Raw genomic sequence first — 72089 nt, forward strand, 5'->3', positions numbered from 1 at the left:
CTACTGTTCCTGAGACTGTTCATCCACATCAAAACCAGGGCTATTTTTCCTGCGACTGTTCATCCACATCAACAACAGTGCTATTGTTCCTGAGAATGTTCTTCCATATCAACACCAGGGCTATTGTTCCTGAGAATGTTCATCCACATCAACACCTATGCTATTGTTCTTGAGACTGTACATCCACATCAACACCAGTGCTATTGTTCCTGAGACTATTCATCCACATCAACACCAATGCTATTGCTACTTGAGGCTGTCCGTCCACATCAACACCAGGGCTATTGTTCCTGAGATTGTTCATTCACATCAACACCAGTGCTATTGTTCCTGAGACTGTTCATCCACATCAACACCAGGGCTATTGTTCCTGAGATTGTTCATCCACATCAACACCAGGGCTATTGTTCCTGAGACTGATCATCCACATCAACACCAGGGCTTTTGTTCCTCAGACTGTTCACCCACATGAACACCAGGACAATTGTTCCTGAGACTGTTCATCCACATAAACACCAGGGCTATTTTTCCTGAGACTTTTCATCCTCATCAACACCAGTGCTATTGTTCCTGATACTGTTCATCCACATCTACACCAGGGCTATTGTTCCTGAGATTGTTCATCCGCATCAACACCAGGGCTATTGTTCCTGAGACTGTTCATCCACATCAACAGCACTGTTATTGTTCCTGAGACTGTTTATCCACATCAACACCAGGACAATTGTTCCTGAGACTGTTCATCCACATCAACACCAGTGCAATTGTTCTGAGACAGTTCATCCACCTCAACACCAGGGCTTTTGTTCCTGAAACTGCTCATCCACATCAACACCAGGGCTATTTTTCCTGAGACTTTTCATCCACATCAACACCAGGACTATTGTTCCTGAGACTGTTCATCCACATCAGCAGCACTTCTATTGTTCCTGAGACTTTTCATCCACATCAACACCAGGGCTATTGTTCCTGAGATTGTTCATCCACATCAACACCAGGGCTATTGTTCCTGAGACTGTTCATCCACATCAACTGCACTGCTGTTGTTCCTGAGACTGTTCATCCACATCAACACCATGGCTGTTGTTCCTGAGATTGTTCATCCACATCAACACCAGGGTTATTATTTCTGCGACTGTTCGTACACATGAACACCAGGACAATTGTTCCTGAGACTGTTCATCCACATCAACGCCAGGGCTATTGTTCCTGAGACTGCTCATCCACCTCAACACCAGGGATATTGGCCCTGAGGCTGTTCATCCACATCAACACCAGGACTATTGTTCCTGAGACTGCTTATCCACTTCAACACCAGGAATATTGTTCCTGAGACTGTTCATCTTCATGAACGGAAGGGCTACTGCCCCAGAGAATATTCGTCCACATCAAAGCCAGGGCTGTTGTCCCTGAGACTGTTCATCCACATCAACACCAGGGCTATTTGCCCTGATACTGTTCATCCACATCAGCACCAGGGCTATTATCCCTGAGACAGTTCATCCTCATCAACACCAGCGCATTTGTTCTGAGACTGTTCATCCACATCAACACCAGGGCTGTTGTTCCTGAGATTGTTCATCCACATCAACACCAGCGCATTTGATCTGAGACTGTTCATCCACATCAACACCAGGGCTGTTGTTCCTGAGACTTCTCATCCACCTCAACACCAGGGCTATTGCCCTTGAGACTGTTCATCCACATCAACACCAGGGCTATTGTTCCTAAGACTGTTCATCCACGTTAACACCAGGAATATTGTTCCTGAGACTGTTCATCTTCATGAACTGAAGGACTACTGCCCCAGAGAATATTAGTCCACATCAACGCCAGGGCTGTTGTCCCTGAGAATATTCATCCACCACAACACCAGGGCTGTGTCCCTGAGACTGTTCATCCACATCAACACCAGGAATATTGTTCCTGAGACTGTTCATCTTCATGAACGGAAGGGCTACTGCCCCAGAGAAGATTAGTCCGCATCAACGCCAGGGCTGTTGTCCCTGAGAATGTTCATCCACATCAACACCAGGGCTGTTGTCCCTGAGACTGTTCATCCACATCAACACCAGGGCCATTGTCCCTGAGACTGTTCATCCACATCAACACCAGGGCTATTGTTTCAGAGACTGTTCATACACTTCAACACAAGGGCTATTGTAGCTGAGACTGTTCATCCACATCAACACCAGGGCTATTGTTTCTGAGACTGTTCATACACATCAACACCAGGGCTATTGTAGCTGAGACTGTTCATCCACATCAACACCAGGGCTATTGTTTCTGAGACTGTTCATCCACATCAACACCAGGGCCATTGTTACTGAGACTGTTCATCCACATCAACATCAGGGCTATTGTTCCTGGGAATGTTCATCCACATCAACATAAGGGCTGTTGTTCCTGAGAATGTTCATCCAAATCAACACCGGTGCTATTGTTCCTGAGACTGTTCATCCACATCAACACCAGGGCTAATGTTCCTGAGACTGGACATCCACTTCAACACCAGGGCTATTGTTACTGAGGTTGTTCATCCACATCAACACCAGGGCTTTTGCTCCTGAGACTGTTCATCCACATCAACACCTGTGCTATTGTTCTTGAGACTGCACATCCACATCAACACCAGGGCTATTGTTCCTGAGACTGTTCATCCACATCAACACCAGGGCTATTGTTCCTCAGATTGTTCATCCACATCAACAACATTGCTATTGTTCCTTAGACTGTTCATTCACTTCAACACCAGGGCCATTGTTACTGAGACTGTTCATCCACATCAACATCAGGGCTATTGTTCCTGGGAATGTTCATCCACATCAACATAAGGGCTATTGTTCCTGAGAATGTTCATCCAAATCAACACCGGTGCTATTGTTCCTTAGACTGTTCATCCACATCAACACCAGGGCTAATGTTCCTGAGACTCTACATCCACATCAACACCAGGGCTATTGTTCCTGAGACTGTTCATCCTCATCAACACCAGGGCTATAGTTCCTGAGACTGTTCATCCACATCAACGACAGTGCTATTGTTCCAGAGACTGTTCATTCATATAAACACAAGGGCTATTTTTCCTGAGAATGTTCATCCACATCAACACCTATGCTATTGTTTTTGATACTGTACATCCACATCAACACCAGGGCTATTGTTCCTGAGACTGTTCATTCACATCAACAGCAGTGCTACTGTTCCTGAGACTGTTCATCCACATCAAAACAAGGGCTATTTTTCCTGCGACTGTTCATCCACATCAACAACAGTGCTATTGTTCCTGAGAATGGTCTTCCATATCAACACCAGGGCTATTGTTCCTGAGAATGTTCATCCACATCAACACCTATGCTATTGTTCTTGAGACTGTACATCCACATCAACACCAGTGCTATTGTTCCTGAGACTATTCATCCACATCAACACCAATGCTATTGCTACTTGAGGCTGTACGTCCACATCAACACCAGGGCTATTGTTCCTGAGATTGTTCATTCACATCAACACCAGTGCTATTGTTCCTGAGACTGTTCATCCACATCAACACCAGGGCTATTGTTCCTGAGATTGTTCATCCACATCAACACCAGGGCTATTGTTCCTGAGACTGATCATCCACATCAACACCAGGGCTTTTGTTCCTCAGACTGTTCACCCACATGAACACCAGGACAATTGTTCCTGAGACTGTTCATCCACATAAACACCAGGGCTATTTTTCCTGAGACTTTTCATCCTCATCAACACCAGTGCTATTGTTCCTGATACTGTTCATCCACATCTACACCAGGGCTATTGTTCCTGAGATTGTTCATCCGCATCAACACCAGGGCTATTGTTCCTGAGACTGTTCATCCACATCAACAGCACTGTTATTGTTCCTGAGACTGTTTATCCACATCAACACCAGGACAATTGTTCCTGAGACTGTTCATCCACATCAACACCAGTGCAATTGTTCTGAGACAGTTCATCCACCTCAACACCAGGGCTTTTGTTCCTGAAACTGCTCATCCACATCAACACCAGGGCTATTTTTCCTGAGACTTTTCATCCACATCAACACCAGGACTATTGTTCCTGAGACTGTTCATCCACATCAGCAGCACTGCTATTGTTCCTGAGACTTTTCATCCACATCAACACCAGGCTATTGTTCCTGAGATTGTTCATCCACATCAACACCAGGGCTATTGTTCCTGAGACTGTTCATCCACATCAACTGCACTGCTATTGTTCCTGAGACTGTTCATCCACATCAACACCATGGCTGTTGTTCCTGAGATTGTTCATCCACATCAACACCAGGGTTATTATTTCTGCGACTGTTCGTACACGTGAACACCAGGACAATTGTTCCTGAGACTGTTCATCCACATCAACGCCAGGGCTATTGTTCCTGAGACTGCTCATCCACCTCAACACCAGGGATATTGGCCCTGAGGCTGTTCATCCACATCAACACCAGGACTATTGTTCCTGAGACTGCTTATCCACTTCAACACCAGGAATATTGTTCCTGAGACTGTTCATCTTCATGAACGGAAGGGCTACTGCCCCAGAGAATATTCGTCCACATCAAAGCCAGGGCTGTTGTCCCTGAGACTGTTCATCCACATCAACACCAGGGCTATTTGCCCTGATACTGTTCATCCACATCAGCACCAGGGCTATTATCCCTGAGACAGTTCATCCTCATCAACACCAGCGCATTTGTTCTGAGACTGTTCATCCACATCAACACCAGGGCTGTTGTTCCTGAGACTGTTCATCCACATCAACACCAGCGCATTTGTTCTGAGACTGTTCATCCACATCAACACCAGGGCTGTTGTTCCTGAGACTGCTCATCCACCTCAACACCAGGGCTATTGCCCTTGAGACTGTTCATCCACATCAACACCAGGGCTATTGTTCCTACGACTGTTCATCCACGTTAACACCAGGAATATTGTTCCTGAGACTGTTCATCTTCATGAACGGAAGGACTACTGCCCCAGAGAATATTAGTCCACATCAACGCCAGGGCTGTTGTCCCTGAGAATATTCATCCACCTCAACACCAGGGCTGTGTCCCTGAGACTGTTCATCCACATCAACACCAGGAATATTGTTCCTGAGACTGTTCATCTTCATGAACGGAAGGGCTACTGCCCCAGAGAAGATTAGACCGCATCAACGCCAGGGCTGTTGTCCCTGAGAATGTTCATCCACATCAACACCAGGGCTGTTGTCCCTGAGACTGTTCATCCACATCAACACCAGGGCCATTGTCCCTGAGACTGTTCATCCACATCAACACCAGGGCTATTGTTTCAGAGACTGTTCATACACTTCAACACCAGGGCTATTGTAGCTGAGACTGTTCATCCACATCAACACCAGGGCTATTGTTTCTGAGACTGTTCATACACATCAACACCAGGGCTATTGTAGCTGAGACTGTTCATCCACATCAACACCAGGGCTATTGTTTCTGAGACTGTTCATCCACATCAACGCCAGGGCTATTGTTCCTGAGACTGTTGATCCACATCAACACTAGGGCTATTGTCCCTCAGACTATTCATCCACCTCAACACCAGGGCTATTGTTCCAGAGACTGTTCATACACATCAACACCAGGGCTATTGTTCCTGAGACTGTTCATCCACATCAACTGCACTGCTATTGTTCCTGAGACTGTTCATCCACATCAACACCAGGGCTATTGTTCCTGAGATTGTTCATCCACATCAACACCAGGGCTATTTTTCCTGAGACTTTTCATCCACATCAACACCAGTGCTATTGTTCCTGAGACTGTTCAGCCACATCAACACCAGGGCTTTTGTTCCTGAGACTGTTCATCCACATCAACACCAGGGCTATTGTTCCTGAGATTGTTCATCCACATCAACACCAGGGCTATTTTTCCTGAGACTTTTCATCCACATCAACACCAGTGCTATTGTTCCTGAGACTGTTCAACCACATCAACACCAGGGCTTTTGTTCCTGAGACTGTTCATCCACATCAACACCAGGGCTATTTTTCCTGAGACTTTTCATCCACATCAACACCAGGACAATTGTTCCTGAGAATATTCATCCACATCAACAGCACTGCTATTGTTCCTGAGATTGTTCATCCACATCAACACCAGGGCTTTTGTTCCTGAGACTGTTCATCCACATCAACACCAGGGATATTTTTCCTGAGACTTTTCATCCACATCAATACCAGGGCTATTGTTCCTGAGATTGTTCATCCACATCAACACCAGGGCTATTGTTCCTGAGACTGTTCATCCACATCAAAAGCACTGCTCTTGTTCCTGAGACTGTTCATCCACATCAACACTAGGGCTATTGTTCCTGATATTGTTCATCCACATCAACACCAGGGTTATTATTTCTGAGACTGTTCGCCCACATCAACACCAGGACAATTGTTCCTGAGACTGTTCATCCACATCAACACCAGTGCAATTGTTCTGAGACTGTTCATCCACCTCAACACCAGGGCTATTGTTCCTGAGACTGCTCATCCACCTCAACACCAGGGCTATTGGCCCTGAGGCTGTTCATCCACATCAACAGCAGGAATATTGTTCCTGAAACTGTTCATCTTCATGAACTGAAGGGCTACTGCCCCAGAGAAGATTAGTCCACATCAACGCCAATGCTGTTGTCCCTGAGAATGTTCATCCACCTCAACACCAGGGCTGTTTTCCCTGAGACTATGCATGCACATCAACACCAGGGCTATTGTCCATGAGACTGTTCATCCACATCAGCAACAGGGCTATTGTTCCTGAGACTGTTCATCCACATCAACACCAAGGCTACTGTTCCTGACACTGTTCATCCACATCAACACCAAGGCTATTGTTCCTGAGACTGTTCATCCACATCAACACCAGGGCTATTGTTTCTTAGACTGTTCATCCACATCAACAACAGGGTTATTGTTCCTGAGACTGTTCATCCACATCAACACCAGGGCTATTGTTCCTTAGACTGTTCATCCACATCAACATCAGGGCTATTGTTCCTGAGAATGTTCATCCACATCAACACCAGGGCTATTGTTCCTTAGACTGTTCATCCACATCAACATCAGGGCTATTGTTCCTGAGAATGTTCATCCACATCAACACCAGGGCTATTGTTCCTGAGACTGTTCATCCACATCAACACCAAGGCTACTGTTCCTGAGACTGTTCATCCACATCAACACCAAGGCTATTGTTCCTGAGACTGTTCATCCGCATCAACACCAGGGCTATTGTTTCTTAGACTGTTGATCCACATCAACAACAGGGTTATTGTTCCTGAGACTGTTCATCCACGTTAACACCAGGAATATTGTTCCTGAGACTGTTCATCTTCATGAACGGAAGGACTACTGCCCCAGAGAATATTAGTCCACATCAACGCCAGGGCTGTTGTCCCTGAGAATATTCATCCACCTCAACACCAGGGCTGTGTCCCTGAGAATGTTCATCCACATCAACACCAGGGCTGTTGTCCCTGAGACTGTTCATCCACATCAACACCAGGGCCATTGTCCCTGAGACTGTTCATCCACATCAACACCAGGGCTATTGTTTCAGAGACTGTTCATACACTTCAACACCAGGGCTATTGTAGCTGAGACTGTTCATCCACATCAACACCAGGGCTATTGTTTCTGAGACTGTTCATACACATCAACACCAGGGCTATTGTAGCTGAGACTGTTCATCCACATCAACACCAGGGCTATTGTTTCTGAGACTGTTCATCCACATCAACGCCAGGGCTATTGTTCCTGAGACTGTGATCCACATCAACACTAGGGCTATTGTCCCTCAGACTATTCATCCACCTCAACACCAGGGCTATTGTTCCAGAGACTGTTCATACACATCAACACCAGGGCTATTGTTCCTGAGACTGTTCATCCACATCAACTGCACTGCTATTGTTCCTGAGACTGTTCATCCACATCAACACCAGGGCTATTGTTCCTGAGATTGTTCATCCACATCAACACCAGGGCTATTGTTTCTTAGACTGTTGATCCACATCAACAACAGGGTTATTGTTCCTGAGACTGTTCATCCACGTTAACACCAGGAATATTGTTCCTGAGACTGTTCATCTTCATGAACGGAAGGACTACTGCCCCAGAGAATATTAGTCCACATCAACGCCAGGGCTGTTGTCCCTGAGAATATTCATCCACCTCAACACCAGGGCTGTGTCCCTGAGAATGTTCATCCACATCAACACCAGGGCTGTTGTCCCTGAGACTGTTCATCCACATCAACACCAGGGCCATTGTCCCTGAGACTGTTCATCCACATCAACACCAGGGCTATTGTTTCAGAGACTGTTCATACACTTCAACACCAGGGCTATTGTAGCTGAGACTGTTCATCCACATCAACACCAGGGCTATTGTTTCTGAGACTGTTCATACACATCAACACCAGGGCTATTGTAGCTGAGACTGTTCATCCACATCAACACCAGGGCTATTGTTTCTGAGACTGTTCATCCACATCAACGCCAGGGCTATTGTTCCTGAGACTGTGATCCACATCAACACTAGGGCTATTGTCCCTCAGACTATTCATCCACCTCAACACCAGGGCTATTGTTCCAGAGACTGTTCATACACATCAACACCAGGGCTATTGTTCCTGAGACTGTTCATCCACATCAACTGCACTGCTATTGTTCCTGAGACTGTTCATCCACATCAACACCAGGGCTATTGTTCCTGAGATTGTTCATCCACATCAACACCAGGGCTATTTTTCCTGAGACTTTTCATCCACATCAACACCAGTGCTATTGTTCCTGAGACTGTTCAGCCACATCAACACCAGGGCTTTTGTTCCTGAGACTGTTCATCCACATCAACACCAGGGCTATTTTTCCTGAGACTTTTCATCCACATCAACACCAGGACAATTGTTCCTGAGAATATTCATCCACATCAACAGCACTGCTATTGTTCCTGAGATTGTTCATCCACATCAACACCAGGGCTTTTGTTCCTGAGACTGTTCATCCACATCAACACCAGGGATATTTTTCCTGAGACTTTTCATCCACATCAATACCAGGGCTATTGTTCCTGAGATTGTTCATCCACATCAACACCAGGGCTATTGTTCCTGAGACTGTTCATCCACATCAAAAGCACTGCTCTTGTTCCTGAGACTGTTCATCCACATCAACACTAGGGCTATTGTTCCTGATATTGTTCATCCACATCAACACCAGGGTTATTATTTCTGAGACTGTTCGCCCACATCAACACCAGGACAATTGTTCCTGAGACTGTTCATCCACATCAACACCAGTGCAATTGTTCTGAGACTGTTCATCCACCTCAACACCAGGGCTATTGTTCCTGAGACTGCTCATCCACCTCAACACCAGGGCTATTGGCCCTGAGGCTGTTCATCCACATCAACAGCAGGAATATTGTTCCGGAAACTGTTCATCTTCATGAACTGAAGGGCTACTGCCCCAGAGAAGATTAGTCCACATCAACGCCAATGCTGTTGTCCCTGAGAATGTTCATCCACCTCAACACCAGGGCTGTTTTCCCTGAGACTATGCATGCACATCAACACCAGGGCTATTGTCCATGAGACTGTTCATCCACATCAGCAACAGGGCTATTGTTCCTGAGACTGTTCATCCACATCAACACCAAGGCTACTGTTCCTGACACTGTTCATCCACATCAGCACCAAGGCTATTGTTCCTGAGACTGTTCATCCACATCAACACCAGGGCTATTGTTTCTTAGACTGTTCATCCACATCAACAACAGGGTTATTGTTCCTGAGACTGTTCATCCACATCAACACCAGGGCTATTGTTCCTTAGACTGTTCATCCACATCAACATCAGGGCTATTGTTCCTGAGAATGTTCATCCACATCAACACCAGGGCTATTGTTCCTTAGAATGTTCATCCACATCAACATCAGGGCTATTGTTCCTGAGACTGTTCATCCACATCAACACCAGGGCTATTGTTCCTGAGACTGTTCATCCACATCAACACCAAGGCTACTGTTCCTGACACTGTTCATTCATATAAACACAAGGGCTATTTTTCCTGAGAATGTTCATCCACATCAACACCAGGGCTATTGTTTTTGATACTGGACATCCACATCAACACCAGGGCTATTGTTCCTGAGACTGTTCATCCACATCAACAGCAGTGCTACTGTTCCTGAGACTGTTCATCCACATCGAAACCAGGGCAATTGTTCCTGCGACTGTTCATCCACATCAACAACAGTGCTATTGTTCCTGAGACTGTTCTTCCATATCAACACCTGGGCTATTGTTCCTGAGAATGTTCATCCACATCAACACCTGTGCTATTGTTCTTGAGACTGTACATCCACATCAACACCAGTGCTATTGTTCCTGAGACTGTTTTTCCACATCAACACCACAGCTATTGTTCCTGAGATTGTTCATCCACATCAACACGAGGGCTATTGTACCTGAGACTGTTCATCCACATCAACACCAGGGCTTTTGTTCCTGAGACTGTTCACCCACATGAACACCAGGACAATTGTTCCTGAGACTGTTCATCCACATAAACACCAGGGCTATTTTTCCTGAGACTGTTCATCCGCATCAACACCAGGGCTATTGTTCCTGAGACTGTTCATCCACATCAACACCAGGGCTATTGTTTCTTAGACTGTTCATCCACATCAACAACAGGGTTATTGTTCCTGAGACTGTTCATCCACATCAACACCAGGGCTATTGTTCCTTAGACTGTTTATCCACATCAACATCAGGGCTATTGTTCCTGAGAATGTTCATCCACATCAACACCTGTGCTATTGTTCTTGAGACTGTACATCCACATCAACACCAGTGCTATTGTTCTTGAGACTGTTCATCCACATCAACACCAATGCTTTTGCTACTTGAGGCTGTACATCCACATCAACACCAGGGCTATTGTTCCTGAGATTGTGCATACACATCAACACCAGTGCTATTGTTCCTGAGACTGTTCATCCACATCAACACCTGTGCTAATTTTCTTGAGACTGTACATCCACATCAACACCAGGGCTATTGTTCCTGAGACTGTTCATCCACATCAACACCAGGGCTATTGTTCCTGAGACTGTTCATCCACATCAACAACAGTGCTATTGTTCCTGAGACTGTTCATTCACTTCAACACCAGGGCTATTGTTCCTGAGACTGTTCATCCACATCAACATCAGGGCTATTGTTCCTGGGAATGTTCATCCACATCAACATAAGGGCTATTGTTCCTGAGAATGTTCATCCAAATCAACACCGGTGCTATTGTTCCTGAGACTGATCATCCACATCAACACCAGGGCTAATGTTCCTGAGACAAAAACAAGAAATGCTGGATTCATTCAGCAGGTCTGGCAGCATCTGTGGAAAGAGAAGCAGATTTAACGTTTCGGGTCAGTGACCCTTTGTCGGAACCCATCAACACCAGGGCTATTGTTCCTGAGACTGTTCATTCACTTCAACACCAGGGCTATTGTTCCTGAGACTGTTCATCCACATCAACATCAGGGCTATTGTTCCTGGGAATGTTCATCCACATCATCAACAGTGCTATTGTTCCTGAGACTGTACATCCACATCAACACCAGGGCTATTGTTCCTGAGACTGTTCATCCTCATCAACACCAGGGCTATTGTTCCTGAGACTGTTCATCCACATCAACACCAGGGCTATTGTTTTTGATACTGTACATCCACATCAACACCAGGGCTATTGTTCCTGTGACTGTTCATCCACATCAACAGCAGTGCCACTGTTCCTGAGACTGTTCATCCACATCAAAACCAGGGCTATTGTTCCTGCGACTGTTCATCCACATCAACAACAGTGCTATTGTCCCTGAGTCTGTTCTTCCATATCAACACCAGGGCTATTGTTCCTGAGAATGTTCATCCACATCAACACCTGTGCTATTGTTCTTGAGACTGTACATCCACATCAACACCAGTGCTATTGTTCCTGAGACTGTTCATCCACATCAACACCAATGCTATTGCTACTTGAGGCTGTACATCCACATCAACACCAGGGCTATTGTTCCTGAGATTGTGCATACACATCAACACCAGTGCTATTGTTCCTGAGACTGTTCTTCCACATCAACACCACAGCTATTGTTCCTGAGATTGTTCATCCACATCAACACCAGGGCTATTGTTCCTGAGACTGTTCATCCACATCAACACCAGGGCTATTGTTCCTGAGACTGTTCATCCACATCAACACCAGGGCTTTTGTTCCTGAGACTGTTCACCCACATGAACACCAGGACAATTGTTCCTGAGACTGTTCATCCACATAAACACCAGGGCTATTTATCCTGAGACTTTTCATCCTCATCAACACCAGTGCTATTGTTCCTGATACTGTTCATCCATATCTACACCAGGGCTATTGTTCCTGAGAATGTTCATGCACATCAACAGCACTGCTATTGTTCCTGAGACCGTTCATCCACATCAACACCAGGGCTTTTGTTCCTGAGATTGTTCATCCGCATCAACACCAGGGCTATTGTTCCTGAGACTCTTCATCCACATCAACAGCACTGTTATTGTTCCTGAGACTGTTCATCCACATCAACACCAGGGTTATTATTTCTGAGAGTGTTCGCCCACATGAACACCAGGACAATTGTTCCTGAGACTGTTCATCCTCATCAACACCAGTGCAATTGTTCTGAGACTGTTCATCCACATCAACACCAGGGCTTTTGTTCCTGAGACTGCTCATCCACCTCAACACCAGGGCTATTGGCCCTGAGGCTGTTCATCCACATCAACACCAGGACTATTGTTCCTGAGAATATTCATTCACATCAGCAGCACTGCTATTGTTCCTGAGACTTTTCATCCACATCAACACCAGGGCTATTGTTCCTGAGATTGTTCATCCACATCAACTGCACTGCTATTGTTCCTGAGACTGTTCATCCACATCAACTGCACTGCTATTGTTCCTGAGACTGTTCATCCACATCAACACCAGGACTATTGTTCCTGAGATTGTTCATCCACATCAACACCAGGGTTATTTTTTCTGAGACTGTTCGTACACATGAACACCAGGACAATTGTTCCTGAGACTGTTCATCCACATCAATGCCAGGGCTATTGTTCCTGAGACTGCTCATCCACATCAACACCATGGCTATTGGCCCTGAGGCTGTTCATCCACATCAACACCTGAGATCATCACAAAATAATTTGCAAATCATGTTTTCCAAAATTTCTTAGGAACTTCCTGAATTATTCGTTTATCCATATCCTCTAATGACTATATTTTATTGCGCACAACTGACAGCTCATTCAGTTTGTTTGTTCAGTGGAATGAAACTAATATCCCTGCTCACATTCCCTAGATTACTGTCCCCTTGGTGGTTACTGTGTGCTGTTAATAAGGCTTCCTCTGAAGATTTCTCTGCAGAAATGGGATACCCTGTAATTTACCAGATAGAGCTCATTTATTATCCGATTCTTGCAGCCGTCAGTATTCCTGGTAAGACAGTGAAATGACACAGTGAAAGTTGAATATCAGATTTGACTCTTCATGTTATGTTTTTCCTGTTTGCTGCCATCAATTACGTCCCAAGTGATTGTCTCATTTTCTTAATGAGATTCCTTCATTCACTTATATTACTTCTTGTATGTTTACCATAGAAAATGTTAACATCAATTCTGTTTAACGTTGATAATAGAAACTCTTTGTGCATTCTGCATGGACATCTGATCAGAAATAAATTAGCAATTTTAAATGTGTTGATGCTGTGAAGTAGAGCATGAGGATTCTCGGAGTCATTCTGTTGCATTTGATTTCATATTGACATATGTTGTTCCTGAAGAGTGTTTCTCTTGATGGATTTGAATTCAGCTTTGATTTTGTTTTTGAATGTAAGTGTAAGGGAACACCTGTTGATTTCTGTTGTTGGCGCATAATCTGCTCGACCAGACTTCCATTCTGCACTTTTCTCGGGCAATGTCCAAAAACAGGGCAAGATTTCACTTTCCATGTTGGATAGACCATAACCTAAAAGGGCGAAAATGCATTCTCCATGTTGTACAGACCAAAACCCAACAAACAGAGAGTGCTTTCTCCATGTTGTACAGACCATAACCCAACAGGGAGAGAATGCGCTCTCCATGTTGTCCAGACCATAACAGAACAGGAAGAGTGTGTTCTCCATGTTGTACAGACTATAACCCAACAGGGAGAGCGTGTGCTCTCCATGTTATACAGACTATAACCCAACAGGGTGAGAGTGCGTTCCTCATGTTGTACAGACTATAACCCAACAGGGAGAGAGTGTGCTCTCCATGTTGTACAGATTATAACCAAACAGGGTGAGAGTGCGTTCTCCATGTTGTACAGACCATAACCCAACAGGGAGAGAGTGTGCTCTCCATGTTATACAGACTATAACCAAACAGGGTGAGAGTGCATTCCCCATGTTGTCCAGATTATAACCAAACAGGGCGAGAGTGCGTTCTCCATGTTGTGCAGACCATAACCCAAAAGGGAGAGAGTGTGTTCTCCATGTTGTACAGATTATAACCGAACATGGTGAGAGTGCACTCGCCATGTTGTACAGACCATAACCCAACAGGGTGAGAGTGCGCTCTCCATGTTGTACAGACCATAACCGAACAGGGAGAATGTGTTCTCCATGTTGTACAGACTATAACCCAACAGGGAGAGAGTGTGTTCTCCATGTTGTACAGATTATAACCAAACAGGGCGAGAGTGCGTTCTCCATGTTCTACAGGCCATAACCCAACAGGGAGAGAGTGTGTTCTCCATGTTGTACAGATTATAATACAACAGAGCGAGAGTGCACTCTCCCTAATAATAAAATCAAAATACTGTGGCAGCTGGAAATCTGAAGTAAAATTAGGAAGTGCTGGAAATACTCAGCTGGCCTGACTGCATCTGTAGACAGAGAAAGAGAGTTAATATTTCACCAGTCTGACCTTTGATCAGAACTGGCAAAGGCTTAAAATGGCTTTGAACAAGTGAAAATTGGGGAGTGGGGAAGGTGAAAAAAAAGAGAAGGTCTGTGATTGGGCAGAGGACAGGAGAGATTAAATGACAAAGATATGACACAACAACGGAAAAGGGAGCACTTAGCAACATGAAAAGGCAAAACAATTGTCCAGAGACAGTGTTAATGGCAGAAAAATGAACAGTTGTGTCCAAATGCAAAAACCTGAAAAAAACAACTTTAAGACAGGCTCATGGTTACAAAATGGAAATAAATACAATAAAACTAAATAAAATACAATGAAATAAAATGAAAAATGCAGTTATTCGCTGAAACTGTTGAACTTAATGTTGAGTCCAGAAGGCTGTAGAGTGCCTAATTGGAAGATGAGGTCCTGTTCCTCGAGCTTGCATTGATGTTCACTAGAACACTGCAGCAGGCCAAGGACAGAAATGTTGGCTTGGGAGCAGGCTGGTGAATTATGTCATGCTTGTGGACTGAGTGGAGGTGTTCTGCAAAGTGATAGCTACAATCTCCCCAGTAGAAAAGAGACCACATTGTGAGCAACGAATACAGTAAAAAATTGAAAGAAGTACAAATAAATCACTGTGTCCCCTGGAAGTAGTGTTCAGGACTTTGAATGGTGAGGATGAGGAAAATGGACAGGTATTACAACTCTTGCTAATGCATGGGAAGGTGCCATGGGAAGGGGAATAGGTGTTTGGGTGTTGGAGGAGTGGACCAGGGTGTCATGGAGGGAATGGTCCATTTGGAATATTGACAGGGGAGGGAAGGTGAAGATGTGCTTGGTGGTGTCATCATGCTGGAGGTGGAGGAACTGGCAGAGGATTATCCTTTGGATATGGAGGCTGGTGAGGTGGACAGTGAGGGCACGGGGAATCCTGTCGCTGTTCTGGGAGGGAGGGGGAGAGGTGAGGGCAGCTGTGCAGGAAATGGGTTAGACATGGTCGAGGGCCCTGTAACCGTAGTGGGAAGGGAGGGGGGAATCTTTGGTTGAGGGAAAAGGAAAACATATCAGAAGCATTGTTGTTGAAGGTAGCATCATCAGAGCCCACCAGGGCAGAGCTGATCTGCAAGTACTTGCTTTTGGAGACTCCTGTGTTTTGGGAATTCTCCAGAAATCTTCTAAATGTTTTTTTTTAACCATAGCGTGATTCCTCTATCTCAGGTCAAGAACTTATTTTGCATTTTAATTTTTCATTACCTTCTTTTGCCACAGATTTCCCTGCTACACATAACCATTTCTTTAAATTAACAATGACATTTAATTCGGAACTGGAACTCTCCTGTGTCCGGACTGTCTTATTTAACTTTAAATGATTCTTCAAAAATTGTTTTGGGACAGTATTGAGGTAAATTTCAGTGTTTTCTGTTTCTTACAGTTAACTTGGTGACGATTGTCATTTTGTGTCGAGGAAAGTGTGGCCTCTCCAAATGTATCACATGTTATCTGGTGGCCATGGCAGCAGCGGATCTAATGGTGATTATCATCCATGTGATATTACACCGGATTAATATCATGTACTTTCCAATTAGCTTCCTGTTTATAACTCCTGTGTGTATGGTAAACCTTATCGCATATGCTGTAGCTTTAGACTGTTCTGTCTGGTTTACTGTCGCCTTCACTTTTGATCGCTTTGTAACAATTTGCTGTCAGAAGCTACAATCAAAATATAACACGAAGAAAACAGCCACAGTGGTTATCGTCACCATGTTTATGCTGAACTGTCTGTGGGGTAGTTTCTATTACTATGCAGGTGAACCTGTTTTTATAATTGACAATGTGCCTTGGTATTGTATTGCTACAGCTGATTATCTCACCTCCCCCTTGTGGAGGGTTTATATGTCTTTCGACAGCATCATAACCCCTCTATTACCAATCCTTTTAATTCTGTTGTTTAATGCTGTGACCGTCAGACACATTATAATGGCAAATAGAGTGCGCAAGGCACTCTGGAGCAACAGTGAGAACCACAATGATCTAGAGGTGAAGAATCGGAGGAAATCCATGATTTTACTTTTCACAATTTCTGCTAATTTCATACTATTGTGGGTGACTTTTGCAGTCTATTTGATCATTTGGCCAGTGCTAAACTTGTATTACACAGACAAGTATTACAGTAGCCTAATATATATTGCCCAACAAGTTGGGTTTATGCTGCAGCTTCTCAGTTGCTGCACAAACACTTGTATCTATGGACTGACACAGAGGAAATTCAGAGAGGAGCTGAAGAATGGGGTGAAATATTTGTTATCACTGAATGGGAAATAATGTCAATAACAAGTAATGCACATCGATCTGGATCAGGGTTTATAGGTTTATAAGTAACTTTCTTTTATATTCCTGAAATCCTTGTGTGCAGGTGAAGGATAATGAGAAGACTGATTATCTTTAACAAGATTTTGGATATTGATGCAGAATGACAAAAAATTAAAGATGAATTTTAATGTGTGTAAATGAAATGATGTAACATGAAATATCCCAATGTCAATTTAACTGCGGGATTTGTGGAATTACAGCAACCGCACACCATCAAAATACTTCAAATTAAGACCCCATAAAGGAGCAGTAGCACGAACTCGCATATTCCGCACCCTTAGAACGACCTTAGACAAGGTCAGTGTCAGGCAAGCACCACCCCCCCCTCTCCCCCACCTGCCAAGAATGACATATTTCACCACATGAACATTAAAACTGGAAATTGGTGTTGGAAAGAAAGGAGGGCCTAGCACAAGTAATTGCCAGGCCCCTTGCCAGAAATTGTTTGCATGCTAGCAGTCAGCGTTGGAGCAAGGGTCTCAGTCCTTGCTTTCCCAGAACACAGAAGAAGTTATCAGACCAGTTTAGTCACATGACTAACTGGCTGTTGTTTTTAGAATTTGAACTTGTCACAGAGAATTGGAACTCAGAAAGCTGTTTGCTCCTGGACTGAGAACATCTCTCTGTCTGCTCCCATCTCTTTCTCATTGAACTGAAGACCCATTGAAGACACATGAGCCCCAAGAGAGAAATGTCTCCTACAGTGAACAATGTTTAAGAAGAATACTGGTCCCCAATGAAAAGCAAGCGACCTACAATCAAGGACTACTGCAAGCCCGAAGCACAGTAAAGACCCTTCTTCAGAGACGGCCTCAAACTTTTTACTTTATTTTTCTTCTGCTCTTTTCTGTCTCCAGTTTCATGTGCATATTGTGTATGCATGCTACTGTGAGGCAGGGCGTGTATCTGCAGGCGTTAACCCAATTAGAGTTTAAGTTTAAGGTTTAATAAATTTCTCTTTTCTTCTTTAAACCTAAGAATGTCTGTTTATGCTTTTATGCTCATTTCTTGGCCTTATAATTGAAAAGTGGTGAACAAGGATTCACCCAGGGGGAGCTCAAAACACAGTGCATTTAAAATTAAACCCTGTTACAGTAAGACCAGGTGAAGACAGTAAAAGATCCTCAGACACATTTTTTACCTGTTCGTAATAATAGGGTTTGTACCAAACGGCCACTTCTGTTTTTTTTTTCAGATCGGACAGGACCAGGTCACTGCAACAACCACTGCACTCGGAATAATTCTGTCCCCCCGAACAAACCAATGCTTCATACAAATCCCATTCAATTTATCGTCAGTTCCCTGTGGTTAGAAGATCATGGCTGATGTCCCTGACTCCTTCACGTGCAGGAAGTGTGTCCAACTGCAGCTCTTGTTAGACCGCATGACGGCTCTCGAGCTGCGGATGGACTCACTTTGGAGCATGCGCGATGCTGAGGAGGTCATGGATAGCACGTTTAGTGAATTGGTCACACCGCAGATTAGGATTGCTGAGGGAGAAAGGGAATGGGTGACCAAAAGGCAGAGAAAGAGCAGGAAGGCAGTGCAGGAGTCCCCTGCAGTCATCTCCCTCCAAAACAAGTATACCGTTTTGGATACTCTTGAGGGAGATGGCTCACCAGGGGAAGGCAGCAGTAGCCAGGTCCATGGCACCGTGGCTGGCTCTGCTGTTCAGAAGGGCGGGAAAAAGAGTGGAAGGGCTATAGTCGTAGGGGATTCGATTGTAAGGGGAGTAGATAGGCGGTTCTGTGGTCGAAAACGAGGCTCCCGAATGGTATGTTGCCTCCCAGGTGCACGGGTCAGGGATGTCTCAGATCGGCTGCAGAACATTCTAAAGGGGGAGGGTGAACAGCCAGTTGTCATTGTGCACATAGGCACCAATGATACAGGTAAAAAACGGGATGAGGTCCTACAAGCAGAGTTTAGGGAGTTAAGAGCCAAGTTAAAAAGCAGGACCTCAGAGGTAGTAATCTCAGGATTGCTACCAGTGCCACGTGATAGTCAGAGTAAAAATGAAAGAATAGTCAGGATGAATGCGTGGCTTGAGAGATGGTGCAGGAAGGAGGGATTCAGATTTTTGGGACATTGGGACCGGTTCTGGGGGAGGTGGGACTATTACAAATTGGACGGTCTACACCTGGGCCGGACTGGAACCAATGTCCTTGGGGGTGCTTTTGCTAACGCTGTTGGGGAGGGTTTAAACTAATGTGGCAGGGGGATGGAAACCAATTGAGGTCAGTTGACAGTAAGGAGGTAGTAACAAAAGCCTGTAAGGAACTAGATAATGAAGTCGGTGTGACTGAGGGGAAAAGCAGGCAGGGAGCAGATGATGAATATAAAGGGACTGGTGGTCTGAGGTGCATTTGTTTTAATGCAAGAAGTGTAGTAGGTAAGGCAGATGAACTTAGGGCTTGGATTAGTACCTGGGAGTATGATGTTATTGCTATTACTGAGACTTGGTTGAGGGAAGGGCATGATTGGCAACTAAATATCCCAGGATATCGATGCTTCAGGCGGGATAGAGAGGGAGGTAAAAGGGGTGGAGGAGTTGCATTACTGGTCAAAGAGGATATCACAGCTGTGCTGAAGGAGGGCACTATGGAGGACTCGAACAGTGAGGCAATATGGACAGAACTCAGAAATAGGAAGGGTGCGGTAACAATGTTGGGGCTGTACTACAGGCCTCCCAACAGCGAGCGTGAGATAGAGGTACAAATATGTAAACAGATTATGGAAAGATGTAGGAGCAACAGGGTGGTGGTGATAGGAGATTTTAATTTTCCCAACATTGACTGGGATTCACTTAGTGTTAGAGGTCTAGATGGAGCAGAATTTGTAAGGAGCATCCAGGAGGGTTTTCTAGAGCAGTATGTAAATAGTCCAACTCGTGAAGGGGCCATACTGGACCTGGTGTTGGGGAATGAGCCCGGCCAGGTGGTTGACGTTTCAGTCGGGGACTACTTTGGGAATAGTGATCACAATTCCATAAGCTTTAAAATACTCATGGACAAAGAAGAGAGTGGTCCTAAAGGAAGAGTGCTAAATTGGGGGAAGGCCAACTATACCAAAATTCGGCAGGAGCTGGGGAATGTAGATTGGGAGCATCTGTTTGAAGGTAAATCCACATGTGATATGTGGGAGGCTTTTAAAGAGAGGTTGATTAGCGTGCAGGAGAGACATGTTCCTGTGAAAATGAAGGATAGAAATGGCAAGATTAGGGAACCATGGATGACCGGTGAAATTGTGAGACTAGCTAAGAGGAAAAAGGAAGCATACATAAGGTCTAGGCGGCTGATGAAAGACGAAGCTTTGAAAGAATATCGGGAATGTAGGACCAATCTGAAACGAGGATTTAAGAGGGCTAAAAGGGGTCATGAAATATCTTTAGCAAACAGGGTTAAAGAAAATCCCAAAGCCTTTTATTCATAAAGAAGGAGAAAGAGGGTAACTAGAGAAAGGATTGGCCCACTAAAGGACAAAGGAGGAATGTTATGCTTGGACTCAGAGAAAATGGGTGAGATTCTAAACGAGTACTTTGCATCGGTATTCACCGAGGAGAGGGACATGACGGATGTTGAGGTTAGGAACAGATGTTTGATTACACTAGGTCAAGTCGGCATAAGGAGGGAGGAAGTGTTGGGTATTCTAAAGGGCATTAAGGTGGACAAGTCCCCAGGTCCGGATGGGATCTATCCCAGGTTACTGAGGGAAGCGAGAGAGGAAATAGCTGGGGCCTTAACAGATATCTTTGCAGCATCCTTAAACACGGGTGAGGTCCAGGAGGACTGGAGAATTGCTAATGTTGTCCCCTTGTTTAAGAAGGGTAGCAGGGATAATCCAGGTAATTATCGACCGGTGAGCCTGACGTCAGTGGTAGGGAAGCTGCTGGAGAAGATACTGAGGGATAGGATCTATTCCCATTTGGAAGAAAATGGGCTTATCAGTGATAGGCAACATGGTTTTGTGCAGGGAAGGTCATGTCTTACCAACTTAATAGAATTCTTTGAGGAAGTGACAAAGTTGATTGATGAGGGAAGGGCTGTCGATGTCATATACATGGACTTCAGTAAGGCGTTTGATAAGGTTCCCCATGGCAGGCTGATGGAGAAAGTGAAGGTGCATGGGGTCCAAGGTGTACTAGCTAGATGGATAAAGAACTGGCTGGGCAACAGGAGACAGAGAGTAGCAGTAGAAGGGAATTTCTCAAAATGGAGACGTGTGACCAGTGGTGTTCCACAGGGATCCCTGCTGGGACCACTGTTGTTTGTGATATACATTAATGATTTGGAGGAAAGTATAGGTGGACTGATTAGCAAGTTTGCAGACGACACTAAGATTGGTGGAGTAGCAGATAGTGAAGGGGACTGTCAGAGAATACAGCAGAATATAGATAGATTGGAGAGTTGGGCAGAGAAATGGCAGATGGAGTTCAATCAGGGTAAATGCGAGGTGATGCATTTTGTAAGATCCAATTCAAGAGTGAACTATACAGTAAATGGAGAAGTCCTGGGGAAAATTGATGTCCAGAGAGATTTGGGTGTTCAGGTCCACTGTTCCCTGAAGGTGGCAACGCAGGTAAATAGAGTGGTCAAGAATGCATACGGCATGCTTTCCTTCATCGGACGGGGTATTGAGTACAAGAGTTGGCAGGTCATGTTACAGTTGTATAGGACTTTGGTTCGGCCACATTTGGAATACTGCGTACAGTTCTGGTCGCCACATTACCAAAAGGATGTGGATGCTTTGGAGAGGGTGCAGAGGAGGTTCACCAGGATGTTGCCTGGTATGGAGGGCGCTAGCTATGAAGAGAGGTTGAGTAGATTAGGATTATTTTTCATTAGAAAGACAGAGGTTGAGGGGGGACCTGATTGAGGTGTACAAAATCATGAGAGGTATAGACAGGGTGGATAGCAAGAGGCTTTTTCCCAGAGTGGGGGATTCAATTAGTAGAGGACACGAGTTCAAAGTGAAAGGGGAAAAGTTTAGGGGGGATATGCGTGGAAAGTTCTTTACGCAGAGGGTGGTGGGTGCCTGGAACGCGTTGCCAGCGGAGGTGGTAGATGCGGGCACGATGGCGTCTTTTAAGATGTATCTAGACAGATACATGAATGGGCAGGAAGAAAAGAGATACAGAACCTTAGAAAATAGGCGACATGTTTAGAGAGAGGATCTGGATCAGCGCAGGCTTGGAGGGCCGAAGGGCCTGTTCCTGTGCTGTAATTATCTTTGTTCTTTGTTCTTTTGTTCAAATACTTTGTATTTAATCTTTTATCTCTGCTTCCTGCTTCTTGACCATCTCCTCTGTTCGAAACAATGTGATACTATCGACCTTCTTTCAAATGTTAATCACTTCCATCATTTCGCCCTGTAATCTGTGTCTGGGTGACAAGGCCCAGTGTATGAAACCTGTGCATTTTAACCCTTACTGCACCAAGGACTCAAATTCCCACTTCATTTGGGAAACTGAAATCTCACATTCAGTGCAACATGTTTCCACTGCCAGATGCTAATAGACCCTTCCAGGTGTATGTGTGAAGAAATATGATCAGCATAAAACTTCATACAGTCTGGCTGTTGGCTTTTAAATTCTACCAAGTCTATTTCATGATGTTACACAGTAAGAATAGAGTAAAGTGAGTTGTCTCACTGTCCCACTGATTCACACCAACCTCAGGATCAATTCAACCAAATGCTCCCTTTGAAAGATTCTCTCCTGTATGAATTATTGTTTCTCTGAGCATATCAGCTCAAAGCTTCAGTTGTATCTTGATATCCCGCACCAAGAGTCACAATCATTTCTCAAAGATAAATAAAGTTTAATTTCTTGCATATCAGTTTGCTCTTTCCCAGTTGTCTGAACGGTTCTTTGTGTTCCAGCGACTGGATTCTGAACTTATCTACTTTGTGAATCAGGTTTTAACTGTATCACTGCTCCTGTTATGTGTCTGATGAACTGTTTTGTTTCTTTTGAAGTAATTGTTTTCACAGAATCATAGAATCACAGAATAATACAGTGCAGAAGAGGCACTTTGGCCCATCGAGTCTGCACCGATGCATTAAAACACCTGACCTGTCTACCTAATCCCACTTGCCAGCACTTGGCCCATAGCTTTGAATGCTATGACGTGCCAAGTGCTCATCCAGGTACTTTTTAAAGGATGTGAGGCAACCTGCATCTCCCACCCTCCCAGGGCATTCCAAACTGACACCACCCTCTGTGTAAAAAAGTTCTTCCTCAAGTCCCCCTTAAACCTCCCGCCCCTCACCTTAAACTTGTGACCCCTCATAACTGACCCTTCAACTAAGGGGAACAGCTGCTCCCGATCCACCCTGTCCATGCTCCTCATAACCTTGTACACCTCGATCAGGTCACCCCTCAGTCTCCTCTGCCCCAGCGAAAACAACCCAAGCCTATCCAACCTCTCTTCATAGCTTAAATGTTCCATCCCAGGCAACATCCTGGTGAATCGCCTCTGCACCTGGCTTCCTCCAGACAAAGGTTGGTGACCCTCATGGACAGCCAGATCCCACAAATGCATGCAGACCTGCACACCATCACCTAGGCCATGAACTGAATGCACCAATGGCAAGTCTTCTCCAGGTCCTCATCCTTCTCTGCGAGGAAACCCCTCATCCTAGGAATCAGCCTAGTGAACCCTCTCTGAACTGCTTCCGATGCAAGTATATCCCTCCTTATATAAGATGACCAGTATTGATCCCCTGGACATGTGTCTCTGAACAGTGGTTTTCCCAGTCATTTATCCCCTCTACATATGTGTATGAATAGTGGTGTTTCTCGCTGTGAGTATCCAGTACCAGGATCTGTGAAGACATTTTTTTTGCAGCAAAGTCCACTGTATTGACATCGACCAACAGCAGTGTTTGCAGTAGTGTCTCCTGCACTAGTCTCTATGAAGGATGGTGTTTCCAATAATGAATTTTCTGGACTTGTGTCTATGAACAGTGGTATTTCCAGCAGTGAGTTCTACGTTCTGGTGTCTATGAAGAAAAGGAAGTGTGCAATGATGAACAGCAACATGGTGAGAGGGCAGCTAAGGACTCGTTTCAGAAAGAAGTGACCTAGAAGAGTCCAGTGTCTGCTGTCAGGTATGTAAGATACTAGACCATGGGACAGGGTGGAGTGAAGCAGAGGCTGGTGTGGAGGTGTACCGTGACATCAATAAAACCCCAGGCATGTAAACAACGAAACAGTGCTGCTATCTCCTCCAGAAATACCAAGGCTCCAGTTTGAAAACATTAAGTCTCCATTTCACTGGAACACTGCCACATTGTCATTAATCATTCCTCCCCCACATCCAACCAATGCTGCAAAATGAAAGGAAACACTTCTGTGTACTTTCCCATTTGTAAACACCCGTTACTCTGCTGCTTCTGCAATCATGATCATTTCAATACGAGCCCATGCCATCGTTTGTGAAAGGAAAACCATGTTTGCCAAATTTATTAGAATTCTTTGAGGATATAGCAATCAGGGTGGATAAAGGGGAAGCAGTAGATGTAGTGTATTTGGTTTTCAAAAGGCATTCGATAAAGTGCCACATGAACGATTACTGTATAAGTATACCGTTTTGGATACTGTTGGGGGGGATGGCCTATCAGGGAAAAAAACAGCAGCAGCCAGAGCAGTGGCACCACGGCTGGCACTGTTGTTCAGCAGGGAGGGACAAAGCACAGAAGAGCAATAGTTATAGGGGACTCTATAGTCAGGGGCACAGATACTCGCTTCTGTGGATGTGAAAGAGATTCCAGGATGGTATGTTGCCTCCCTGGTGCCAGGGTCAAGGATGTCTCTGAACGGGCAGGGGGCATTCTGAAGGGGGAGGGTGAACAGCCAGAGGTTGTGTTGCACATTGGTACTAATGACATAGGCAGGAAGAGTGACAAGGTCCTGCAGGTGGAGTTCAGGAAATTAGGTAGTAAGTTAAAAAAAACAGGACTTCTAGGGTTGTAATCTTGGGATTACTCCTTGTGCCACGTGCCAGTGAGGCGAGAAATAGGAAGATAGTGCAGCTAAACACGTGGCTATACAGCTGGTGTAGGAGGGAGGGTTTCAGATCTCTGGATCATTGGGATCTCTTCCAGGACAGGTGGGACCTGTACAAGAAGGACGGGTTGCATCTAAACCGGAGGGGCACAAATATCCTGGCTGTGAGCTTTGCTCGCGTCACTCAGGAGGGTTTAAGCTAGGGTGGCAGGATGGTGGGAACCAGAGCTGGATGGAGGGGGATGTAAAAGGGGTGGGGGAGTTGCATTACTGGTTAAGGAGAATATCATAGCTGTACTGCAGGAGGACACCTTGGAGGGATCATGCAGCGAGGCAATATGGGTGGAGCTCAGGAATAGGAAGGATGCAGTCACACTGTTGGGGGTTTACGATAGGTCTCTCAACAGCCAGTGGGAGATAGAGGAGCAGATATGTAGACAGATTTTGGAAAGATGTAAAAGCAACAGGGTTGTTGTGGCGGGTGATTTTAACTTCCCCTATATTGACTGGGACTCACTTAGTGCTAACGGCTTGGATGGAGCAGAATTTGTAAGGAGCATCCAGGAGGGCTTCTTGAAACAATATGTAGATTGTAGGGAAGGGGCAGTACTGGACCTGGAATTGGGGAATGAGCCAGGCCAGGTGGTCGAAGTTTCAGTAGGGGAGCATTTTGGGAACAGTCACCATAATTCCGTAAGTTTTAAGGTATTTGTGGATAAGGATATGAGTAGTCCTCAGGTGAAGGTGCTAAATTAGGTGAAGGCCAATTACAACAATATTAGGCAGGAACTGAAGAATTTAGATTGGGGGCGGTTGTTTGAGGGTAAATCAACATCTGACATGTGGGAGTCTTTCAAATGTCAGTTGATTATTCGGGACAGGATTTACTCCCATTTGGAAGCAAACGAACTTATCAGCGAGAGACAGCATGGTTTTGTGAAGGGGAGGTCATGTCTTAATAATTTGATTGAGTTTTTTGAGGAACTGACAAAGATGATTGATGAAGGAAGGGCAGTGGATGTCGTCTATATGGACTTCAGTAAAGCCTTTGACAAGGTCCAGCATGGCAGACTGGTACAAAAGGTGAAGTCACACGGGATCCGAGGTGAGCTGGCAAGATGGATACAGAACTGTCTCTGTCATAGAAGACAGAGGGTATCAGTGGATGGGTGTTTTTCTGAATGGAGGGATGTGACTAGTGGTGTTCCACAGGGATCAGTGCAGGGACCTTTGCTGTTTGTAGTATATATAAATGATTTGGAGGAAAATGTAGCTGGACTGATTAGTAAGTTTGCGGACGGCACAAAGGTTGGTGGAGTTGCGGATAATGATGAGGATTGTCAGAGGATACAGCAGGATATAGATTGGTTGCAGACTTGGATGGAGAAATGGCAGATGGAGTTTAATCCAGACAAATGTGAGGTAATGCATTTTGGAAGGTCTAATGCAGGTGGGAGGTATACAGTAAATGGCAGAACCCTTAGGACCATTGACAGGCAGAGAGATCTGGGCGTACAGGTCCACAGGTCACTGAAAGTGGCAATGCAGGTGGATAAGGTAGTCAAGAAGGCATACAGCATGCTTGCCTTCATCGGTCGGGGCAAAGAGTATAAAAATTGGCAATTCATGTTGCTGCTGAACGGGCAGGGGGCATTCTGAAGGGGGAGGGTGAACAGCCAGAGGTAGAGAACCTTAGTTAGGCTACACTTAGAATATTGCGTGCAATTCTGATCGCCACAATACCAGAAGGACGTGGAGGCTTTGGAGAGGGTACAGAGGAGGTTTACCAGGATGTTGCCTGGTCTGGAGGACATTAGCTATGAGCAGAGGTTGGAAAAACTCAGATTGTTTTCACTGGAACGACGGAGGTGGAGGGGTGACATGATAGAGGTTTACAAAGTTATGAGTGGCATGGACAGAGTGGATAGTCAGAAGTTTTTTCCCAGGGTGGAAGAGTCAGTTACTAGGGGACATAGGTTTAAGGTGCGAGGGGCAAAGTTTAGAGGGGATGTGCAAGGCAGGTTTTTTACACAGAGGGTGGTGAGTGCCTGGAACCCGCTGCCGGGGGAGGTGATGGAAGCAGATATGATAGTGACGTTTAAGAGACATCTTGACAAATACATGAATAGGAAGGGAATAGGGGGATATGGGCCCTGGAAGTGCACAAGGTGTTAGTTTAGGCAGGCATCAAGATCGGCGCAGGCTTGGAGGGCCGAATGGCCTGTTCCTGTGCTGGACTGTTCTTTGTTCTTTGTTTATTGATTAGAATCCAGGATCGGCATGTTCCTGTGAGGATGAAGGACAAGTTTGGCAAGTTTCGGGAACCTTGGATAGTGATAGATATTGTGCGCATAGTTAAAAAGAAAAAGGAAGCATTCATAAGGGATAGAAGGCTGGGAACAGCCAAAGCCCTTGAGGAATATAAAGAAAGTAGGAAGGAACTTAAGCAGGGAGTTAGAAGGGCTAAAAGGGGTCATGAAAAGTCATTGGCAAACAGGATTAAGCAGAATCCCAAGGCTTTTTATACGTATATAAAGAGCAATACGGTAGCCAGGGAAAGTTTTGGCCCACTCAAGGGCAGAGGTGGGAATCTATGCATGGAGCCAGAGGAAATGGGCGAGGTACTAAATGAGTACTTTGCATCAGTATTCACCCAAGAGAAGGACTTGGTGGATGATGAGTCCAGGAAAGGGAGTGTAGATAGTCTGGGTCATGCCAATATCAAAAAGGAGGATATGTTGGGCGTCTTGAAAAACATTAAGGTAGATAAGTCCCCAGGGCCTGATGGGATCTACCCCAGAATACTGAGGGAGGCAAGGCAGGAAATTGCTGGGGCCTTGACAGAAATCAGTGTATCCTCATTGGCTACAGGTGAGGTCCCAGAGGACTGGAGAATAGCCAATGTTGTTCCTTTGTTTAAGAAGGGTGGCAAGGATAATCCAGGAAATTATAGGCCGGTGAGCCTTACGTCAGTGGTCAGGAAATTATTAGAGAGGATTCTTCTGGACAGGATTTACTCCCATTTGGAAATAAATGGACTTATTAGCGAGAGGCAGCATGGTTTTGTGAAGGGAATGTCGTGTCTCACTAACCTGATCGTGTTTTTTGAGGAAGTGACAAAAATGATTGATGAAGGAAGGGCAGTGGATGTTGTCTACATGGACTTCAGTAAAGCCTTTGACAAGGTCCCTCATGGCAGACTAGTGCAAAAGGTGAAGTCACACGGGATCAGAGGTGAGCTGGCAAGAGGGATATAGAACTGGCTTGCTGATAGAAGACAGAGAGTAGCAGTGGAAGGGTGCTTTTCTGAATGGAGGGTTGTGACTAGTGGTGTTCCGCAGGGATCATTGCTGGGACCTTTGCTGTTTGTAGTATATATAAATGATTTGGAGGAAAATGTACCCACTGGTCTGATGAGGAAGTTTGTGGACAACACAAAGGTTGGTGGAGTTGTGGATAGTGATGATGATCGTCAGAGGATACAGCAGGATATAGATCAGTTGGAGACTTGGACAGAGAACTGGCAGATGGAGTTTAATCCGGACAAATGTGAGGTAATGCATTTTGGAAGGTCTAATGCAGGTGGGAGGTATACAGTAAATGGCTGAACCCTCTGGAGTATTGACAGGCAGAGAGATCTGGGTGTACAGGTCCACAGATCACTGAAAGTGGCAACACAGGTGGATAAGGTAGTCAAAAAGGCAGACGGCATGCTTGCCTTCATCAGTTGGGACATAGAGTATAAAAATTGGCAAGTCATGCTGCAGCTGTGCAGAACCTTAGTTAGGCCACACTTGGAATAATGTGCACAATTCTAGTCGCCACACTTCCAGAGGGATGTGGAGGCTTTCGAGAGGGTACAGAAGAGGTTTACCAGGATGTTGCCTGATCTGGTGGGTATTAGCTATGAGGAGAGGTTGGATAAATTCGGATTGTTTTCACTGGAACAACAGATGTGGAGGGGCGACATGATAGAGATTTACAAAGTTATAAGTGGCATGGACAGAGTGGATAGTCAGAAGCTTTTTTCCCAGAGTGGAAGAGTCAGTTACTAGGGGACATAGGTTTAATGTGCGAGGGGCAAAGATTAGAGGGGATGTGCGAGGCAAGTTTTTTACACAGAGGGTGGTGAGTGCCTGGAACGTGCTTCCGGGGGAGGTGGTGGAAGCAAGGACAATAGCGACATTTAAGAGACATCTTGACAAATATATGAATAGGAAGGGAATAGAGAGATACGGTCCCTGGAAGTGCAGAAGGTTTTAGATTCGACAGGCATCATGATCGACACAGGCTTGGAGGGCCGAATGGCCTGTTCCTGTGCTGCACTGTTCTTTGTTCTTTGTACACAAGATATGAGCTCATAGTTTTGGGGGTAATATATTAACATGGATAGAGGATTGGCTAACGATCAGGAAACAGAGCGTCAGGATAAATGGGTCATTTTCAGGTTTGCAAACTGTAGCTCATGGGCTGCAAGAGGGATCAGTCCTGGGGCCTCAACTATTTACAATCTATATTAATGACTTGGATGAAGAGACCGAGAGTATTGTAGACAATGTGCTGACGATACAAAGATCGGTAGGAAAGCAAGTTGTGAGGAGAACACAAAGAGTCTGTCGGAGCAATTTTGCTGAGTTTTGCTTCTATACCTATTATTTTGTAGACAGATTAATATAATCCTAGTGAGAACGTATACACATATTCTCTCTTGTATGAGTTGAAAGTATAGCCACACTTGGAGACAAAATGGAGTTTTAGCCCGAGGCACTGTGGGACAGAGCTCACAGTTGGAGCCTGGTACAGCATAACACAGATTACGAGAGGGGGTCCCTCGTATCAGTGAATCTGCAGACTGCCTGGCACCTTCTGGAATGCAGGCCCATTTAAGGTGATAATTGGGAGACTTCAGGACAATGGATGGGACCTGAGCTCATCAATTGATGATCAGGGCCGGCATAAGCTGATCAGGTTGCCACATGATGACTAATCAGAACATTTGAGCAGGTTGGGCCGATACTCATTGGAGTTTAGGAAAATGAGAGGTGATCTCATTGAAACATATAAGATTCTAAGGGGATTTGACAATGCAGATGCTGAAAGATGTTTCCCCTTGTGGGGGAATCTAGAATTAGTGGGCACAGTTTCAAAATAAGTGGTCTCCCATTTAAAATGGAAATGAGGAGAATTTCTTCTCTCAGAGGGTCGTTGATCTTTGGAATTCTCTTCCACTGGGCAAGCGGTGGTGAAGTCAGCACGGTTTTGTGAAGGGTAGGTCGTGCCTCACAAACCTTATTGAGTTTTTCGAGAAGGTGACCAAACAGGTGGATGAGGGTAAAGCGGTGGATGTGGTGTATATGGATTTCAGTAAGGCATTTGATAAGGTTCCCCACGGTAGGCTATTGCAGAAAATACGGAAGTATGGGGTTGAAGGTGATTTAGAGCTTTGGATCAGAAATTGGCTAGCTGAAAGAAGACAGAGGGTGGTGGTTGATGGCAAATGTTCATCCTGGAGTTTAGTTACTAGTGGTGTACCGCAAGGATCTATTTTGCGGCCACTGCTGTTTGTCATTTTTATAAATGACCTGGAAGAGGGTGTAGAAGGGTGGGTTAGTAAATTTGCGGATGACACTAAGGTTGGTGGAGTTGTGGATAGTGCCGAAGGATGTTGTAGGGTACAGAGGGACATAGATAGGCTGCAGAGCTGGGCTGAGAGATGGCAAATGGAGTTTAATGCGGAAAAGTGTGAGGTGATTCACTTTGGAAGGAGTAACAGGAATGCAGAGTACTGGGCTAATGGAAAGATTCTTGGTAGTGTAGATGAACAGAGAGATCTTGGTGTCCAGGTACATAAATCCCTGAAAGTTGCTTCCCAGGTTAATAGGGCTGTTAAGAAGGCATATGGTGTGTTAGCTTTTATTAGTCGGGGGATCGAGTTTCGGAGCCACGAGGTCATGCTGCAGCTGTACAAAACTCTGGTGAGACTGCACCTGGAGTATTGCATGCAGTTCTGGTCACCACATATCGGAAGGATGTGAAAGCTTTGGAAAGGGTGCAGAGGAGATTTACTAGGATGTTGCCTGGTATGGAGGGAAGGTCTTACGAGGAAAGGCTGAGGGACTTGAGGTTGTTTTCGTTGGAGAGAAGGAGGAGGAGAGGTGACTTAATAGAGACATATAAGATAATCAGAGGGTTAGATAGGGTGGATAGTGGGAGTCTTTTTCCTCGGATGGTGATGGCAAACACGAGGGGACATAGCTTTAAGTTGAGGGGTGATAGATATAGGACAGATGTGAGAGGTAGTTTCTTTACTCAGAGAGTAGTAGGGGCATGGAACGCCCTGCCTGCCACAGTAGTAGACTCGCCAACTTTAAGGGCATTTAAGTGGTCATTGGATAGACATATGGATGAAAATGGAATAGTGTAGGTCAGATGGTTTCACAGGTTGGCGCAACATCAAGGGCCGAAGGGCCTGTACTGCGCTGTAATGTTCTAATTCTAATCTAATCTAATCTAATATCACTAGATCAGTAATCCAGAGGCCCAGCCTTTTGCTCTGGGAACATGTGTTTGAATCCCACCATGGCAGATGGTGAAATTTGAATTCAATTAATAAAAATTTGGAATTAAAAGCTAGTCTAATGGTGATCATGAAAACAGTGTTGTAAAAATCCATCTGGTTCACTAATGTCCTTTCAGGAAGGAAATCTGTTGTCTTCACCTGGTCTGCCCTACATGTGACTCCAGACCCACAGCAATGTGGCTGACTCTTAACTTCCCTCTGAAATGGCCCAGCAAGCCACTCTATTCAAGAGAAATAAGGGTTGGGAAATAGATGCTAGCCTAGCCAGCAATACCCACATCCCACAAACAAACAATTGAATAAAAAACAGAGAGCAGTGAAGGCTGGGTCATTGAATATATTTAAGGCTGAGTTAGACAGATTTCTGATCTACAAGGACGTAAAGGGTCATGGGAGAAAGAAAGGAAAGTGGAGTTAAGACCAAAATCAGATCAGCCATCCATGTACTTACTGAATGGCAGAGTAGGCTCACTTCCTCCACCTTATAGAATATTTAAAATTTTAAACACCTTGATTAGTTCACCCTTTAGTCTGCTAAGCAAGATAATACAAGCCACATTTATTCAATCAAGTCATCAAGATTTAACCTTTTGACCCCTGGATGGTTAATCTTATTATTTAATTATGGCGTTGGCCATTGGTTGCTGTCTGCTTGATTTTCTCTCTCTCTGTCTTTCTCCCCCTCTGTCTATCTCACACACACCCTGTCCCTGTCACTTCTCTCTCTTTGGAACTCTATCAAAGAACAAAGAACAAAGATAATTACAGCACAGGAACAGGCCCTTCGGCCCTCCAAGCCTGCGCCGATCCAGATCCTCTCTCTAAACATGTCGCCTATTTTCTAAGGTTCAGTATCTCTTTTCTTCCTGCCCATTCATGTATCTAGATACATGTCTAGATACATCTTAAAAGACACTATCGTGCCCGCGTCTACCACCTCCGCTGGTAATGCGTTCCAGGCACCCACCACCCTCTGCGTAAAGAACTTTCCACGCATATCCCCCCTAAACTTTTCCCCTTTCACTTTGAACTCGTGTCCTCTAGTAATTGAATCCCCCACTCTGGGAAAAAGCCTCTTGCTATCCACCCTGTCTATACCTCTCATGATTTTGTACACCTCAATCAGGTCCCCCCTCAACCTCCATCTTTCTAATGAAAATAATCCTAATCTACTCAACCTCTCTTCATAGCTAGCGCCCTCCATACCAGGCAACATCCTGGTGAACCTCCTCTGCACCCTCTCCAAAGCATCCACATCCTTTTGGTAATGTGGCGACCAGAACTGTATTCCAAATGTGGCCGAACCAAAGTCCTATACAACTATAACATGACCTGCCAACTCTTGTACTCAATACCCCGTCCGATGAAGGAAAGCATGCCGTATGCCGTCTTGACCACTCTATTTACCTGCGTTGCCACCTTCAGGGAACAGTGGACCTGAACACCCAAATCTCTCTGGACATCAATTTTCCCCAGGACTTTTCCATTTACTGTATAGTTCACTCTTGAATTGGATCTTCCAAAATGCATCACCTCGCATTTGCCCTGATTGAACTCCATCTGCCATTTCTTTGCCCAACTCTCCAATCTATCTATATTCTGCTGTATTCTCTGACAGTCCCCTTCACTATCTGCGACTCCACCAATCTTAGTATCGTCTGCAAACTTGCTAATCAGTCCACCTATACTTTCCTCCAAATCATTAATGTATATCACAAACAACAGTGGTCCCAGCACGGATCCCTGTGGAACACCACTGGTCACACGTCTCCATTTTGAGAAACTCCCTTCCACTGCTACTCTCTGTCTCCTGTTGCCCAGCCAGTTCTTTATCCATCCAGCTCGTACACCTTGGACCCCATGCACCTTCACTTTCTCCATCAGCCTGCCATGGGGAACCTTATCAAACGCCTTACTGAAGTCCATGTATATGACATCGACAGCCCTTCCCTCATCAATCAAACTTGTCACTTCCTCAAAGAATTCTATTAAGTTGGTAAGACATGACCTTCCCTGCACAAAACCATGTTGCCTATCACTGATAATCCCATTTTCTTCCAAATGGGAATAGATCCTATCCCTCAGTATCTTCTCCAGCAGCTTCCCTACCACTGACGTCAGGCTCACCGGTCTATAATTACCTGGATTATCCCTGCTACCCTTCTTAAACAAGGGGACAACATTAGCAATTCTACAGTACTCCTGGACCTCACCCGTGTTTAAGGATGCTGCAAAGATATCTGTTAAGGCCCCAGCTATTTCCTCTCTCGCTTCCCTTAGTAACCTGGGATAGATCCCATCCGGACCTGTGGACTTGTCCACCTTAATCCCCTTTAGAATACCCAACACTTCCTCCCTCCTTATGCCAACCTGACCTAGTGTAATCAAACATCTGTTCCTAACCTCAACATCCGTCATGTCCCTCTCCTCGGTGAATATCGATGCAAAGTACTCGTTTAGAATCTCACCCATTTTCTCTGAGTCCAAGCATAACTTTCCTCCTTTGTCCTTTAGTGGGCCAATCCTTTCTCTAGTTACCCTCTTTGTCCTTATATATGAATAAAAGGATTTGGGATTTTCTTTAACCCTGTTTGCTAAAGATATTTCATGACCCCTTTTAGCCCTCTTAATTCCTCGTTTCAGATTTGTCCTACTTTCCCGATATTTTTTCAAAGCTTCGTCTTTCATCAGCCGCCTAGACCTTATGTATGCTTCCTTTTTCCTCTTTGCTAGTCTCACAATTTCACCTGTCATCCATGGTTCCCTAATCTTGCCATTTCTATCCCTTATTTTCACAGGAACATGTCTCTCCTGCACGCTAATCAACCTCTCTTTAAAAGCCTCCCACATATCACATGTGGATTTACCTTCAAACAGCTGCTCCCAATCTACATTCCCCAGCTCCTGCCGAATTTTGGTATAGTTGGCCTTCCCCCAATTTAGTACTGTTCCTTTAGGACCACTCTCGTCTTTGTCCATGAGTATTCTAAAACTTACGGAATTGTAATCACTATTCCCAAAGTAGTCCCCTACTGGAACTTCAACCACCTGGCCGGGCTCATTCCCCAACACCAGGTCCAGTGTGGCCCCTTCCCGAGTTGGACTATTTACATACTGCTCTGGAAAACCCTCCTGGATGCTCCTTACAAATTCTGCTCCATCTAGACCTCTAACACTAAGTGAATCCCAGTCAATGTTGGGAAAATTAAAATCTCCTATCACCACCACCCTGTTGCTCCTACATCGGTCTATCTCTATTCCTCTCTCTTGCTCTCCATATTTCTCCATTCCCTCTCTATCTCCCCTCCTCTTGCACTGCCTGATTCTCTAAAAACATTCAATTCTTCAATGGACTGTGGATTCAGAGTTGCTCGTATCTTCCTGCTCCATAACAACCCTGGTATACTGTTTACATCAGCAGCACTGTTTTGGGGGCTTATTTGAAGTGGAACAGGAAACGTTGCCCAGAGCCTAGAACTCAGAGACTGGGAGGAGGCTGAGCTCCTGGACTGGGTCTGTCTCTGGTCTTCCTACTTTCCCATTAGTACAGAGCTACCGGGAGATCGGAGATTGGGAGGAGGCCGTGCTCCTGGACCAAGTCTGTCTCTGGTCTCCCTCCTTTCCCATTAGTACAGAGCTACCTGGAGATCGGAGACCAGGAGGAAGCCATGCTCCTAGATCGAGTTTGCCTGGGATCACCTTCCTTTCCCATCATGCATCTTCACCCAGCCTCAGCTCTTCTGATGAAACCCTCATTCATGTCTTTCCTATGTCCAGACTAGACTGTTCCAATGCTCTCCAGCCTCCCACATTCTACCCGCCGTAAACCTGAGGTCATCCAAAATTCTGCTGCCTGTGTCCTAACTCGCATCAAGTCCCATTCCCCAATCACGCCTGTGCTCACTGACATACACTGGCTCCCGATTAAACAGCGCCTCCATTTTAAAATTCTCATCCTTGTTTTTAAATCCCTCCATGGCCTCACTTCTTCCTGTCTCTTCCAGACCTACAAACCTGTGAAATAGCTGCACTCTTCAAATGCTGACCTCTTCAACATTCCTGATTGTAATTGATCCACAATTGGTGGCCACGTCTTCAGCTGCCTAGGCCCTATGCTCTGGAATTCCCTTCCTAAATCTCTCTGAATCTCTCCCTTACTTTCCTCCTTAAAACCTACCTCTTCAATCAAGATTTTGGCCATCTGCCCTGATATCGAACTTCTGTAGCTCGGTGTTATATTTTCTTTTACATTGATGCTGTAAGGAAAACCCTACATGCCAAAAGGGAAATATTAATTTCATCAGTTGGAAACTTACCTTAGACCCTCAATGGAAAAAATTCTGCAAGTTAACTTTGAAAAAAACTAGCAGCCAAGATGGCCACTGCAATTTCGATTTGAAATAACAGGCGATTGAACTGGAGACAAAAAGTCTAACGAGAAGCTCAGTCATAGAGTCATAGAGTTATACAACACAGAAACAGGCCATTCGGCCCATCGTGCCCATACTGGCCATCAATCTTCTATCCATTATAATCCCATTTTCCAGCACTTGGACCGCAGACGTGGATGCTATGGCATTACAAGTGTTCTTATAAATACTTCTTAAATGCTGTGAGAGTTCCTGCCTCTACCACCCCTTCAGGCAGTGCGTTCCAGATTCCAACCACCTGTGGGTGAAAATTCTTTTCCGAAAATCCCCTGTAATCCTCTTTCCCATTACCTTAATTCTATGCCCCTTGGTTATTGACACCTCCACTGAGGGAAAACGTTTCTTCCTATCTACCCTATCTATGCCCCTCATAATTTTGTACACCTCAATCTTGTTCCCCCTCAGCCTTCTCTGCTCTACAGAAAACAACCCTAGCCTATCCTATCTTCACAGTTGAAATGCTCCAGCCCAGGCAACATCCTGGTGAATCTCTCTACACCCTCTCCAGTACAATCATATCCTTCCTATAGTATGGTGACCAGAACTGTATACAGCAGTCCAGCTGTGGCCTAACTAGCATTTTATACAACTCCACCATAACCTCTCTGCTCTTATATTCTATGCCTCGTCTAATAAAGGCAAGTATCCCATATGCCTTCCCAACCACCTTATCTAACTCTGCTGCCTTCAGTGATCTATGGACAAGTACACGAAGGTCCCTCTGACCCTCTGTACTTCCTAGTGTCCTACCAGCCATTGTATTTTCTCTTGCCTTGTTAGTCCTCCCAAAATGCATCACCTCACACTTCTCAGGATTAAATTCCATTCACCACTGCTCCGCCCATCTTACCAGCCCATCTATATTGTCCTGTAATCTAAGGCTTTCCTCTTCACTATTTACGACACCACCAATTTTCATGTCATTTACGACCTTACTGATCCTACCTCCTATATTCATGCCAAAATCATGAAAGTACACGACAAACAGCAAGGGTCCCAGCACCAATCCCTGTGGTACACCACTAGTCACATGCTTCCAATGGCAAAAACAACTCTCGACCATCACCCTCTGCCTCCTGCCACTAAGCCAATTTTGGATCCAATTTGCCAAATTGCCCTGGATCCCATGGGCTCTTACCTTCTTGGCCAATGTCCCATGCGGGACCTTATCAAAGCCTTACTGAAATCCATGTAGACTACATCAATTGCTTTACCCTCATCTACACACCTAGTCACCTCCTCGAAAAATTCAATCAAGTTTGTTAGACATGATCTCCCCATGACAAAGCCACGTTGAATATCCCTGATTAATCTCTGCCTCTCCAAGTGAAGATTAATCCTGTTCCTCAGAAGTTTTTTCCAATAGTTTCCCTACCACTGATGTTAGACCCACCAGCCTGTAATTACTTGGTTTATCCCTACTACCCTTCTTGAATAATGGTACCACATTTGCTGTCCTCCAGTCCTCTGGCACCTCTCCTGTGGACTGAGAGGATTTGCCCTTGAGAAGGTGGTGGTGAGCTGCCTTCTTGAACCTTTGCAGTCCTTGTGGGGTAGGTATGCCCACAATGCTGTTAGGAAGAGAGCTCCAGGATTTTGACCCAGCAACAGTGAAGGAACGGCGATGTAGTTCTAAGTCAGGATGGTGTGTGACCTGGAGAGGAACTTGTGGTGGTGGTGTTCCCATGCATTTGTTGCCCTTTTCCTTCTAGTTGGTAGAGTTTGCGGGTTTGGATGGTGCTATCTAAGGAGGCTTGGTGGCTTACTGCAGTGCATCTTGTGGATGGTACACACTGTTGCCACTGTGCGTCAGTGGTGGAGGGAATGAATGTTTGTAGATGGGGTGACAATCAAGTAGGCTTGTATGAGAGCCCCTTCCATCTCCTCCCTTGCCTCACATAGCAGCCTGGGATGCATCGCATCTGGGTCTGGGGGTTTATCCACTTTTAAGCCAGCTAAAACCCTCTTATACCTCCTCCCTTTCAATGCTAATTTGTTCAAGTATATTACAATCCCCCTCCCTGATCTCTACACTGACATTGTCCTTCTCCATAATGAACACAGATGAAAAGTAATCATTTAAAACCTCACCTACATCTTCTGGCTCCACACACAGATTGCCACTTTGGTCTCTAATAAGCCCTCCTCTTTCTCTGGTAATCCTCTTGCCCTTAATATACCCCCTCTTTGCTCTCCTCATTACTTTTTAAGTACCCCCCAAATACTTTCTCTACTCCTTTAGAGCCTCCACTATTTTCAGCCGTCTAAATCTGCCATAAGCCACCTGTTTTTTCCTTATCCAATCCTCTATATCCCTTGACATGGACTTGTTGGTCCTATCCTTCACCTTTACGGGAACATGTTGGCCCTGAACGCTCACTATTTCCTTTTTGAATGACTCCCACTGGTCTGACGTAGACTTTCATACAATCAGCTGCTCCCAGTCCACTTTGGCCAGATCCTGTTTTATCATATTGAAATCGGCCTTCCCTTAATTCAGTGCCTTTATATCAGGACCATCTTTGTCCTTTTCCATAACTACCTGAAATCTTGCAGAGTTATGGTCACTTCTCTGAAATGCTCCCTCACTGACACTTCTACCTCTGTTCCAGCTTCATTCCCTAGGATTAGGTCCAGTACCGCCCCTTCTCTTGTCGGACTTTCTATGTGCTGGCTCAAAAAGCTCTCCTGTATGCACTTCAAGAATTCCGCCCCCTTTGAGCCTTTTGCATTAAGACTATCCCAGTTAATATTGGGGAAGTTGAAATCCCCTATTATTACCCTATTATGTTTACACCTCTCAAGATTTGCCTACATATCTGCTCCTCTATCTTTCCCTGACTGTTTGGAGGCCTGTAGTACACTCCCAGCAAAGTGATTACCCCCTTTTTGTTTTTAAGTTCTACCAATATGGCCTCATCTGAAGAACCTTCTATTAACCCTCCTCACTGCATTAATTGACTCCTTGATTAACAGTACAATATCACCTCCTCTTTTACACCCCCTCCACCCCCATCCTGCCTGAAGATTCTATACCATGGAATACTGAGCTGCCAGTCCTGCCCTTCCTTCAACCATGTCTCTGTGATAGCAATAATATCATATTCCCATGTGTTAATCAACACCTCAATTCATCTGCCTTACTTGTAAGTCTCCCTTGCGTTAAATTAGATGCAATCCAGCCTTAACAAGTCTATATTTGCTCTGCCTTCCAGACTGACTCAGTTTCTCTTCTATATTTGGCTGTGCATCACCCCCTACTGTACCTCCACTCACTATTCCATCCCCCTGCCAAATTAGTTTAACCACCCCCACACCCCCCACCCCCCCCCCCCCCCACCACCCCATGCAACAGCACTAGAAAACCTCCCAGCAAGGATGTTGGTCCCGTTCCGGCTCAGGTGCAACCAGTCCAACTTGTACAGGTCTCACCTTCACCACAAACAGACCCAGTGATCCAGGAATCTAAAGCTCTCCCTCCTGCACCATCTCCTCAGCCACGCATTCATCTGCTTTATCCTCCTATTCCTATACTCACTAGCGTGTGGCGCTGGGAGTAATCAAGAGATTACAACTTTTGAAGTCCTGCTTTTTAATCTGCTACTGAGCTCCCTAAATTCTTGTTGCAGGACCTCATCCCACTTTCTAACAATGATGGTGGTACCAATGTGAACCATGACCTCTGATTGTTCACCCTCCCCCTTCTGAATGTCCTGCAGCCACTCCGTGACATCCTTGTTCCCAGCACCAGGGAGGCAACATACCATCCTGGAGTCATGTTTACGGCCATAGAAACATCTATTTGTATCCCTTATGATAAAGTCCCCTATCTCTATAGCTCTCCCACTCTTTTTCCTCCTCTCCTATGCAGCTGACCACACATGGTGCCACAGACTTGGCTCTTGCTACATTCCCCTGAGAAGCTATCTCCCCCAACAGTTACCAAAGTGGAAAATCAAGAGGGAGATGGACCCAGGGGACTTCTGTCACCACCTGCCTAGTTCTTCTACTCTGCTTAGCGGTCACCCATTACCTTTCTGCCTGAGCAATCTTTACCTACGGTGTGACCACCTCCTGTACGTGCTATCCACGATGATCTCAGCCTCGCGGATGCTCCACAGTGTCTCCAGCCGCTGCCCCAGATCTGAAATGTAGATTTCGAGTAGCTGCAGCTGGAGACACTTCCTGCACACGTGTTCGCCCTGGACACTGGAAGTGTCCCTGACTTCCCACATTGCACAGGAGGAGTATTCCAAGCTGCCAAGCTGCCCTGCCATGAATTACTCTTAATTTACTCCCTTAAATTACTCAAACATTAGAGGTTATTTACACTAGGGACATTGATTCCCTAAAAAAAACTGCTTACTATATAAAAAAAAATGTAGACCTTACCTTTCCCTTTACTTTAGTTATTAAACCCAGCTATTTACTTATACTCCCTAACAGCAATTACTCACCAGCTTTCCGGTGACCTCACTGTTCAATTTGTTTTCAAACTCTGGCGCACCTGGCCTTCTCTCTGTTGCTCTCCCGGAAGGTAACTGACTGGGCTGCGATCCTCAGGCTCAATTTATCCTCTTCTCTCACTTGTTTTTTTTCCCTGCAGGTCCGCTCCTCTCCACTCATCTCCGGACGGTAAGTGCTCTACGCAGTCAGGGGCGCAGTACTGAGTAAGTTCTGCACTGTCAGAGGGTCAGTACTGAGGGAGTGCTGCACTATCAAAAGGTCATTCCTGAGGGAGTGCTGTACTGTCAGAGGATCTGTACTGAGGGAGTGCTGTACTGTCGGAGAGTCAGTACTGAGGGAGTGCTGCACTGTCGGAGGGTCAGTACTGAGGGAGTGCTGCACTGTCAGAGGATCTGTACTGAGGGAGTGCTGTACTGTCGGAGAGTCAGTACTGAGGGAGTGCTGCACTGTCGGAGGGTCAGTACTGAGGGAGTGCTGCACTGTTGGTCAGTACTGAGGGAGCGCCGTACTGTCAGAGAGTCAGTACTGAGGGAGTACTGTACTGTCAGAGAGTCAATATTGAGGGAGCACTGCACTTTCAGTGGGTCAGTACAGAGGGAGTGCTGCATTGGCGGAGGGTCAGTGATGGGGGAGATCCACACTGTTGCTGAGTCAGTACTAAGGGAATGCTGCACTATCTTGAGATAGTACCAAGGGAGTGCTACACTGTCGGAGGTGCAGTACTTAGTAGGTGTTGCCCTGTCAGAGGGTCGGTTGTGAATGAGTGCTGAACTGTCAGAGGTTCAATACTGAGGGAGTGCTGCACAGTCAGAGCGGCAGTACTGAGGGAGTGCTGCACTGTCAGAGGTTCAAACCTGTGGGAGCGCTACACTGTCGGAGACGCAGTCCTGAGGGAGCAGTGCACTGTTGGTGTGTCAGTACTGAGGGAGTGCTGCACTGTCTGAGGGTCAGTACAAGAACAAAGAACAAAGAACAAAGAAAATTACAGCACAGGAACAGGCCCTTCGGCCCTCCTAGGCTGCGCTGAACCGGATCCTCTATCTAAACATGACGCCTATTTTCTAAGGGTCTGTGTCTCTTTACTTCCTGCCCATTCATGTATCTGTCTAGATACATCTTAAAAGACGCTATCGTGCCCCCGTCTACCACCTCCGCTGGCAGCGCGTTCCAGGCACCCACCACCCTCTGCGTAAAGAATTTTCCACGCATATCCCCCCCTAAACTTTTCCCCTTTCACTTTGAACTCGTGACCCCTAGTAATTGAATCCCCCATTCTGGGAAAAATCTTCTTGCGATCCATCCTGTCTGTACCTCTCATGATATTGTGCACCTCAATCAGGTCCCCCCTCAACCTCTGTCTTTCGAATGAAAATAATCCTAATCTACTCAACCTCCCTTCATAGCTAGAGCCCTCCATATCAGGCAACATCCTGGTGAACCTCCTCTGCACCCTCTCCAAAGCATCCACATCCTTTTGGTAATTTGGTGACCAGAACTGCACGCAGTATTCCAAATGTGGCCAAACCAAAGTCCTATACAACTGTAACATGACCTGCCAACTCTTGTACTCAATACCCCGTCCGATGAAGGAAAGCATGCTGTATGCCTTCTTGACCACTCTATTGACCTGCGTTGCCACCTTCAGGGAACAATGGACCTGAACACCCAAATCTCTCTGCACATCAATTTTCCCCAGGACTTCTCCATTTACTGTATAGTTCACTCTTGAATTGGATCTTCCAAAATGCATCACCTCGCATTTGCCCTGATTGAACTCCATCTGCCATTTCTCTGCCCAACTCTCCAGTCTATCTATATTCTGCTGTATTCTCTGACAGTCCCCTTCACTATCTGCTACTCCACCAATCTTAGTGTCGTCTGCAAACTTGCTAATCAGACCACCTATACTTTCCTCCAAATCATTTATGTATATCACAAACAACAGTGGTCCCAGCAGGGATCCCTGTGCAACACCACTGGTCACACGTCTCCACTTTGAGAAACTCCCTTCCACTGCTACTCTCTGTCTCCTGTTGCCCAGCCAGTTATTTATCCATCTAGATACCTTGGACCCCATGCGCATTCACTTTCTCCATCAGCCTGCCATGGGGAACCTTATCAAACGCCTTACTGAAGTCCATGTATATGACATCTACAACCCTTCCCCCATCAATCAACTTTGTCACTTCCTCAAAGAATTCTATTAAGTTGGTAAGACATGACCTTCCCTGCACAAAACCATGTTGTCTATCACTGATAAGCCCATTTTCTTCCAAATGGGAATAGATCCTATCCCTCAGTATCTTCTCCTGCAGCCTCCCTACCACTGACGCCAGGCTCACCGGTCTATAATTACCTGGATTATCCCTGCTACCCTTCTTAAACAAGGGGACAACATTAGCAATTCTCCAGTCCTCCGGGACCTCACCCGTGTTTAAGGATGCTGCAAAGATATCTGTTAAGGCCCCAGATATTTCCTCTCTCACTTTCCACAGTAACCTGGGATAGATCCCATCCGGATCTGGGGACTTGTCCACCTTAATGCCTTTTAGAATACCCAACACTTCCTCCCTCCTTATGCCGACTTGACCGAGAGTAATCAAACATCTGTTCCTAACCTCAACATCCGTCATGTCCCTCTCCTCGGTGAATACCGATGCAAAGTACTCGTTTAGAATCTCACCCATTTTCTCTGACTCTACGCATAACTTTCCTCCTTTGTCCTTGAGTGGGCCAATACTTTCTCTAGTTACCCTCTTTCTCCTTATATATGAATAAAAGGCTTTGGGATTTTCCTTAACCCTGTTTGCTAAAGATATTTCATGACCCCTTTTAGCTCTCTTAATTCCTCATTTCAGTTCGGTCCTACGTACCCGATATTCTTTCAAAGCTTCGTCTTTCTTCAGCCACCTGGACCTTATGTATGCTTCCTTTTTCCTCTTAGCTAGTCTCACAATTTCACCTGTCATCCCTCAGTACTGAGGAAGTGCTGCACTGTCTGAGGGTCAGTACTGAGGGAGTGCTGCACTGTCTGAGGGTCAGTACTGAGGGAGTGCTGCACTGTTGGAGGGTTAGTCCTGAGGGAGTGCTGTTCTGTTGGTGTGTTAGTACTGAGAGAGCGCTGCACTGTCGGAGTATCAATACTGAGGGAATGAAGCACTGTTGGAGGGTCAGTACTGAGGGAGTGCTGCTCTGTCAGTGTACCAGTACTGAGGGGGTGCTGCACTGTCAGAGGAGCGCTGCACTGTCGGAGTGTGAATACTGAGGGAATGCAGCACTGTCGGAGGGTCAGTAGTAAGGGAGTGCTGCACTGTCGGAGTGTCAGTACTGAGGGAGTGCTGCACTGTCCAATTGTCAGTACTGATGGAGTGCTGCACTGTTGGTGTGTCAATACTGAGGGAGCGCTGCAGTGTCTGAGGGTCTGTACTGAGTGCTGCACTGTCAGTGGTTCAGTATTGATGGAGCATTGCACTGTCACAGGATCAGTTGTGAGGGAGCGCTGCAGTTTTGCAGGTTCAGTACTGAGGAAGTGTGTAGAACTTTTTAGTCTTCTTATTCTGGTGTGGACGTGAACAAGGACACCCAAGTCCCTTTGAAGTTCAACATTTCCTCGCCTCTCACCATTTAAGAAATACTCTTTATTTCTGTTTGCCCTACCAAAGTGGTTAATCTTACATTTCTCCACATCGTATTTTATTGTTGCCCGCTCACTTAGCCTCTCCAAATCCCCTTGAAGTGTCTTTGCATCCTCCTCACAACACAAATTTCCACCGAGTTTTGTGTCATCTGAAAACTTGGGAATATTACATTTAACCCCACATCCAAATCATTGATATCATTTGTGAACAGCTGGGGCCCAAGCACTGATCCTTGCAGTACCCCACTAGTCGCAGTCAGCCAATCTGAAAATGACCCACTTATTCCTGCTCTCTGTTTTCTGTCCATTTACCAGTTCTCAATCCATGCCAGTATATTCCCCCCAATCCCATGTGCTCTAACTTTGTTTGCTAACCTCTAGTCTGGGACTTTATCAAAATCTTTGTGGAAATCTAAATATATCACCTCCACCAGTTCCCCCTTATCTTTAGTTTTTTTAGTTTTAGAGAAACAGCACTGAAACAGGCCCTTCGGCCCACGGAGTCTGTGCCGACCATCAACCACCCATTTATACTAATCCTGCACGAATCCCATATTCCTACCACATCCCCACCTGTCCCTATATTTCCGTACCACCTACCTATACTCGGGGCAATTGCTAATGGCCAATTAACCTATCAACCTGCAAGTCTTTGGCATGTGGGAGGAAACCGGAGCAACTGGAGGAAACCCACGCAGACACAGGGAGAACTTGCAAACTCTACACAGGCAGTAACCAAAATTGAACCCGGGTCGCTGGAGCTGTGAGGCTGCGGTGCTAACCACTGCGCCACTGTGCATCCTCAAAATCATTTTAGAATAAGGGATCAGCTGCCCAATGAGGCCATTGAGGGGTTTGTTGTGGCCTTGAAAAAGCTGTCAATTCATTGTAATTTTGGAGAATTTCAAGAGAGAGCGTTACATGACATATTTGTTTGCAGTTTAAAAAGTGAGCGCATTTGCAATAAGTTGATTTTTGACATAACTTGTCAAAGAGCATTGTCTATGAACATGGCTGAGCGTAACTTGAGAGAAGTGAGAATTAACACTGTCAGTCATTGGCTAAAGTAAATAAGCTGCAGCTGAATAAGCAGAGCACCCTAATGACAGCAGCTGGTGATGGTCATGTGGGTGTTACTAGTAAGAGAATGGGAGGAGGCCATCAGGGCAGTAGCAGTGGTACAACAAAGCCCTGTTACTGGTGCTCAGGCCAACACTGGACACAGAATTGTCTATTTGTGAAGGCAGAGTACTGCAGCTGCAAGAAGAAGGGTCACATTGCCAAGGCAGGTTGCAAGAAGGTCCACAGAGAAAATGCTGGCAGCAGGAAATGTCCGTTGCTGAACACGGTTGTTGAACAGCAGCAGGTTGATGATGGGTCATTTGAGATCCATACGATCAGAAACACGGGATGTTCAGTGGAAATTCGCAGGCCACCGTGGTCCAAGTAGTGTTGGAAGGAGCTCCGGTAAACATGGAGGTCGACATGGGTGCATCAGTTGGTGAAATATCTGAGTCGCTGTATCATGCAAAGTTGAGTCAACATCAGCTGACAAAATTGTGGGTAGATTTACACAGTTATGGAGAAGATAAAATTCCCAGAATTGGAAGTGTGTGGGTCCCAGTCACATACAATGTGTAAAATTACCCATCATCATTGTGAAAGGTGAGAAACCAGCCTTGTCAGAAGAAACTGGTTCACAACACTTCAGTTAAATTGGAGCAAGACTTTTCATGTTGAACTGAAATTCACTTAACAAGATGATGTGGTCGACAAGTACCCTAAGGTGTTCAGTGAAACTGACAAACTGATTCAAGGGTACAAGGTTAACATACAAGTTCAGTGGAATGCAAGGCCGGTGTATTGCAGGTCACGTTCAGTATCCTACGCTCTAAGAAAGAAGGTAAAGCAAGAACTGAAATGCCTTGAGACAGAACGTTATGTCTAAGGTAGAACAGAGTAATTGGGTTAGTCCCATGGGGGTAGCAGCAAAGTCAGATGGTAGTGCAAGAGTATGTTATAGAGGCATTTATGACACAGAAGGAGACCATTCAGCTCATCGAGTCCATGCCAGCTCTGCACAGAGCAATGCAGTCAGTCACTTCCCCAGCTCAATCCCCTTAACCCTGCTAGTCTATTTCTCTCAGGTGACCATCCAACTTCCTTTTGACGTCAATGATTGTCTCTGCTTTCACCATCCTTGTGGGCAACGAGTTCCAGGTCATTACCACCTGATGTTTAGAAAGTTCTTTCTTACATTTCTCCTGCATCTCTTGAGCAAAACTTTCAATCGGTGTCCCCTAGTCCTTGTACTCTTTGTAAATGGGAACAGCATTTCCTTGTCTAACTTATCTAAACCTGTCATAATCTTGTACACTTCTAGTAAATCTTCCCTCAATCTCCTTTGCTGCATGGAGAACAAACCCAGCTTTTCCAACCCAACCTTGTAAATAAAATCATCCATCCCTGGGTCCATTCTGGTAAATGTCCTCGACACCCTCTCAAGGATCCTCACATCCTTCCTGAATTCTGGTAATTATAAGGTAACTAAATCAGGTACTGGAAGGTCATCCACCCGATACTTTGCCAAACAGGAAGGATCTGTTCCCAATGTTGACATGAGGTCAGATTTTTTTAAAGTTCGATCTGACAAATGCCTATCTGCATCTTGAGTTATACTTGACTGTCAATAAACACATGGGTTTATTTCAGTTTCATAGACTGCCATTTGACGTTTCTTCAGCCCCTGGAATTTTCCAAAGGTGATGAACCAAATTTTGTGAGGAATGGTGGGAGTAGTGTCCTATTGGATGGCATGCTTATTTCAGCTGCAAACAAGCAGATCCATGATGACAGACTGGAAGAGCTGCTCCAATGTTTGGAAAAGCCTGGAGTTCAAGTGAAAGCCACAAATGTGAAATGCTTCAAAACTTTGTCGAGCACTTGGGTCACAAGGTAGACAAGGATGGGTTGCATCCTACCAAGAGTAAGGTTCAAGCAATTAGAAATGTGCCACACCCTCAGAACATCTGTGAGCTCAGACCTTTTCTGGGCCTCATGAATTACTATGGTAAATTCATACCAAATTTGGCAACGTTATTCCATCCATTCAATTAACTCTTGAGGAAGGGTGTTCCATGGAATTGGATGAAGGAGTGTGACAAGGCATTAAAACTGTGTAAAAGTCAACATGTAGAGGGTACTATGCTTGTACATTACAGTGTTTCCAAAGAGATTAAGCTGGCATGTGATGCCTCTCCATAAGGATTAGTTGCTGTGATCTCTCATGTGTTGCATAGTGGTGAGGAGAGACCAATTACATTTGCTTCTCACACCCTCAGTGCCATTGAGTGAAATTATGTTCAGATCGAACCTGAAGCATTGTCCTTGATTTTTGGTGTAAGACGATCTCGTAAGTACTTGCATAGTCGTAGTTTCACAATCGTAACTGACCATAAGTCACTGACGGCTATTCTGAATCCAAAGTTTCCAGTATCCACTTTAGCTGCAGCTCGAATACAGCGATGGGCTTTGATTTTGTCTGCTTATAAGTACGACATTAAATTCAGATGATCGGAAGATCATTATAATGCTGATGTGATGTCAAGATTACCGTCCCCGTCAGAGGTACAGTCTAACAGGGAAGATGTTTTTTTTTCCTTCTGGATATAGATGAGTTGCCAGTCACAGCAAATGGCATTGGTAGAACAACTCATAGGGACCCCTGTATTGGTGAGGGTGAATGACTATATCACAAACGGGTGGTCAACACAGATACTGGATTTAGAAATCAGGCCTTTTTTATGCACAAGAATGAGTTGTTAGTTCAAAAAGGTTGTGTCGTGTGGGGATCCAGAATTGTAATCACTGGAAAGTACAGATCACAGTTACTATGTGATCTTCATGATCAATACTTAGGAATGTGTTTGACACATCAGACACTTTGTCACATTTCGGAGGATAGCTGTACACTGCTGGAAGATATCAGTGGACTGGTCAGGTGGGCATAAAAGTGGCAAATGGAATTCAACCCAGAGAAATGTGAAATGATGCATTTGGGGAGGGCAAACAAGTCAAAAGACTACACAATAAATGGGAGGATACTGAGAGGTATAGTGGAAGTGACAGACCTTGGAGTGAATATCCACAGTTCCCTGAAGGTAGCAGGAGAGGTCGATAAAGTGTTTAAGAAAGCAAATGGAATCCGTTCTTTTATTAGCCAAGGTATAGAAGGTAAGAGCAGGGAGGTTATGCTGGAACTCTGTAAATCATTAGTTAGGCCACAACTTGAGTACTGTGTGCAGCTCTGGTCATCTAATTACAGAAAGGATGTAATTGAACTAGAGAGGGTACAGAGGAGATTTACGAAGATGTTGCCAAGAATGGTAAAATCAGCTATCAGGAAAGATTTTATAGGCTGGGGTTGTTTTCCTTGGAACAGAATAGGCTGAGGGAAGATTTGATTGAAGTGAACAAGCTTGTGAGGGGCTTGGATTGAGTGAATGTGAAGGGCCTATTTACCTTAGCAGAGGCTTACCTCAGTGGCTCGGGAGCATAGATTTAAAGTGATTGGTAGAAGGATTAGAGGGAACATGAGGAAATATTTTTTCACGCAGAATGGTGGTGAGCATCTGGAACTCACTGCCTGTAATTCTTTTGAAAGGTGTCTGGATATGCACCTGAAGTCCATAACCTCCAGGGATACGGACCAAGTGCTGGAAAATGGGATTAGGCTGGGTGGCTTGTTGATCGGTAGGCGCAGACACAATGGGCAGAGCAGCCTCTTTCTGTGCTGTAACCTTTTCTACATTTTCAAAATATTCTAAATATCTGAAGAGGAGGAGTGTGCAGGGATGTGGGGAGAGGGCAGGGTCTGGTAGTGTGTGAATTGCTCCTTCGGAGGGCCAGCATGGACATGATGGGTCAAATGGCCTTCTGCGCTGTAACTTTTCTATGATTCCACCACATAAATGTCTGTCTGCTTCCCTAACCATGGAATCCCCTATAACTATCGCTCTCTTTACCTTTCTCCTCCCTCCCTGTATAGCTGAGACACACTTGATGGCTATGGTTTTGGCTCTGGCTGCACTTCCCAGAGAAACCCTCTCCCCTATCAGTATTCAGAACTGAATACTGGTTAGAGAGCAAACCCACAATCTCTACCACCTAGAAGTTCCTCTCCAAGTCACACACCATGCTGACTTAGAAATACATCGCCGTTCTTTCGCTGTCATTGGGGCAAAATCCTGGAACTCCCTCCCGAGCAGTACTGTGAGTGTACCTACCCCACATGAACTGCAGTGGTTCAAGAAGGAGGCTCAAAACAACCTTCTCAAGGGCAGTTAGGGGTGGGCAATAAATGCTGGCCTTGCCAGCGATGCTCACATCCCATGAATAACTAAAACAAATATAGAGCTACAGTTAATTATGAAATGTGACATGATTATGAGTGCACAACATTGAAATGTACAACTAAGTGTTAAATTGGGCTAGATAACTAACACACAGTGGGTAGCATTACAGTTTAATGTTAAATTGGACTTGATAACTCATACACAGGGAATAAAGTTACAGTTAATTGTAAAATTGGCCTGATAAATATTATGCAATGTAAAATGTCACATTTTTCACATCACTGCAAAAGAAAAGGCTGAAGAATTTGCATCCATCTTCAGCCAGAAGTGCTGAATGGATGACCCATCTCAGCCTCCTCCTAAGGTCCCCAGCATCACAGATGCCAGTCTTCAGCCAATTCAATTCACTCCATATGATATCAAGAAATGACTGAAGGCAATGGACACTCCAAAGGCTATGACAAAATCCCAACTGTCGTGCTGAAGACTTGTGCTCCAGAACTAGCCACTCCCCTAACCAAGTTGCTCCTGTACAGCTACAACACTGGCATCTACCTGACAATGTGGACAATTGCCCAGTTATCTCCTATCCATAAAAAGCAGGACAAATCCAATTTACATGCCGTCATTCTACTCTCGATGATCAGCAAAGTGATGGAAGGTGTCACTGACAATGCTGTCAAGCACCACTTAAACATCAACAGCCTGCTCATTTGTGATTAATTTGGGTTCCACCAGGGCCACTTGGTTCCTGACTTCATTACAGCCTTGGTCTAAATATGGATAAAAGAGCAGAACACAAGAGATGAGGTGAGAATAATTGCCCTTGACATCAAGGCAGTATTTGACTGAGTATGGCATCAAGGAGCCTTCACGAAATTGAAGTCATTGGGAATCAGGGGGAAATCTCTCCACTGGTTGGAATCATACCGAACACAGAGGAAGATAGTTGTGGTTGTTTGAGGCCAAACATCTCAGCCCGAAGACATCACTGCAGGAGTTCCTTAGGATAGTGTCCTAGACCCAGCCATCTTCAGCTTCATCAATGACCTTCCCTTCATCATAAGGTCAGAAGTGGAGATGGTCCCTGATGATTGCACGATGTTCAGTACCATTTTCAACTCCTCAGTTACTGAAGCAGTCAGTGCCCATATGCAGCAAGAACTGGACAACATTTAAGTTTGGGCTGAAAAGTGGCAAGTAACATTTATGCCACACAAGTGCCAGGCAATGACCATTCAAGCAAGAGACAATCTAACCATCTACCCCTAACATTCAACATCATTCCCATCGCTGAATCCCACAATATTAATATCCTGAGGGTTACCATTCACCAGAAACTGAACTGGAACAATCAGATAAATATTTGCAAGAGCTGGTCAGAGGCTGGGAATTCTGTGGCATGTAACCTACTTCCTGACTCCCCAGTACCTACCCACCATCTATAAGGCACAAATCAGGAGTGTGATGGAATACTCTAAACCTGCCTGGATAGGTGCAGCACCAAGAACACTGAGGAAGCTTAACAGTACCACATTCACCACCTTCAACATCCACTCCATCTACCACCGATGCACAGTGACAGCAGTGTGTACCATCGACAAGATGCATTGCAGCAACTCACCAAGGCTCCTTCAACAGTACCATCCAAACCCACAACCGTCCAAGGGCAGCAGATGCATGGGGACACCAACAACTGCAAGTTCACCTCCAAGCACTTACCATCCTGTCTTGAAAATATATCACCGCTCTTTCACTGTCACTGGATCAAAATCCTGGAACTCAGTCCCTAACAGTACTGTGTGCGTACCCTCACCAAATAGACTGCAGCAAGAAGGCAGCTCACCACCACCTTCTCAAGGGCAATTATGGATGGGCAACAAATACTGGCCTTGCCAGTGACCCCCACATCCCATAAAATGAATAAAAAATATTAATAATTAAATTGGGCTTGACAGCAAAGCACAAGGGAATAAGGTGAAAGTTGTTTGATAAATATGCATGAATGACTCATAGTCATGATACAACGTTGGAAAATGGTTATATTTGACTTGCTAGCAATATACATGGGTATAAAGTTACAGCTGAATGCTAAATTGCTTTGTAAACCATTAGCGAGTGTTTAATTGGACTTAAGAAACAATATACAGGGGAATAAAATTACAGTTAATTGTAAAATTGAACATAATAAAACACTGGCTATTGAAATTAGGCAATGGTTATAGTGGGCTTGAAAACCAATACACAGGGGATTGAAGATACAGTTAACTGTTCAATTGAATGGAATAAATACACTGGCTAATAACATTAGATAATTGCTATATTTATCTTGACAATGATTGCATGGGAGACAAAGCTCCAGTTTCAGTTGGAAATTACAGCCCATATGCAAAGAATTAAGGATACAGTAAATTGCTCAACTGTGCTTGATAAGCAATAGACATGTGTATTAAGGTACACATGATTGTTAAGATAGACATGGTATATAATACTTAGCACATAGTGTTATAGTCAACAGTTATACTGGGCTTGATACTTACAGCTCAGTGTATAAAGAATCAATTAATTCTGAAATTGGACATAACTTATACACATGTTTTAATTGCAGTTATTTATTATGTTGTGGTTGTTAACTAATAGACTGTTTATACTGTTAATAATAACAAGTATACAGGGTAAAAGGCTACAGATACTTGCTAAATTGGACAGGTTAAGTAATATACAGGTGATATAAAGTTACAGTTGATCATTAACTTGGACTTGATAACTATCACTAAGCGGAATAATGTTCGGGTTTATTGTTCCGTTGGACATGACAACAACACTGTTGAATAAAATTACAGTTAATTGTTAAATTAAGCCTAGTAACTAATTCAAACAGAGAAGACAGCTGAGATTATTGAGCATTGACAAACCCCAGCAGTCCAAAAATAACAGCCATGCTTGGATTAGATGGTCCAGTTCCTCCAGAGCTCATGAATGAAATGGCAAGATTGTATTACGGGATGACAAGGGGAAATGACTCAGGGTGTACTGTAGAAACAGAAAACTTACAACACCAAATGGTTTCTAAGATTGTCACCCTTGAAGATCCTGGGCAAAATTCTGGAACCCGAACCAAAATATCTCATTGTGGTATCAATATACAATCCAATGAAATTCAGGGAAGTATAGATACAAATGGTTCATTGACAGCTTTCTCTTGGAGATGGTTGGGTCCTTGTCTGTACTGAACAGTGAGAAGATGCAGTTTATATCATGACTACGATCATGCAGGGGGTGATCAATGACCTGCAGATATCCTGATCTTTTTCATCAGACAGCCTGGAAGCACTGGAATGGCTTGTGTCTGATGTCACATGTAGTATGACCTTGGGATACTGTGGTGAGTGTATATGTGATATGTTATCCATGGAAGTTATTCCATAACTTGTATATGGAATACATGACGAAGATGCAGAATTTTACACTCTCCCCCAAAGAGTGGGAAGGTGGCGGGGGAGTGTAAAATGGAGCAGGAGGGCCCTTCCCGACACACTCCCACCTCCGCCGTCACTTTACGCAGGGTGGCGGTGGCGGAAAATGGCCCGCTCTTCCCAGACCAATCAAGGCCCTTAAGTGGCCAGTTACTGACCACTTGAGAGCCTCCGCCCACGGGGATTTTACCCTTGGCCTGTTGAGCGGCCCAAAAGCAGGTCGCTTTCTAAAGGCCTGCGGGGGTGGGGGTGGGGGGGGGGGTCCCTCATGACCAGGCACCCTGTGCCCAACAGAGGGTTGCCCCAACCACCCCAAACACCCATCACACCACCCCATCCCCCCAGTTGACTTCTCTTGCCTTGTTATGGCCCGACCGATCACCCCCAGTGAGGCCCCAAAAATTTACCTTTGTTCTGGGGCCGTTCTTCATCTTCCTTCCGATGGCTTTGCAGTCCCAGCAATGGCCAACACTCCAGTGACGCTGCTGGGTCTAAGAGTTGCCAACCCACTGATTGGCCAGTAGCTCCATTAGGTGTGACTTCCCACCGCAGACCACTTAAAGGCTTGGGGACCTTAAAATGCTCGCCAGATCCGCAGGCCAGGCAGAGGCGGGTTCACCACCAACCTTTCAGTTGGTGGACGGTTACCATCCACCAAGGGTAAATTCTGCCCTGTGTCTCAGAAATGGTCAGTTACACTGACAGCACTATTACATGCAATGGCTAATGTCACTCAGGAGAGTGTGAACATATACTGGATCACTACTGATTGAAAAGCTTTACTCAAATCTCTGCAACAAGTTCCATAGGGAAACTAACCTTCTGCAGCAAACTTATTAGAACAACCAGGACAGTGTTAAACACACTGAGTGCTACAATAGAGGGAGGCAGTGGTGCAGTGGTAATGTCATTGGACTAGTAATTCAGAAACCCTACCCAATACTATGAGGATGTGGTTGCAAATCCCACCATTGCAGATGATGAAACTGGAATTAAATTAATATATCTGGAGTTAAAAGGCTAGTCTAATGGTGACTGTGAAACTATTGGCGATTGTTACAAAAACCCACCTGATACACTGATGTCATTTAGGGATGTTTAGAGAGAGGATCTGGATCGGCGCAGGCTTGGAGGGCCGAAGGGCCTGTTCCTGTGCTGTAATTATCTTTGTTCTTTGTTCTCTTCTGTCCTTTCCAGGTCTGACCCTCAGCATGTGGTTGACTCTTATGTGGCCTCTGAAATGGCCTAGCAAGCCACTCAGCTTCTCAAGGGCAATTCAGGATGGGCAATAAATTCTGGCCTAGCCAGTGATGTCAGCATCCCATGAATGAATATAAAAAAGTAGGAAACATGAGTAAGAAAGCACATACACAGACCAGCAGAACTCTCTTTGTACTGAGGACAAGAGAAAAAATTGATTCATTACAAGGGAGACTTTGAATCCTTGCTTCGTATAAACATCTGACTGAGAAAGAGCATATTCTGGAGCTGGAAAATAGTGAGTGTGTAAAGTAAAGGGAGTTAGAAACAGATATTGTTAATGTTGATATTTTGACCAATATCAACCATTGTAACCGAGATCTGTAACTGCAAGGACAGAATATAATCAAACCTATATTTAATGATGCAGAATCAAAGACACCTTTTAATGTAACTCTGTAATGCAACAGTATGGGAATTGTCATGTGGAAGGGGAAAGGAAAAGATATAACAGGTGGACACATCAGAACAGATCATTTGGAATTTGATTAATGTCTGATCAATCTGCAAAACGAGCTCAAAACTGTAATGTGTTAGAGCTCTCCAGCTACAACTCACAGGCTTTTTGTCAGAAGCGCTGCTGTGAAACATATATTGAATTATTGTGTGATTATCAAATCTTTGACATCTGACATTCAATGCTGTGAACCTGATGCATTTGAGGTGTAACCTGTAAGAGCACACACATTTACTCTCCTCGAACAATACCCCTGGATCTACTCAACTACTCACCCATGTGGTATCATGCTAAAGGCTGTTCGAAAGACCATCTACACTACACCCATTGCATTTTCCCATCTACCACGTCTTATATTTCTGTCAAACCCTGTAAAGAAATAAGCCGGTTTTCCTCAAATTGCATTTCATTCCCCTGTGTGGAGGTGTCAGGCAAGGCCCCCACCTGCCAAGACTGAGGCACGCATTACTTCGCCACCTGAACATTAAAACTTAAATTTGCAAGCCCCTGACTGGAAGGACATTTGCATAGTTACATAGAAACATAGAAAATAGGAGCAGGAGTAGGCCATTCGGCCCTGGTCCACCATTCAAAAAAGATCATGGCTGATTGTCTAATTCAGTACCCTGTTCCCACTTTCTCTCCATATCCCTTGATCCCTTTGGCATTAAGAAATATATCTATATCCTGCTTGAATATATGTAATGACTTGGTCTCCACTGCCTTCTGCAGTCGAGAACTCCACAGGTTCACCACCCTCTGAGTGAAGATATTTCTTCTCATCTTGGTTCTAAATGGCATCCCCCTTATCCTGAGACTGTGTCCGCTGGTTCTGGATTCCCCAGCCATCGGGAACATCCTTCCTGATTCTAGTCTGTCTTGTCCTGTTAGAATTTTATTGGTTTCTATGAGATCCCTCTCATTCTTCTAAACGCTAGTGAATATCGGCCAGGTCAACCCAATACCTCTTTATACGTCAATCCTGCCATCCCAGGAATCAGTCTAGTAAATCTTTGTTGCACTCCCTCCATGGCAAGAACATCCTTCCTCAGATAAGGAGACCAGAACTGCACACAATACTCCAGACGTGGTCTCACCAAAGCTCTGTATAACTGCAGTAAGACATCCTCTTGCAATGAAGACCAACATACTATTCACCTTCATAACTGCTTGCTGAACCTGAATGCTTGCTTTCAGCGACTGGTGTACATGGACACCCAGGTCTCATTGCTCCTCCCCCTTTCCCAATCTATCACCATTCAGATAATAATCTGCCTTTCTGTTTTCACAACCAAATTGGATAACCTCACATTTAGCCACGTTATACTGCATCTGCCATGCATTTGCCCACTCACCCAACTTGTCCAACTCACATTGGAGCCACTTTGCATCCTCCTCACAGCTCACATTCGCCCCCCACCCCCAGCTTTGTATCATCTGCAACATTGGAAATGGTACATTTAGTTCCGTCACCCAAGTCATTATTATATATTGCGAATAGCTGGGGCCCAAGCGCTGATCCCTGCAGTACCCCACTAGACACTGCCTGCCACCCGGAAAAAGACTAATTTATTCCTACTCTCTGTTTCCTGTCTGTCAACCAATTCTCAATCCATGCCAGTATATTGCCCCCAATCCCATGTGCTTTAATTTTGCACACTAACCTCTTATGTGGGTCCTTATCAAAAGCCTTCTGAAAATTCGAATACACCACATCCACTGGTTCTCCCTTATCTACTTGGTGCATCCTCAAAAAACACCAATAGATTTGTTGAGCATGATTTCCCTTTTGTAAAACCATGCTGACTTTGTCCAATCCCGTTTATGCTTTCCAGGTGTTCTGCTATCACAACCTTTATAATAGACTCTGGCATTTTCCCCACAACTGATGTCAGGATAACTGGTCTGTAATTCCTTGTGTTTTCTCTCCCTACTTTTTAAAATAGTGGGGTTACCTTTGCCACCATCCAGTGTTGGAACAAGGCGACCCAGTCCACCAGAAGAAGTGGTCAGATCAGTCTAGTCATGTGACTGACTGATGGGAGTTTTTTGAATTTGATCTTCCAACAAGGAATTTGAACTCAGAAGGCTGTTCGCTTCTGGACAGAAAGCACTTTTCTCCTGGACTGAGAACATCAATCTCCTGTTTGCTCCCATCCCTTTCTCACGGAACTAAGAACCACTGAAAACACGTAAACTCAAAAACAGAGAAGTCTCCGACACGAACAAGGTTTAAGAAGAATACTGGGCCCCAATGCAATGTACGAGGTGTCTACAATCAAGGTCTCTACAGTGAGCTGGAAACACAGAAACAGTAACAAGAAACACCCTTTTTAGAAAAAAACCTCTATTTTATTTTTGTTCTGCTCTTTTCTGTCCCTATTTGCATGTGTATATCATGTGTGCATGCTAGCATGGGCATGTCATATATCCATAGGCGTTAACCATATTAGAGCATAAGTTTAATGTTTAATAAATTTCACGTTTCTTCTTTAAACCTGAGAAAACCTGTTTATGCTCATTGCTTTGCCTTACAATTGGAAAGCTGTGAACAAGGATTCACAAAGTGGGAGCTCAAAACAGTGTGTAGAAAATAAACTCTGTTTTAGTAAGACCAGATGGAGACAGTAACAGACCCCTGGAGACCTTTCTCACCTGGTTGTAACAGGTGTCATTATAGAAGCCTGTATGGTTCCCAGCTCTGCTGCCTTTGCATGGAATACGTGGAATATTCCTTGTTCCAATCCTACTCAGGGCCCTCCTTCACATATTTCTTCCAGTACTTTGATGACTATGCTGGGGCTATTTCCTTCTTTTATCGTGAACTGGAAAATGTCATCAACTTTGCTTCTAATTTCCACCTCTCCCTCATCTTCACATTGTCTATCTCTGACACACGCCCTCCCTTCCTCTATTTTTCTACCTCCATTTCAGGGGATTGACTGTCCACAAATGTCTACTATAATCCCACTGACTCCCACAGCTACCTTGATTATACTTTCTTCCACCCACTTCCTGGAAGGACTATGTTCCACTTTCCAAGTTTCACCACCTCTGTTCCATCTGTTCTGGTGATGCTACCTTCCACACCAGTGCTTCTGAAATATCTTCATTTTTCCTCAGCCGAGGATCCCCTTCACTGTGGCGAACAAGGCCCTCAACAGTGTCCATTCCATTTCCTACATTACTGTCCTCACCCCTTCCCCTCCCTGCCAGAACCATGATAAGATTCCCCTTGCCCTCACCTTCCACATCACCAGCCTCCACATCAACAGATCATCCTCCGACATTTCTGCCACATGCAGCTAAGTTCATCACCAACCATATTTTATGCTCTCCTCCCTGCAGTATTCAATGGTTTGATTGATCTGGGTTTCATAGCATTAGTCTGTCCACTGATCAGTGTTCGCTGTGCTTGATTTCTTCAACATAGTGTTTTGAAACAGAAACTATAAGAGACACACAGCTAGGTACCAGAAACACAAGTGTGTTTAGAAGACATTGTACTGAGATCTTGTAAGTGCCACAATATTTTAAAGTACTGTTCATTAAATAGCTGTTCATTTAGAATTAGTGTCATATCTGCATTGCTCTGAGATAAATAAGATAAATAAAATATCCAGCAAAACCATCAAATACTTTACACTCCCACCCCCTTCACCCACTCATTATGATACCCTGGCACCTCCTCAATCATCCCCAACATCCACTCTCCTTCCCCTGCCACCTTCCCATGAAAACGCAGGAAGAGCAACACCTGCCTTTTTAACTCCCTCCTTCCCACTGTCCAAGACCCTAAACACTCCTTTCGGGTGAAACAGAAATTTACATGTACATCTTTCAATTCAGTAACTGTATTCACTGCTCACGATGGCGTCTCTGGTACATTCGGAAAGGAGTAAATGCAGATTGGGTGATTGCTTTGCTGGACTCCTTCATTCAGTCTGCAAGTGTGACACTGAGCTTCCGGTCACTGTTCACTTGTATTCTATATCACACTCTCAATCTGACCTCTCTATCCTTGACCTCCTACTCTCTTCCACAGGAACAGCACTGAGTTTTTCAATTCCACATTTTATTGCCAGTCAGACTCAACACTGAGATCAATCACTTCAGATTATATTCATATATTTCTGGGACGGACTGTGGTGGTAATAGAGGCTGGTTACACCAGAGTCACTGGGGACTGAATTTTATCATTCCTCTAGGAATAGGAGGGAGGTGGGGGTGGTGCATAAAACTACAAGGGAAGGCAGGGGTGGAGTGTGTGTCATCTTCCCGACATCATTCAATTTAACCAGGGATGGGGATTGCCCTTCAGTGGCCAATTAATGATCCCTTAAGGATCTCAACCCACCATGGCTGGTATTTTACCAGTGGCTGGTGCGAGTCCTGCCACGTGAGGAGGCCAAGTAAAACCAGGCGGTTTCCATATGGGCTGGTTGAGGGGGTGGCCCACTTCCTTGGGCAATCTGTGGCCCACAGAGGGTCCCCAGCAGCAAAGGCCACCCGCTTTCTGACACGCACCCACTGCCCACTACAACCCACTTCCCACCCCGAGCCCCTCCCACGTTCCTGCAGTCCGAGGCTCCAGCGCTGATTTTGGTCCTTGGCCTTCTGTAGTTCCAGCAGTGGCCACCGCTCCTGAGGGCACTGTTGGACTGCTGAGCTGCTGACCCGCTGACTGGTCAGCAGCTCTTGGAGGCGGCATCCCCGTCCTGAAAGGGGCGGAGAACCCGGTACTGGGCAGTTAATTACCTGAGTGAAACAGCTGGGGTTCACCAAAATGGCCAAGGTGGGGTCCATCATCTTCCTGGCCAGGGTTCAGCAACGTGTACGTAGACAGACTCCAGTGTCTGTGGTAATATATTTTGAGGTCCATGGTTTCCATATGGCTGGGCAATGCTCTGTGACTGACAGAGGGCTACCCATGGCTCGGCTTTGATTGACAGCTTTCCTATTAAAGTGTACGTCAGGCAGAGGCAGGATCAGTGTCTGTGACTGACAACAGGCTGCGTGGGCGGCATCAGCTCTGATTGGTGGCTCATGGCGCACTGGGATTGGCCGCCACTGCTGTTTCACACGGTTCAGGGAGCGAGTGGGAATGGCTGCTTTGGGGGTGAGAGAGGCTGAAGGGAGACGAGGAAGAGGGTTAGTACAGAGTCAGAGACTCAGCACAGTGCAGCACTAAGGGAGCACACTCAGGCAACTCTTTAAACAAGCACCAGCCCAGGGAGCAGAGGGAGAGAAGAATAGCCATAGAGGGGGGGATGGAAACAGAGCGGGGAGAGAGGGATGGACATGGAGAGGGGGATGGACACAGAGGGAGGGGAGATGGACAGAATGGTGAGAAGGGGATGGACACAGTGGGGGAGAGGAGGATGGAAACAGAGGGGGAAGAAGGAGATGGACACGGAGAAGGGGTGAAGAGAATGGACACTGGGGGGAGAGGGGGATGGATATCAAGAGGGGGATAGTGGAATGATCACAGGGAGGGGGATATACACAGAGGAGGAAGAGGGGATGGACACAGAAGTGGGGAGAGGGGGATGGATACAGAGAGGGGGAGGGTGATGGACATAGAGAGGGGGAGAGAGAGAGAGAGATCAAGATCAATCCTGACAGCTGGACATCTCTCCGAATTCTCTACATCGATACATCAAGTGTGCGGGCAGACATTGACTGCTTGTGCAAGCAAAAACAATGCCCGGCATCTCACTAAATAGTGAGAAATGTGTTTTAAATCAGACTGTGTTTTGATCGCATTAGGTTGTCTGTCTAAAAACACTTTATATACAGATTACTTGCCCCCTTGTCCATGGCTGAGTCAATAATTTTGTTAAATATCCATTATAAAACATGTTGGCGCCTATCCCTGCTGGCTGTATAGCATCCAGGTCTGGGAGTGGAGGGGGTATAGGCTGTGTCTTGGGGTGGGGGATTCCCTATTGGTAGACAGCTGGCAGGCAGCTCCACAGCCCTGGGCTTTACTCACCATTCTCCATCACTTCTCCAGTCTACTGAAACCTCTCTTTTCCAGATTTTCCATGCTTCACTCTCCCTCTGTTATTCTGCGGGAACCATTTACACCTCCTCTGGACCCATCTTCTTTTTCTTTAATGGTTGTGTTTGTTGACAATGCTACCACTAGGTGGCGGTGCAGTAGCACATGCACAAATGCAGCATGCGCCATTAAAACATCACAGTCTGCGACTTCAGGCAGCTGCCAGGACTAAAGATGGCGCTGCTCAAATAATCACACAAAGGCAACCGAACCTGAACACATGGCAGTGCACAATGGTGGCAGGGTGAGAGAGTAAGCGAGCGGGCCGAGGCTGAGTGGTGGGGGGGTGCTGAGCGGCCAGAAAGAGCAGCGAGGGGGGGGCAGAACAGCGAGGGGGGGAGTGTAGCAGACCGGCCGGAGAGAGCAGCGAGGGGGGGAGTGGAGCGGCTGGAGAGAGCAGCGAGGGGGGAGTGGAGCGGCCGGAGAGAGCAGCGAGGGGGGAGTGGAGCGGCCGGAGAGAGCAGCGAGGGGGGGAGCGGAGCGGCCGGAGAGAGTAGCGAGGGGGGAGTGGAGCGGCCGGAGAGAGCAGCGAGGGGGGAGTGGAGCGGCCGGAGAGAGCAGCGAGGGGGGGAGTGGATTAGCCGGAGAGAGCAGCGAGGGGGGAGTGGAGCGGCCGGAGAGAGCAGCGAGGTGGGGAGTGGATCGGCCGGAGAGAGCAGCGAGGGGGGGAGTGGAGCGGCCGGAGAGAGCAGCGAGGGGGGGAGTGGATCGGCCGGAGAGAGCAGCAAGGGGGGAGTGGAGCGGCTGGAGAGAGCAGCGAGGGGGGTAGTGGATCGGCCGGAGAGAGCAGCGAGTGGGGGAGTGGAGCGGCCGGAGAGAGCAGCGAGGGGGGGAGTGCAGCAGCCGGAGAGAACAGCAAGGGGGGCAGAGCAGCAAGGGGGGGAGTGGAGCGGCCGGAGAGAGCAGCAAGGGGGGAGTGGAGTGGCCGGAGAGAGCAGCAAGGGGGGAGTGGAGCGGCCGCAGAGAGCAGCAAGGGGGGAGTGGAGCGGCCGGAGAGAGCAGCAAGGGGGGGAGTGGAGCAGACGGAGAGAGCAGCATGGGGGGCAGAGTAGCACGGGGGGGGAGTGGAGCGGCTGGAGAGAGCAGCGAGGGGGGTAGTGGAGCGGCCGGAGAGAGCAGTGAGGGGGGGAGTGGAGCGGCCGGAGAGAGCATGGAGGCGGGGAGTGGAGCAGCCGGAGAAAGCAGCAAGGGGGGGAGTGGAGCGGCCAGAGAGAGCAGCGAGGGGGGGAGTGAATCGGCCAGAGAGAGCAGCGAGGGGGGGGGGGGGGGCGGTGGTGGAGTGCAGCTTGACACATAGAACATAGAACATAAAACAGTACAGCACAGTACAGGCCCTTCGGCCCATGATGTTGTGCCGAACCTTTAACCTACTCTCAGATCAAACTACCTACATACCCTTCATTCTAGTATCATCCATGTACCTATCCAAGAGTTGCTTAAATGTCCCTAATGTATCTGCTTCTACTACCACCGCTGACAGCACATTCCACGCACCCACCACGCTCTTTGTAAAGAACCTACCTATGACATCTCCCCAAAACCTTCCTCCAATCACCTTAAAATTATGCCCCCTGGTGATGGCCCTTTCCACCCTGGGAAAAAGTCTCTGACTATCCACTCTATCTATGCCTCTCATCATCTTGGACCCCTGTATCAAGTCACCTCTCATCCTTCTTCGCTCCAATGAGAAAAGCTATAGCTCCCTCAATCTTTCTTCGTAAGACACGCCCTCCAGTCCAGGCAGCATGCTGGTAAATCTCCTCTGCACCCTCTCTAAAGCTTCCACATCCTTCCAATAATGAGGCGACCAGAACTGAACACAATATTCCAAGTGTGGTCGAACCAGGACCTTATTGAGCTGCAGCATAACCTCGCGGCTCTTAAACTCAATCCCCCCGTTAATGAAAGCCAACACACCATACACCTTCTTAACAACCCTATCAACTTGGATGGCAACTTTGAGCGACCTATGGACATGGACCCCAAGATCCCTCTGTTCCTCCACACTACCAAGAATCCTGTCTTTAAGCCTGCATTCTGCATTCAAATTCGACCTTCCAAAATGAATCACTTCACACTTTTCCAGGTTGAACTCCATCTGCCACTTCTCAGCCCAGCTCTGCATCCTGTCAATATCCCGTTGCAACCTACAACAGCCTTCCACACTATCCACAACTCCAGCAACCTTTGTGTCATCGGCAAACTTGCTAACCCAGCCTTCCACTTCCTCATCCGAGTCATTTATAAAAATCACAAAGAACAGAGGTCCCAGAACAGATCCCTGTGGAACACCACTGGTCACCGAGCTCCATGCTGAATACTTTCCATCTGCTACCACCCTCTATCTTCTATGGGCCAGCCAATTCTGTATCCAGACAGCCAACTTTCCCTGTATCCCATGCCTCCTTAAGTTCTGAATGAGCCTACCATGGGGAACCTTATCAAACGCCTTGCTAAAATCCATATACACCACATCCACTGCTCTTCCTTCATCAATGTGTTGTGTCACATCTTCAAAGAATTCAATAAGGTTTGTGAGGCATGACCTGCCCCTCACAAAGCCATGCTGACTGTCTCTAATCAAACCATGCTTTTCCAAATAATCATAAATCCTGTCTCTCAGAATCCTCTCCAATAATTTGCCCACTACCAACGTAAGACTGACTGGTCTATAATTCCCAGGATTATCCCTATTCCCTTTCTTGTACAAGGGAACGACATTTGCCACCCTCCAGTCATCCGGTACTATTCCAGTGGACAGTGAGGATGCAAAGACCATCGCCAAAGGCGCAGCAATCTCTTCCCTTGCTTCCCATAATATCCTTGGGTATATCCCGTCTGGCCCCGGGGACTTAAAGCAGCACTTAAAGCAGCCAGAAGTACTGCACAAAGAACAGCTAGGCGTTGCGCAAACGACTACTGGCAACACCTATGCAGTCATATTCAGCTGGCCTCAGACACCGGAAACATCAGAGGAATGTATGATGGCATGAAGAGAGCTCTTGGGCCAACCATCAAGAAGATCACCCCCCTCAAATCTAAATCAGGGGACATAATCACTGACCAACGCAAACAGATGGACCGCTGGGTTGAGCACTACCGAGAACTGTACTCCAGGGAGAATGCTGTCACTGAGACTGCCCTCAATGCAGCCCAGCCTCTACCAGTCATGGATGAGCTGGACATACAGCCAACCAAATCGGAACTCAGTGATGCCATTGATTCCCTAGCCAGCGGAAAAGCCCCTGGGAAGGACAGCATTACCCCTGAAATAATCAAGAGTGCCAAGCCTGCTATACTCTCAGCACTACATGAACTGCTATGCCTGTGCTGGGACGAGGGAGCAGTACCCCAGGACATGCGCGATGCCAACATCATCACCCTCTATAAAAACAAAGGTGACCGCGGTGACTGCAACAACTACCGTGGAATCTCCCTGCTCAGCATAGTGGGGAAAGTCTTTGCTCGAGTCGCTCTGAACAGGCTCCAGAAGCTGGCCGAGCGCGTCTACCCTGAGGCACAGTGTGGCTTTCGTGCAGAGAGATCGACTATTGACATGCTGTTCTCCCTTCGTCAGATACAGGAGAAATGCCGTGAACAACAGATGCCCCTCTACATTGCTTTCATTGATCTCACCAAAGCCTTTGACTCGTCAGCAGACGTGGTCTCTTCAGACTACTAGAAAAGATCGGATGTCCACCAAAGCTACTAAGTATCATCACCTCATTCCATGACAATATGAAAGGCACAATTCAACATGGTGGCTCCTCATCAGAGCCCTTTCCTATCCTGAGTGGTGTGAAACAGGGCTGTGTTCTCGCACCCACACTTTTTGGGATTTTCTTCTCCCTGCTGCTTTCACATGCGTTCAAATCCTCTGAAGAAGGAATTTTCCTCCACACAAGATCAGGGGGCAGGTTGTTCAACCTTGCCCGTCTAAGAGCGAAGTCCAAAGTACGGAAAGTCCTCATCAGAGAACTCCTCTTTGCTGACGATGCTGCTTTAACATCTCACACTGAAGAATGCCTGCAGAGTCTCATCGACAGGTTTGCGTCTGCCTGCAATGAATTTGGCCTAACCATCAGCCTCAAGAAAACGAACATCATGGAGCAGGATGTCCGAAATGCTCCATCCATCAATATTGGCGACCACGCTCTGGAAGTGGTTCAAGAGTTCACCTACCTAGGCTCAACTATCACCAGTAACCTGTCTCTAGATGCAGAAATCAACAAGCGCATGGGTAAGGCTTCCACTGCTATGTTCAGACTGGCCAAGAGAGTGTGGGAAAATGGCGCACTGACACGGAACACAAAAGTCCGAGTGTATCAGGCCTGTGTCCTCAGTACCTTGCTCTACGGCAGCGAGGCCTGGACAACGTATGCCAGCCAAGAGCGACGTCTCAATTCATTCCATCTTCGCTGCCTTCGGAGAATACTTGGCATCAGGTGGCAGGACTATATCTCCAACACAGAAGTCCTTGAAGCGGCCAACATCCCCAGCTTATACACACTACTGAGTCAGCGGCGCTTGAGATGGCTTGGCCATGTGAGCCGCATGGAAGATGGCAGGATCCCCAAAGACACATTGTACAGCGAGCTCGCCACTGGTATCAGACCCACCGGCCGTCCATGTCTCCGTTATAAAGACGTCTGCAAACGCGACATGAAATCGTGTGACATTGATCACAAGTCGTGGGAGTCAGTTGCCAGCATTCGCCAGAGCTGGCGGGCAGCCATAAAGACAGGGCTAAATTGTGGCGAGTCGAAGAGACTTAGTAGTTGGCAGGAAAAAAGACAGAGGGGCAAGGGGAGAGCCAACTGTGCAACAGCCCCAACAAACAAATTTCTCTGCAGCACCTGTGGAAGAGCCTGTCACTCCAGAATTGGCCTTTATAGCCACTCCAGGCGCTGCTTCACAAACCACTGACCACCTCCAGGCGCGTATCCATTGTCTCTCGAGATAAGGAGGCCCAAAAGAAAGAATCCCGTCTGGCCCCGGGGACTTATCTGTCCTCATATCATTCAAAATTTCCAGCACATCCTCCCTCTTAACCTCAACCTGTTCGAGTATATCAGCCTGTTCCACGCTGTCCTCACAAACGACCAGGTCCCTCTCACTAGTGAATACTGAAGCAAAGTATTCATTTAGGACCTCCCCTACCTCCTCCGACTCCAGGCACAATTTCCCTCCATTATCCCTAATCGGCCCTACCCTCACTCTGGCCATCCTCTTGTTCCTCACATAAGTGTAGAATGCCTTGGGATTTTCCTTAATCCTACCCGCCAAGACTTTTTCATGTCCCCTTCTAGTTCTCCTAAGTCCATTTTTCAGTTCCTTCCTGGCTACCTTGTAACCCTCTAGAGCCCTGTCTGATCCTTGCTTCCTCAACCTTAAGTAAGCTTCCTTCTTCCTCTTGACTAGCTGTTCCACATCTCTTGTCATCCCAGGTTCCTTCACCCTTCCATGCCTCACATGGCTGAATACCCATTGGCGTTGCATTGCTGTACGTGTAAAGCGCATGCAGAGGCTGACCAGGCGCATTGCCCGAAGATGCAAATGTCACGCGATGACATCATCTGCGCATGCGCTAACCAGTCATGGCATGTCGGAACGCAGTGCACGTGCAGAGAGCAGGTGACCGTCTGCGCATGTGCGCACCTTGGCACAGCCTGATGACATCAGTGGCCAGCTGCGTTGTTAGGAATCACTCTGTTCTTCAATTTTCCCATTCTCCTTTCACCATCATCCCTTCTGTCATTGAATCCCTCCTGCCCTCCACCCAATCACAAACTTTTCTCTTTGTTCTTTCCTTCCCCAGTACCTGACTTTCACTGGCTCTATCATTGCTTTAAAACTGTTAATTATTTTTTATTCGTTCATGGGATGTAGCCTTACTGGCCAGGCCAGTATTTATTGCCCATCTCTAATTGCCCTAGAGAAGGTGGTGGTGAGCTACCTTCTGGAACTGCTGCATTCCATGGAAGCCAGTTACACAAACAGTGCTGTTCGGAAGGGAATTCCAGGACAAAGCAGCCTGCTTAATTGGCACCCCATCCACAAACATTCATTCCCTCCACCACAGTGGCTGCAGTGTGCACCATCCACAAGATGCACTTCAGCAACGGATCAAGGCTCCTTCGACAGCACCTTCCAAACTCGCGACCTCTACCACCTAGAAGGACAAGAGCAGAAAATGCATGAGAACACCACCACCTGCAAGTTCCCCTCCAAGTCACACACCATCCTGACTTGGATCGATATCGCCGTTCCTTCACTGTCGCTGGGTCAAAATCCTGGAACTCCCTTCCTAACAGCACTGTGGGTGTACCTACCTTCCATGGACTGCAGCGGTTCAAGAAGGCAGCTCACCACCACCTTCTCAAGGGCAATTAGGGATGGGCAATAAATGCTGGCCTGGCCAGCGTCACCACATCCCAAGAATGAATAATAAAACATTATTAGAACCCTTCTTTGTAGCATAGTAAAGTGGGAAAATGTAGGAAATAGGGCACAGTATAGATATGATGTCAAGGTACAGGGATTCTAGGAGATTATGTCAAGTTTTAAAATGCTTACTTCCAGTAAAAGAAGGAGACCTTGAGAGCAGACAGTGAAAACAGCTTTTGTGTAGATGTGTCTCGTAATGAGATAAGGAACCTCGAAATGTAAAAGGATTGAGATAAAGTAGTCAACACAAAGGGGTACCACTGGCGTAAATCCGAAAGGTTAGCAACCATCAAAAAATGATCCTTGGTTGGATAAGAAAGGCATCCTTTAGTACAAGACTAATCGCTGATTGGGAGAGGAGAGGGTTAATTTGAAAGCTGCCAGGATAAAAGAAATCTTGTCTTTGACAGTGTACGGCAGAGAATTTTCGAACAAGAGACAAGAGAGAGAGACTGACCAAAAACCTCAAGACCAAAAGCTGCAAGAGAAAGAGTTGTGCGCTCTGCCGTCCAGTCTGTCATTTGGGTAGTATCTGTGTTAGGCTGTTAATTACTGCCTGAGTTTGTGGCTATGGTTTATATCTGAAAACTTAAAACTTATCCTTACCTTGATCTCAATAAAGTGAATTCACAACAAACTTTGTGCTGCCAAGTCATTTCCCACCTTAGAAGGGGGTATAAGCCACCTCTATCTTATCAGATCTTACAATCTGGCACCTCACATGGGACTTGGCTCATTGTGAACGCTTTTTGAGAGAAAGGAAGGATCTCGATTTCGCAAGTCCGGCCAACACGCGTCTTGGGAGGGAAAATCCTTTTCGGGAGTGTGTAGACCTTAATGGAGCCACCATGGACAAACTGCATTTATACCAGAATATTTTTTTTTTTTTTAGAATATTACAGCGCAGTACAGGCCCTCGATGTTGCGCCGAGCTGTGAAACCATCTGACCTACACTATTCCATTTTCATCCATGTGTCTATCCAATGTCCACTTAAATGCCCTTAAAGTTGGCGAATCTACTACTGCTGCAGGCAGGGCATTGCACGCCCTTACTACTCTCTGAGTAAAGAAACTACCTCTCACATCTGTCCTATATCTATCACCCCTCAACTTGAAGCTATGTCCCCTCGTGTTTGCCATCACCATCCGAGGAAAAAGACGCTCACTATCCACCCTATCTAACCCTCTGATTATCTTATATGTCTCTATTAAGTCACCTCTCCTCCTCCTTCTCTCCAACGAAAACAACCTCAAGTCCCTCAGCCTTTCCTCGTAAGACCTTCCCTCCATACCAGGCAACATCCTAGTAAATCTCCTCTGCACCCTTTCCATAGCTTCCACATCCTTTCTATAATGCGGTGACCAGAACTGCACACAATACTCCAGGTGCGGTCTCACCAGAGTCTTGTGCAGCTGCAGCATGACCTCGTGGCTCCGAAACTCGACCCCCCTACTAATAAAAGCTAACACACCATATGCCTTCTTGACAGCCCTATTAACCTGGTTAGCAACCTTCAGGGATTTATGCACCTGGACACCAAGATCTCTCTGCTCATCTACACTAACAAGAATCTTCCCATTAGCCCAGTACTCTGCATTCCTGTTACTCCTTCCAAAGTGAATCACCTCACACTTTTCCGCATTAAACTCCATTTGCCATCTCTCAGCCCAGCTCTGCAGCCTATCTATGTCTCTCTGTACCCTACAACATCCTTCGGCACTATCCACAACTCCACCGACCTTAGTGTCATCTGCAAATTTACTAACCCACCCTTCTACAACCTCTTCCAGGTCATTTATAAAAATGACAAACAGCAATGGCCCCAAAACAGATCCTTGCGGTACACCACTAGTAACTAAACTCCAGGATGAACATTTGCCATCAACCACCACCCTCTGTCTTCTTTCAGCTAGCCAATTTCTGATCCAAAGCTCTAAATCACCTTCAACCCCATACTTCCGTATTTTCTGCAATAGCCTACCGTGGGGAACCTTATCAAACGCCTTACTGAAATCCATATACACCACATCCACTGCTTTACCCTCATCCACCTGTTTGGTCACCTTCTCGAAAAACTCAATAAGGTTTGTGAGGCACGACCTACCCGTCACAAAACCGTGCTGACTATCTCTAATGTACTTATTCTTTTCAAGATGATTATAAATCCTGTCTCTTATAACCTTTTCCAACATTTTACCCACAACCGAAGTGAGGCTCACAGGTCTATAATTACCAGGGCTGTCTCTGCTCCCCTTCTTGAACAAGGGGACAACATTTGCAATCCTCCAGTCTTCCGGCACTATTCCTGTCGACAATGACGACATAAAGATCAAGGACAAAGGCTCTGCAATCTCCTCCCTAGCTTCCCAGAGAATCCTAGGATAAATCCCATCTGGCCCAGGGGACTTATCTATTTTCACACTTTCCAAAATTGCTAACACCTCCTCCTTGTGAACCTCAATCCCATCTAGCCTCGTAGCCTGAATCTCAGTATTCTCAACAACATTTTCTTTCTCTACTGTAAATAATGACGCAAAATATTCATTTAACACTTCCCCTATCTCCTCTGATTCCACACACAACTTCCCACTACTATCCTTGATTGGCCCTAATCTAACTCTAGTCATTCTTTTATTCCTGATATACCTATAGAAAGCCTTAGGGTTTTCCCTGATCCGATCCACCAATGACTTCTCGTGTCCTCTCCTTGCTCTTCTTAGCTCTCCCTTTAGATCCTTCCTGGCTAGCTTGTAGCTCTCAAGCGCCCTAACTGAGCCTTCACGTCTCATCCTAACATAAGCCTTCTTCTTCCTCTTGACAAGCACTTCAACTTCTTTAGTAAACCACGGCTCCCTCGCACGACAACTTCCTCCCTGCCTCACAGGTACATACTTATCAAGGACACGCAGTAGCTGCTCCTTGAATAAGCTCCACATTTCGATTGTTCCCATCCCCTGCAGTTTCCTTCCCCATCCAACGCATCCTAAATCTTGCCTAATCGCATCATAATTTCCTTTCCCCCAGTTATAATTCTTGCCCTGCGGTATATACCTGTCCCTGCCCATCGCTAAGGTAAACCTAACCGAATTGTGATCACTGTCACCAAAGTGCTCACCTACATCTAAATCTAACACCGGGCCGGGTTCATTTCCCAGTACCAAATCCAATGTGGCATCGCCCCTGGTTGGCCTGTCTACATACTGTGTCAGAAAACCCTCCTGCACACACTGGACAAAAACTGACCCATCTAAAGTACTCGAACTATAGTATTTCCAGTCGATATTTGGAAAGTTAAAGTCCCCCATAACAACTACCCTGTTACTCTCACCCCTGTCGAGAATCATCTTCGCTATCCTTTCCTCTACATCTCTGGAACTATTCGGAGGTCTATAAAAGACTCCCAACAGGGTAACCTCACCTCTCCTGTTTCTAACCTCAGCCCATACTACCTCAGTAGACGAGTCCTCAAACGTCCTTTCTGTCGCTGTAATACTCTCCTTGATTAACAATGCCACCCCCCTCTTTTACCATCTTCTCTGTTCTTACTGAAACATCTAAATCCCGGAATCTGCAACATCCATTCCTGCCCCTGCTCTACCCATGACTCCGAAATGGCCACTACATCGAGATCCCAGGTACCAACCCATGCTGCAAGCTCACCCACCTTATTCCGGATGCTCCTGGCGTTGAAATAGACACACTTTAAACCAGGTTCTTGCTTGCCAGTGCCCTCTTGCTTCGTTGTAACCATATCCCTGACCTCACTACTCTCAACATCCTGTACACTGGCACTACAATTTGGGTTCCCATTCCCCTGCTGAATTAGTTTAAACCCCCCCGAAGAGCACTAGCAAACCTCCCCCCCAGGATATTGGTACCCCTCTGGTTCAGGTGAAGACCATCCTGTTTGTAGAGGTCCCACCTACCCCAGAAAGAGCCCCAATTATCCAGGAAACCAAATCCCTCCCTCCTGCACCATCCCTGCAGCCAGTCATGTCATGTTGTCTTAAGATGTTAACTGGGTCTTTGAGCAGAAATACAAGGAAGTTATAGAGTTCATTCAAGATAAGATAGGCCAGGAGAAGTTAGAGAAGGCACTCAGGAAAATCAAAGTCAGTTGAAAAAACAGGAGGAGGAGAATGAGGGTTTAAAAAAAAAAGATTTGGAACTGCAGGGAAGATTGGGGAGACAACAGCAATTGTGTCTGCAATAACCATGGGAGAGACTGTCCCGGCTCCTGCACGGATGATGGTAGAAACGTGGATTGGAGAGAGCTGGTGTGGAAAAGTGAGAGTTATCAAATTGAGGAAAGAGGGACCAGATGATTTTACTGAAATTTAAAGTGAGTAAAAGAAAATAATTGTGTCTTTTATTTGAATGTGTGAATGTTGGTAGCTTCCACGAATGACTGTGCTTACCTGTGTAGCTTGTGTTCTGTAGAGCTAACAGTCATTAACTCTTTGTAGTCTGGCTTTAATGTTTGAAAGCATGAGTCTGTTACTTGT

The sequence above is a fragment of the Heterodontus francisci genome, chromosome 3 (assembly GCF_036365525.1).
Source record: "Heterodontus francisci isolate sHetFra1 chromosome 3, sHetFra1.hap1, whole genome shotgun sequence".
Classification (NCBI taxonomy): Eukaryota; Metazoa; Chordata; class Chondrichthyes; order Heterodontiformes; family Heterodontidae; genus Heterodontus; species Heterodontus francisci.